Source organism: Monodelphis domestica, chromosome X, assembly GCF_027887165.1.
Source record: "Monodelphis domestica isolate mMonDom1 chromosome X, mMonDom1.pri, whole genome shotgun sequence".
NCBI lineage: Eukaryota > Metazoa > Chordata > Mammalia > Didelphimorphia > Didelphidae > Monodelphis > Monodelphis domestica.
In genome coordinates, this window is record NC_077235.1 from 86,381,985 (window position 1) to 86,449,985 (window position 68,001).

Below are 68,001 nucleotides of genomic sequence, written 5' to 3' on the forward strand. Positions count from 1 at the left end.
ATGAGGCCCCGAGCCTTCCCAGCTCTCAGCCCAGAGGGTCAAAGGCTTGCAGGGGGCGGGGCAGCCCCAGTGAGGCTAGGAGGCACGTCCAGCAAGGCGGCTGGCCTGTGGAAGACCCCTAATAAAGCCTCTGGGCCGCGGAGGACTTCTTGCCTGTGCCTCTTCGCCTGGGGGAGTGCCTTCCCTGCTCGGCCCCCTCAGGCTGCTGCTGCTGCCGCTGCCCTGGCCACTTACTATCTCGCAGGGAGGGAGCAGGCGCGGGAGAGCTTGGACTCCATGTCCCTGGCAGCCGCCCCAGCCTTCCCCGCTGGCCTTGGGGCGCCGCGCTTCCCCAGCCCATCCACCCTGCTAGCGCCCCCTGGCCCTCGAGCCCGAGAGAACCCGCCATTTGGGCCGAGGGGAAACTGAGGCCCGGGGCCGACCGCGCCGGGAGGGAGCCTTGTGCTGGGGCCGGGGGAGCGGGAGGGAGCCGCCCCTTATCGAAGGTAGGCCTCAGTCGGGCGAAGAGCCATGAAGGGGGGCTGCCCCCCCCCCCCCGCCCGCTGGGCGGTGAGCTCATTCCCCTAGGGGCGGGGTCGCCGCCGGCAGTGCCATCGCGCCCCCTCCCCCTTCTGCCCGTCGCACGCCCTGGCTGGGCTCCGGCCCGCCGCCGCTGCCGCCGACAACGACGACTTTACCAATTAAGGCTTTCTCCGCCCGAGCCGCCTCGGACCCAGGGGGGGTCTAGCTGCTCACAAGAGGGGCACGGCCAGTGGCCGCGCTCCCGCAGCCCAGCCCAGCGCAGCCCAGCGCAGCCACCACGCGCTCCGGCCCGCCGCCCCTGACCCGCCAGCCCCCGGCCCGCGCCCCGCTAGGCACCCCGGGGGGAGCGGCGGCGTGTGCGCCTCCTCAGCCCCGGCTCCGGGTAAGACAGCCGCTCCCCGCGGCGCCCCCGCCCTGGCCCCGGCCAGGGCCACCCGGGCGCCCGCCCCACCCACAGCCCGGGAGCTGCTGGGGCAGCGCCGGACCCCGGACGGTCCGGGACGTTCCCAGTCCCTGGCGGAGACAGGGGGAGAGGCTCCGGGGCTGGAGCGGTGTGTGACTTACAGAGACAGAGAGAGACACTCAGAGAAGAGACAGGGACAGAGCTGGACAGAGAAAGAGAGAGAGACAGAGAGAGAAGGGGAGAGAGCCGCGGAGATGGACAGAGACGGGAGAGACAGAGAGGGGAAGAGAAGACTCGGGAGAGAAAGAAAGAGGCAAAGAGAGGGAGAGGACAGACCGAGATATAGGAGAAAAGGAGGGAGGGGGAGAGGACTTTGAGATTCCAGGTCCTGTGTGCTGGGTTCTAGATTGGGGGGGGGGGGGGGCGACACGGCAGGGGCTCCTGGAAGCCCGTGTGCATGTGTGAGCTCATCACAGTCTGAAATGGAAAGGGGCCTCAGAGGGCACTCGTGTTCCCTCTATAGGAAAAGGTCCCGGACTTCCAGCTGCCCTTTGAGCTCGGTTCAAAGCCCTGGGTGGGAAAGAGCCCAAGGGCCCCCAGACCCTTTAGCAAAACCCCCGAGTGTGAGCTCCCAGCAGGCCCTTGGCTTCCTGATGCTCTGGGCCAGCTGGTGCCCCTGGGGGGATTCGGGAGCCGCCCGAGGTTGGCCCGGCGACCCATTTCCAGGCCGCTCTAGACTGCGGGGAGTCGGCCTTGGGGAAACTGAGGGCCAGGGCAGGGAGCCAGGCGAGGGGCCTCCTCAGCCTCCTTCCAAATAAGGGAAAATATGAAAGGGCCCAATTTCTGGGGAGTTGTGGGCCGGGCCACCCCCTAGTGGCCAGACTTCCGCACTGCAGGGGAGCGCGCCGGCCCGCCGAAGCCGGTGGGCTTGGGTGGGGCTCAAAGCCCAGGCCCCTCCCCCGACGGGAGTGGGCCGCTAGACTCTTCCCTGCCTCAGTTTCCCTCTATTCCTGCCTCACGAGAGCAGCTAGTTGCTCCGGCCTACTCCTTTTGGCAGACACTGGAGTGAGGAAACTGAGGCCAACGTGGACTCAGAGGCTGAATTCGAACTCGGCTCTAGCCGTAACCGCTCTAATCCCAAAGGCGTCAGACCTTAAGGCATTGTTGCTGCTTCTTTCCCATTGGGCTCAGAACTCCTGGACCGAACCCTCCCCCATGGGCCGGAACCAACTCAGAACTGTGGCTGTGGGGAGGGTGGCTGGTGCCACTTGCCCGTATTTGGACGGGTCGGGCCACAGAGACGAGCCCGCCCCGCCCCCTCCGCCCCCCCCCCCCCCCAGCACCGGGACTTGGGCCGAGGCCCGGCGCACTGACGCAGGGCTTCCTGGCAGCCCCATCAATGATTCGGGGCTTCGGTTCATTCAGCGGAGGAGCCTTCGGGCCAGAGCAAGGCGCCGGTCCTGGGGGTTCACAGCTACACGCCGGAGCTCGAGGAGGGAGAAGCCGCCCCTCCCAATCCCGGCGCAGTCAGTACATTGCGCCCCTCTTTAGGCCCCCGTTCTCCTCCCTCGCTCCGCCCCTTACCTCCCCCCTACCCCCCGGTCTGTTCCTCCCTCCACTCCGGCAAGTTCTGTCCCGGCTGACACCCACTGGGAGAATGGAAGGGATTCGGGCCTCTAATGACTCAGTTTCCCCAGTTGGGTGCGATCCTCCCGCATTTGGGCCCTGGGGTTTGGATTTGGCCACCGGGGCAGAGATTCCAGCCCGAAGGGACCCCTTTTCTAGCAAGCGGGGGGGGGGGTCGGAGGGAGACCCTCCTCTCTCCCTTCCTCTCTAGGTCTGCGGGGCCCGCCCCCTTCATTCTTTGGCCAAATAGGGAGTGCGGGGGCGAGGGCAGGGATTCCGGCCAGAGCCCCCAGGCCGCTGCCGCCGCCCCCGCGGGTTCGCGGGATTAGGTTTGCTCTTGCTCCGGGCCGCCAAAGTAGGGGCTCCAGAATGTGGCCCAGCCCGAGGGGCGGACAGGAGCGGCGGGAAGGAGCCCCAGTGTACGGGGAGGACTCGCTCCCTTCTTTGTTTAACAAGAGGAGAAACTGAGGCCTCTCCATCTCGGAGCGGGAGAGACTGGAAAAAGTCTTTACTGTCCGGGCCGCCCCTTGCACGGAGAGCTCCCGAACGTGTAGGGGAGCGAAGGCTGATGTGATCATGGACCGGTCCTTTCTCTTCCCGAACTGGGGGGCCGGGGGAGTGAACGAGGTTCCCTGGGCTCCTTCCAGCAGTAAAATGCTGGGTCATTGGGGGGTGGGGTTTGGACGGGGGTGGGGGGTCGCCGGACACTCCCTCCCCCTCCCATTAAACCCTCTGGGGCGGGGGGAGGGGATGCACTTAAAGGGCCCGCAGTTTGGAAAGTTAAGCTCAGGAATGAGCTGGAATTGGAGCGGCTGGGCTGGCTTGGGGGCAGGGGCAAAAGAGAGGCTTTTCGGTGCTGGGTGGGGTGGGGAGTTGGAACCCAGGGGGAAGGGGAGGGAGGAGGGGCGTGCCCGGCCCCCCCCAACTCCCCCACCCCCCGCCTCCTTCTCCCTCTTCGGCACGCCCCCGCCCCTTCCCATTTAAAGGGCCGGCGCAGTCAGCCACCCCACGGCCGTGTTTCTTTCCCCCAGCCTGTCTGGCTCTAGGTGCCTGCGTCTTTAATTAAGGAGGGCCGCCCCCTAGCCGGGCTCCAGCACCGCCCCCAGCCTCGGCAGGCTCTCAAAATGAGTAGCTCCCACCCGCGGCCCGGCCACAGCCACAGCCACAGCAGCTCGGCGGCGGCAGCGGTAGCAGGCGCGGGCGGCGGCGGCGGCGGAGGTGTCGAGAAAGACAAGGACGCCGAGATGCCGGCCACCGAGAAGGATCTGGCGGAGGACGCGCCATGGAAGAAGATTCAGCAGAACACGTTCACGCGCTGGTGCAACGAGCACCTCAAGTGCGTGAGTAAGCGCATCGGCAACCTGCAGACGGACCTGAGCGATGGACTGCGGCTCATCGCGCTGCTCGAGGTGCTCAGCCAGAAGAAGATGCACCGCAAGCACAACCAGAGGCCCACCTTCCGCCAGATGCAGCTCGAGAACGTGTCCGTGGCGCTCGAGTTCCTGGACCGCGAGAGCATCAAGCTGGTGTCCATCGGTGAGCGGCGGGCGCGGCGGGCGCGGCGGGCGCGGCGGGCGCGGCGGGCGGGGCGGGGCGGGGCACGGCACAGCACTCTCGGCCCGCTCCTGAGCCACACACGCATGCTCCCGGGCTTGGCTCGGTCCGAGGTGGCGGCGGCGGCGGCGGCGGCTCGGACTCCGGCTCCTCCTCCTCCTGGGCCCCGCGCGGGGAGGGCTGCCCCGGGAGAAGCCGGGGGTGGGGCTCTGGGCACCGCCGCGTGCGCGCTGGAGGCTAGGGGCCGACGGCCGGAACAAAAGAGCCCGCCACCTCTGGGGCCGGAGGAATGCAGTTAGTTAGCAGTCTGTAGAGTTCCCGGGGGCGGGGCCGGCCTCCTGCGCCTCTGCTCGGGGAAGACCAGACGGGTGGGTGTGGCAGCTGCCGCCTCCTGCCCCAGCCATAGCGGACCTCGCTCGGGGCTGGAGAGCAGATGATGTGGGGCGCCTCCCCAGCCCTGACTCGTAGAAATAATCCTCCTCCGGGGGCCGCCTCCAGGCAGCCCTTCGGGATTGCCCCCACCTCGGTCCCTGGCACCCCGAGGATTCCCTACAGGTTGCCTTAGTCTGTGAAGACTCCCTGGTCCGGGCCTCCCCAAAGCCCCCCGGAATCTGGCCTGGTGGCAGGGCTTGAGAAACACCATTGCCCTGCGGCGGTGGCGGAGGGCACGAACAAAGGTGTTCTGGAAGGGGGCCGGCTGGGGCCCGTTGTGGTTCTGGGAGCTCTGCAGAGTTGGGTACCGGGCCCCACCCTGCTTCCTGTGTGAAGGGGGAAGGGCGCGGCCCCAAGCTCCCATCTTCTCCATTCCCGTTACCGGAATGTCTTAGTCACCCCCTGTGCCAGGCAGCTCTGCCCTCGCCCGCCCCCCAGCCCTGGAGGGAGATGGAGGAGGCAGGCAGGATATGGGGGGCTGGGCCTGGGCCCTGGCCCAGCAGGGGGGCTTGCTCTTCCTTCTCCCGCCCCTGATTCCTAGAGCTTTGCCCATATAAGGCTAAAAAATGTTGGAAAGCAGCTCGATTAGCAGGCTGAGGGGGAGGGGGAGGGGTGTCACCCTAGCAGAGGGGGGCGGGCCGTGGGAAAGGCCCCGAAGGGAGGTGGGCACAGCCAAAGGGCGGGGCCGATTCCATCCCGGGAAGAGCTCCCTTCCGGCTCCTGCTGGGGCTGCTGGCCTGGTTTCTGCTCACTGCCAGAGACCCCAGGGCCGGGGTTGGGTGGGGTGGCCACCAGCCAGGCCCCAGAATACCCTGGACCGCTTCCCTGGCCTGTGGTTTGGGGTGGGGCCCAGATCAGAGGCAACGACCCAGCCCTTGGCGGCCTGGCCTCCTCTCCCCTCCCCCAGGCAGGCTGGGGCTTGTCCTGGGAGCTGAGCCCCCCTTCCCTTCCCTCCCCCTGGAATGGCTCGCCTTGGGCCCGCCACCATCTTGTGAGGCCCAGCAAGAGCCTGCAGGGGGCCAACAAAGTCAGGGTGCTGCTGCTTCCCCGGGCCAGCAGCCCCTCCTGGTATGCTGGGCCACCAGCCAGCCTTTGGCTCCGCTAGGTGAGCCTGGGACCAGCACATGGGGCTGCTGCTCCAGAGCCCTTGCTCAGGCCCCCCAGTCAACTGGGGGAAAGGGTGGAGGGCCTGCTGCCTGGATGCCCCCAGGCCTGGGGCCAGTGCCTTCCTCCCCTCCTTGGGCCCACTGAGCAGCCGCCCCATCCCACATGTGCCCCTGCAGACAGCAAGGCCATTGTGGATGGCAACCTGAAGCTCATCCTGGGCCTGATCTGGACCCTGATCCTGCACTACTCCATCTCCATGCCCATGTGGGATGAGGAGGAGGACGAGGAGGCCAAAAAGCAGACACCCAAGCAGCGGCTCCTGGGCTGGATCCAGAACAAGCTCCCTCAGCTGCCCATCACCAACTTCAGCAGGGACTGGCAGAGCGGCCGCGCCCTCGGGGCCCTGGTGGACAGCTGTGCTCCAGGTGAGAGCCAAGCCCCACGAAGGCGCCTCAGCCAGCACGTTCTCTTCCTTCATCTCTCCCTTGTGGGATTCCTTTCTTCCCTCCCTCCATCCCTCCCTGCCACCCTGCCACCCTCGTCCAAGGAGGAGGCCTTTGTGGATGCACACGCGCCACCCCCTTCCAAGGCAGGGGGCTGCTGCTGGGTGGCCGGGGGGATTCAAACGTGGCCTCAGACACCTCCCAGCTGTGCAGCCTTGATCAGGCCCTTATTGTTCTTCTGCCTTGGATCCCGTGTGTGGTGGTGTTTCCAAGAGGGGAAGTGAGGACTCAAGATGGCATGAGCTGCTCCCTCCCAGAGGGCCTGGGCGGGCCTGGCTTATGCCATGAGGGTTCCTCTGTCTGCTGCAGGCCTGTGCCCTGACTGGGATTCCTGGGATGCCAGTAAGCCTGTGAACAATGCCCGAGAAGCCATGCAGCAGGCTGATGACTGGCTGGGCATTCCTCAGGTAGGCCTCCTGTCCCTTCCCTATCCCACTGATGTAGAGCCAGCAAGTGCTCCAGGGGCGGGCGTCTGATCCACCAGCTCCTTTTGCAGCAAAGGAGCCCAAGGCCAGAGGTGGGAGGGACTTCAGCACTGGTCCCCAACTCCAAGGCTCTCTTGCTCTTTGGCTCTAAATGCAGGTAGCACCAGGGGGGGCCTCCCTTACCCTGGCACTGCCAGCCACATGTGTCTGCCTCTCCTGCAGGTGATCACTCCCGAGGAGATTGTGGACCCCAATGTGGACGAGCACTCGGTCATGACCTACCTGTCCCAGTTCCCCAAGGCCAAGCTGAAGCCTGGGGCCCCACTTCGGCCCAAGCTCAACCCAAAGAAAGCCAGAGCTTATGGGCCAGGTGAGGAGTTCTCCGCTCGGTATGGTGGCCTGCCAGCCAGGAGAGTGGAGATCACCGCTTGGGCGTGGGGGGTGGGGTGGGGGGGTGGAGGTGCTCTAAGGCACTAAGTGGCCAACCAAGGGGCCCTAGAAGAAGGAGGTGCCCATGTTCTGGTTCTTAATGCTGACCTGCTCTTGCCGACTCTCTTAACTGCAGGGGGCTGGGCGGTGACCAGAAGGGAGTTTAACACTGAGACTGAGCCTACTGGCTGGTGGCCTTACCAGAGCACATGTGGGCAAGATGGGTTGGGTCACCAGACTGGCATGGATGGTCTGTCTGGGGAGTCGTGAGCCACCTTTGGGCCATCCTGACATCCCCTTGGTATCTTCCATGTAGGAATAGAGCCCACTGGTAATATGGTGAAGAAACGGGCGGAGTTTACTGTGGAGACCATAAGTGCAGGCCAGGGGGAGGTCCTGGTATATGTGGAAGACCCTGCTGGGCACCGTGAGGAGGTAGGTGCCAACCCTGGCCCTGCCCAAGCTGTGGGCTCAGGAGTGACGAGCCCGGAGGCCTATGGGGGAGATGATAGAAGGAGTCTAGGACTGGCAGCCACCAGGGAGAAAGCAGAAAGGAATGAGGGGCGGGCAGGGAGGGAAGACTGGCATGGCAGTACCTGTGCTGGGTGAGCCATGTCCCAACCCACTGCCTAGCAGGCTGACTGAGGCCCCTTGCCCCCACCACAGGCCAGAGTGATTGCCAACAATGACAAAAATCGAACCTTCTCTGTCTGGTACATCCCCGAGGTCACGGGGACACACAAGGTGAGGCCGAGTGCTGGACCACAGATGGGGGAGGGAGAATGGGTACCAGCTCAGTTGTGAGCCCTTGTCTCTCCCCACCCCACTTTGTCTAGGTCACAGTCCTCTTTGCAGGCCAGCACATCGCTAAGAGCCCCTTTGAGGTGCACGTGGACAAGTCCCAGGGAGACTCCAGCAAAGTCACAGCCCAAGGCCCTGGCCTGGAGCCCACTGGCAACATTGCCAACAAGACCACCTACTTCGAGATCTTCACTGCTGGTGAGGCCAAGCCCCTTCCTTAGCATTTGAACCAAAGCCTGGCATCCTGGCCAGCATTCCTTCTGCTAAGCACCCCCATGGGGATGGGGTCTGGGGCTGCACCAGAAAGGATGGAGAAATGAGGCAGCTGTGGCACTGGGGCCCCTCAGCAGTCTGAAAGGGGCTAATGGCCCCTGGGCCCAGTTGAGCTCTAAGCTGCCCTGAGGATGGGCAGGCGGGAGCGCAGGTCCCCCCATCTTTTCCCAGGCAGGGCAGATTCTGAGGCAATGGGAAAGAGAGGCCCACTTTGAGCCTTGTTCCACATTGGGATTGTTTGTTAGACCCTCCCATGCCCTCCCTGCCCTCCCAGGGCATTGGCCTCTCTCCTATTGAAAATGGGAGGTGGCAGAGCAGCCAGGAGGGGAGAGGCAGGGTGGTTGGGGATCCCCTGCCTTTGCTTCCCTTCCAGGTGCTGGTGTTGGAGACGTGGAGGTGGTGATCCAGGACCCCACAGGGAAGAAGGGCACCGTAGAGCAGCAGCTGGAGGACAAGGGCAACAGCACATACCGCTGTAGCTACAAGCCCACCCTGGAGGGAACCTACACCATCTACGTCACCTTTGCCGGGGTCCCTATTCCTCGGAGCCCCTACACTGTCACTGTTGGGCAAGGTGAGTCCTCCAATGCACATTTCACTCCCCACAAGGCCAACCACCTGTGCCTGGGGGACTGACTGGCATCCTGGCCGCCACTGCTCTGGCTGCCCTCTTCTGTCCCTTGACCCTTGGCCACCCCATGCCCTGGGGAGGCTGAGCCTGGGGGAGGTGGGGGGCACAAGACCAATCTCCTTCTCGTCTCGCTCCTGGCTGCCTTGGGTCCCACCCTCTCTCCCTTTGTTCTTTTTCCATCCGTTGCCTCTCTGCACTGTTCTTAGCAAACTCGCTGTCCCTTCGTGGTTCGTTTCCTTTCTCTTATGTCTGTCTCTTCTTCGCGCTTCCGTCTTCTCGGAAGACCTGGCTCCGGCTGCCTGGGAATCTCTGCTGAGCTCTGATCTCACCCAAGGGTGGACGGTACTTGAGCCCACTTCTTTTGGACAGGGCGGGGGGGGGGGGCGCTGCTGGAAGGAAGAGTGGGGTAGGTGAGGGAGGGTGGTCCTGGCATGGCCCCGTAGCCTCCTAGCTCTGGTGGTACAGTAAGCAGCTTGGATGCCAGGCCCGGCTCCTCTCAGCCTCACTGAGCTAGTTGGGCCTGGGGAGGGCATGAGCCATGGAGGATATAGTGGCAGAGCCACTTTGGGCTCGGGCTACTTGGACCCAGGGGGTCCCTGTGGTTCCTCCAGCTCTCCACGTATTGACATGTCTGTCACCCTTCTCTCCCCAGCCTGTAACCCTAGTGCCTGCCGGGCTGTGGGCCGAGGTCTGCAGCCCAAAGGTGTTCGTGTGAAAGAGACGGCTGACTTCAAGGTGTACACCAAGGGGGCGGGCAGTGGCGAGCTCAAGGTCACAGTGAAGGGTCCCAGTAAGTCAAGGGGCCAACACGGGGCTATGTGGGCTGTCTCAACCCAAACCAAGGGAGTGGGGAGTTGGATGGGTAGCTGGCCTGAGAAGCCAGGAGCTGACCAGCACTGACTCGAATCAACTGAAGCTGGCAGTACCACATGGGCAGCGCAGTTTGCAAAGCTCTGGGGCCTGGGCAGCCTGCAGGAAGCCTGAGGGACGGAGTGGGGCTCACTTCCAAGAGCGTGCCAACTCCATGGGGAATCCTGAGGGGCTTAGGAAGGCCGTTGCTGCTGTAGCCAAGGAGGGCACACAGCTGGAGGGGAGCCGCACCTTGGCATCTTTGAGGGCCAGCAGAAGGAGCTAGGGATATGTACAAGGTGAGGCAGGGAGGCAGTCGCAGAGAAGGCAACCACTACCTTACAGTGCTTCGGAAAGGCTGGCACAGGCAAGGCCAACTCATCACGTTTGGCCCTAAAAGGCAGCCACCACCCCAAAATAGGGGGGAACAATTGTTACCGTGCAAAGCTATCTCAAAGGGGAAGGAAGCCTTCCCTTGTAGGAAGAAGGCTTTGAGCAGAAGCTGCAGACTCCCTGCTGGGCTGGGTTACCCAGGGGGCTGGGGCAGGCCCACTTGGGGTCTAAGACCTCCAGCCACCAGGAAGTAGCAAGTCTATGGCCAAGGGGGCACCTTTGCTGCACTTGGGGCTGAGAAAATTCCCTTCCCTTGCCCTCCACCTCAGGTACTTTCTAGGTATTCGAACAGTTCTGAGGGCAAGGATTGATTTTTGAATCTGTGACCCCTCTGCCTGGCCTTGAGCACCCCTGGGCCTCTAGAGGCCTCTTGTCGATGACCCTAGGCTAAGTGTTGAAGGAGGTCCTGGGGAAACCGAAGCACCTCTTTAGCCCTACAGGGGAGCCTACAGTCACTGGGCAGATAGGGAGGTTGAGACGCCCACACAGATGCCTGCTTGTGAGAGATTGACCACAGGAGGCCTGATGTTGCCTTGGGCTAGAGGGGCGTGGAATGACTTCCTTTCCCAGAGGAATTGAGAGAACTGAGAGAGGGCTGGTTCTTTCTTTAGTCATAAGGAGCATACGTACAGACCTGGACCAGAATGGAGGCAGGGCTGGGAAAGAAGGATGCCACAGCTGGGGGGTGACCTTCAGTGGCTTGCAGTTTTGTAAAAACTCATGGAGGCACCCATTACATGGACAACTGTGAAAAAAAACAGCCAGGAACTCACCCAGGCACCAACTGGGGACTCTTTGGGGTGGCCAACACAGATGGATACTGAGAGGACTTTGGGGGTGATGTGGTGTGGCGTGGCGTGGCGTGACGTGGTGTGGCGTGGCATGGCTCAGCTCTTTTTCACCTGCTTTTCTTCCCTTCCCCCAACAGAGGGTGAAGAACGAGTGAAACAAAAGGATCTCGGTGATGGCGTCTATGGCTTTGAGTATTACCCTCCTGTCCCTGGCAACTATACAGTCACCATCACCTGGGGTGGTCAGAATATCTCCCGGAGGTGAGGAGCCTGGGGATGGGTCACCGATATCTGTTCCCCCAACCCTCGGAGCGTCTCATAGCTGCCATCTTCTCGGGCCCCAACACAACCCCGGGAGGTGTGTTCCCGTTTGATAAAGACACAGTTTGGGAATGGCGGCAAAGAGGTTTTGTCCAGGGCCATGGAACTAGCACGTGGTTCTAGGTTTTCCAGACTTGGTATCTATTATACCCAAGTTCCTGTACCTGTCGCCTCCCAACAAGTCCATTCCCCTCCTTGAGCCTTGGTCTTCCTACCCACAAAATGGCTAGACTCCCTTCTCCTTTGGGGGGCAGAGGGAGGAATTCAGTGCTTTCCTCACCACCATTGTGTATGTGTGTATCCTTTTGGTAGCCCCTTTGAAGTGAAGGTGGGCACAGAGTGCGGCAACCAGAAGGTTCGGGCCTGGGGCCCTGGCCTAGAGGGTGGTGTGGTTGGCAAGTCAGCCGACTTCGTGGTCGAGGCCATTGGGGACGACGTCGGCACCCTAGGTAGGTCCAAAGGCACCCTCAGGAAGATTTGGCCCCTCCGGGGTTGTAGACGAGATCCCATCGTGGGATGTCTCCCAGCATAACAGAGAAATCAGGAACGAGCCTGGGTTGGAGGTCTCTGTGCACACGAGTGTGGGGTGGCATGCAGGGCCTTGTGTAGGCTCAGAGAAAGGTGGAATGACAAGGGTGGCAGGGTGGTGGAAGGCACAGCTTCAAAGGCCGGTTCACTTACTGTGTGTGTTTGAGCCAGAGAAGGCCCCTTTGGACAGTGGCAATCAAGAAAGAGTCTCTGCCTGGGGAGGTGAGCTTCTGGGACTGTCAGCTGCCTGGCAGGCAGTCCAAGTTATCAGCCACTTAGTTGTCCTACCACAAATCCCCAGGATTCTCCGTGGAGGGCCCGTCCCAGGCGAAGATCGAGTGTGATGACCGGGGCGATGGCTCCTGTGATGTGCGCTACTGGCCCCAAGAGTCTGGGGAATACGCTGTCCACGTTCTCTGCAACAACGAGGACATCAGGCTCAGCCCATTTATGGCTGACATCAAAGCGGCACCCAAGGACTTCTACCCAGAAAAGGTGAGGCCCAGGGCATGGGAATGTCACTGCTGGTGCTGGGGACTGGGCTGGCCAACCAGCTTGTCTTTGTCCTGGTGGGCAGGGCCTGGGGCCTCTTGGCTGCTGGGTTCTTGCCTCCCTTGTTGCCCTCACCTGAAAACACGTGTGAGGCCTGATTCTTTTTTCCACGTTTGCCTTGAACCCACTCTGGGGCCTAGGCAGAGCCTGGAGGCCAGTGGAGCCAATGGCTTTGGGGAGAGTCTGAGTGGTGGCCGGGCTAAGTGGCCCCAGGCTGCCTGAAATGCCTTTTTGGATCATGTCATGTCACCCCTTTTCCTTCAGGGAGGAGGTACCACTCCCCCGAAGGGTCGACAGCTCAGTGCTAAGGGAACTCCACGTTCAGGCCAACAAGCATTTTTTATTAAGTAGGCAAAGGGTGAACTATGGCCTGCCCAGGGTGGATCCTGGGTTAGACCAGTGGAGAAGGGAGGGATTCCAGCGGGCACCCTTAGGGCTTCTTGGCATGCATGCCCAGCTTGGAGTCAGTGGTGAAGATTGACTGCTCCAGACTCTTGGCCTAGCATGGGAGGGCCTCTCCAAGAGTTTGATGTCTTTTGGACTCACTTCAGGTGAAAGCTCGAGGCCCAGGGCTGGAGAAGACTGGCGTGGCCATCAACAAGCCAGCTGAGTTCACCGTGGATGCCAAAAATGGTGGCAAGGCTCCTCTCAAAGTCCAAGTGCAGGTGAGATGGGGCTGGGTGGCCTGGGCCTAGCGCTGGAGCCCTAGAGGGAAAGTGGCTGAGCTCAGCTGCCTCTCCTCCCCTACAGGACAGCGAAGGCTCCCCCGTGGATGTCACCGTCAAAGACAATGGCAACAACACTTACAGTTGCTCCTATGTCCCCAAGAAAGCAGTCAAGCATACGGCTGTGGTCTCCTGGGGAGGGGTGAACATCCCTAACAGCCCCTACCGGGTGAGCTGCCTTCCCCTCCACTTCTGCACTGCCTGAAATCAGGGAGCTTTTGGGTGACAGAGGAGGAGACGGGCCCAGAAAGGTTCAGCACGTTGGCTTGGCAGGAACTTGGCCATGCTGCGTCACAAGAGCCTGGCTTCAGAGTCCAGATGTCCTCTATTATCCCCATTTCCCAGATGGGAAGGGAAGCTGAGGCCCAGAAGACCAACCATGATCCTCAGCTTTGTCTGCTGCTGGTATAGATGTGGTTGCCCACCCATACCCCACCGCCTCTGCAGCAAAGGGAAGGGGGGGGGGCTTTTCCCCAGCTCCTCGTGTGGCCAAGCTGTGGTTGATTTCAACCACAGGATGCTTTTTGGTTATGTCACTGATTCACGTTGAGCTTATGCTCCTTCAGTGGCCCTAGGCAGCTCTTTTCCCTATGAACCCTATCCTGTATTGGAATTCAATCCAGGGAACATCAATTAGGCTCTTGCTCTGGGCCCTTAGCCTGCAGGAGGAAGGAGCAAGCAGCAGTCTTGACCCACCCACCCCACGTCTGTCTCCCTCCTGCTGGGAGCAGGCTATGAGTTATAAGCAAATGAATGAATGTGAGATGATTTGAGGGAGAGCGTACTCAGCGCCAGAATGGGGGTGGGAAGGGCCAGAGAAAGGCCGGTAGAACGCTGGCAGAGTCTGGGGCCATGCATGGGGCCTGTGCATGCATGAAGGTGGGGGACCACCGTCTCCTGTAGGCACGAGGCCACTTTGGCCAGAGTGGAGAGCGGGTGAGGGGAATCGTGGAAAATCAAGCTCGAAAGGTAGGCCCAGGACACAGTGTGAAGGAGCACTGGAATCACCACCCTTAGCAAGCTGCTGGCTCAGCCTCCAGGAGGCAGCCAGTGATACGGGTTTCTGACTTGGAGAGAGAAGTGCTCAGGCTCTTCTAGGCAAATGGTTTTGGCAGGGGGGAGCTTGGAGAAGGGAGAGATAGAGCTGAAACAGCTGTTCTGTTGGGATGCTTTCAGCCTAGCCTAGTGCAAGGGAGAGGCCATGCAGGCCCAAGTGAGGCTGCTTCTTGGCCATCTTCCTTTGGCTTCCTACTCAGGTCCCCCTCCTCTAAAATGTCTATTTTCTTCCTCCCTTCCTCTGCCCTTCTGCGTGCCCTTGTAGGTAAACGTGGGAGCAGGCAGCCATCCCAATAAGGTAAAAGTATACGGACCAGGAGTGGCCAAGACCGGTCTCAAGGCCCACGAGCCCACCTACTTCACCGTGGACTGTACCGAAGCTGGACAGGGTAAGTGAGCCATGGGGCAGCGATGGAGGCAGGCTTTGGGGGCTCAGAGCAGATGGTCTTCTGCTTTGATTTCCTCATCCATCAGAGTTGACTCCAGTGTAGTGGGGCGGGCCAGGGAAGGAGGCCGCTGGCTGGGGCCATTCTAAGCTTTTCCCTTGCCATGTTCCAGGTGATGTCAGCATTGGCATCAAGTGCGCCCCAGGAGTGGTGGGGCCTGCTGAGGCAGACATTGATTTTGACATCATCCGGAATGACAACGACACCTTCACAGTCAAGTATACCCCTCGGGGAGCTGGCAGCTATACCATCATGGTCCTGTTTGCCAACCAGGTGAGGGCCACGTGCTGCAGCCTCTTGGAGCTCAGCGGAGGATCCTGCCTTTTCTAAGATGGCTTCCGTGGTCATTCTCAGCCTTTTCTCCATCTGTCCCCATTCTGGGCTGCATTTCTCCTTCCCTTTTTTTTAACAACTCGGGAGAGTCTCTTCTTCCCCAGCTCAAGGCAGCCCCCTCTGGCAATGCACATACACCATTCTGCCCCGCCCAGAGGAGAAAGCAGACTACTCTGCTCTCCTTTGAGACTCTCTGTGGCAGCCTCTGTCTGCTCTGTGCTCCTGAAACTCCATAAGACCGGCTGCTCTTCTGGCTTCTTTTTCCCAAAATCCGAGCCCCTGGGGTAAGGGAGGCAAAGGTCTGAGACCTCAGGGAGCTTCTTGCCACTCTTTTCCTTCCAGGCAACACCCACCAGCCCCATCCGCATCAAGGTGGACCCTGCCCACGATGCCAGCAAAGTGAAGGCTGAGGGTCCCGGGCTAAGCAGGAATGGTGAGTGGCTGCCATGGGAGGGGCCTGTCCCATCCACCTCTGCCTTTGGCCTCTGGGTGGCAGGTCTGCTCCTTTGTCCACCATCTTAACCCAGCAAAGAGATGGCGGAACCAGGGGTTGTTATAGGAGGGGATGGAGGGAGGGCAGCAGCACCAAGGCAGGAGAGGGGACCACATCCCTGAGAGGCTCATCCTGGGGAGCCCTGGTGATGGCATTGCTTCTCTCTCCAGGTGTGGAACTTGGCAAACCCACCCACTTTACCGTCAATGCCAAGCCAGCGGGAAAAGCCAAGCTGGACATCCAGTTCACAGGCTCCGTCAAGGGGGATGCTGTTCAGGATCTGGATATCATTGACCACCATGACAACACCTACACTGTCAAATACGTCCCTGTGCAGCAGGTAACCCCTGCCTCGGCCACCTTGACCAGCGAGGCTTGTGGGATCTAGTGCTGGGACCAGCCCCAAGCAGCTGTCTTTGTTATCGTTTGCACGTTTTCTTGGGGATTCCCACCTGGACAGATCTCCCCAAACCCAAACGAGGCCCGCGAGCAGTTGGCCCAGGCACCATGCCAGGGGTGTGCCATACCCTGTCTTGTGTAACGAGGAGACAGAGGTGGTGGCATAGTGGCCCTCACCTCTGAGCCAAAAACTAACCCCAGTGTTCTTCGAGGAGGGAGCCAGCTCCCCAAGTGCCTCCTACTTCACTTTATCCAAGAGAAGGGAAAGTAGTTGTCCAAGGTCACCTAATGAGTCATGGGCAGAGCTTGGAGCAGTGACCAGGCCTCTTGGTACTACTAGGCCATGGGGAGCAGATGAGTTCTCTTTTCCCCCATAGAGCTTAGCAGATGGGAACAAAGGGCTAAGTGTTGCTGCCTCCCTCCCCCCAATCCAGGGCAACATGGGTGTGAATGTGACCTATGGAGGGGACCACATCCCCAAGAGTCCCTTCTCTGTCGGGGTGGCCCAGACCTTGGACCTCAGCAAGATCAAGGTGTCCGGCTTAGCAGACAGTGAGTAACAGAGGCGGGATGAGTGGCCTTCCCCTCTTGTCCCCGTCCTCCCAGAGACTCTGTGGGTGGTGTGCCGGCGGGGGCCTCTCCCCACTCCCCTGTGGCTTCCAAGTCAACACTTGTGGACAGGGAGTTGCAGCTCTGGAGGCATGTGCCCCATCCCCCCATCCCACTGTTCCCCACAGAAGTGGAAGTCGGCAAAGACCAGGAGTTCACAGTCAAGGCAAAGGGTGCCGGGGGCCAGGGCAAGGTGGCTTCTAAGATCACAGGCCCCTCTGGCAAGGCGGTGCCCTGCAAGGTAGAGCCAGGCCTAAATGCGGACAACAGCGTGGTCAAGTTCATCCCCCGAGAGGAGGGCCCCTATGAGGTGGAGGTGACCTATGACAGCGTTCCTGTCCCAGGAAGCCCCTTCCCTGTGGAGGCCATGCCCCCTACCAATCCCACCAAGGTACGCAGCTGGCTAGAGACAGGGGGGCTAGCAAAGGGCCTATCTATCAGCAAGGCTCCTGGGCTGATGATAGCCACTGTTGTGTGTCCACACTCACTTCCCCTTTTCTGCTTTCTTCCCTGCAGGTGAAAGCCTTTGGGCCTGGGCTGAAAGGGGGCAGTGCTGGCTCCCCAGCTCCCTTCACAATCGACACCAAGGGAGCGGGCACAGGCGGCCTTGGCCTGACCGTGGAGGGCCCGTGTGAGGCCAAGATAGAGTGTCTGGACAACGGGGATGGCACGTGCTCGGTGTCCTATCTGCCCACAGAACCCGGTGACTACAACATCAACATCCTCTTTGCTGACACTCACATCCCAGGCTCACCATTCAAGGCCCATGTGGCCCCCTGCTTTGACCCATCCAAGGTCAAATGCTCAGGCCCTGGGCTGGAGCGAGCCACAGCTGGGGAAGCAGGCCAGTTTCACGTGGACTGCTCAAGCGCTGGGAGTGCTGAGCTGACCATTGAGATCAGCTCTGATGCAGGCATGCAGGCAGAGGTTCATATCCAAGACAATGGGGACGGCACCTATACCATCACCTACATCCCCCTCTATCCCGGGGTTTATACCATCACCATCAAGTACGGTGGCCAGATGGTCCCCAACTTCCCCAGCAAGCTCCTCGTTGAACCAGCAGTTGACACCACTGGCGTTAAGTGCTATGGGCCCGGCGTGGAGGGCAAAGGTAAGCCCCATCCCCCTGGGCCACTTCCAGGCTGGCAGGAGCAGCTGTGCCATGAGGGCAAGCTGAGGCCAGCAGAGGGATGCTCAGCTTTCTGTGCTCCGACTCTTGGGCACGCTCTACCCAGAGGCTCACATACCTTCCAGAGCCCCTAGTCTAGGGATGACATTGGTCAACTGGAGAGCATCCAGAGGAACAAAGAGAGCCTGAAGGGAGCAGGCATCAAGTAGAGAGCCTAAGGAGGAGGGGCCTAGACTTGCCTTCAGATCTGGACTCAGACACTTCCCAACTATATGGCCCCGAAAAACACCTGAGGGTCCCCAGACCCCTGAGCCAGGAGCTAAGGCACACCTTCAGGGAGACAGCAACACTAAGCTATAGTCCAGCAGCAGGACCATCTCCTTTACATTTCCCCAATGGGCCGGGCTCCCCTCACCTCAGGTTTTCATCCTGTGTCCGCCATGTTGGAGCAGGAATTCAGGGGGTGGGCTGGCCTAGAAAGATTTGTTTCAGCCCCATGCTTTGGCACACCCAAGCCAGCCTTCCTCTACGTCGGGATCAGCTCTCAGATCATGGAGCCATCGGGCAATCCGAGGTAGAGGAGAGCCAGGGTTGCCTGTTGGAGACTCGATCTTGCTTCAGCCCCTGGTGACTTCAGATTAGCAGGGCGGCTTGTATTTTCCAGAGCTGGAAAGAGAGGGAGAGACCATGATTAATTACTCTGAGTGGGGCTGGGGTGGCCAGGGTCTGACTTGGGAACATGGCGAGGCCCGCACTGTCATTTCGTAGGGGAGGAGGTGAGGAAACAGTACTCACTCAGGAAGTGGGCTTTTCCCTGCCTGTGAGGAAACCGCAGCTTCTAGGGTCCCGAGCTAGGCTGTCCGGGCCTGGACATCAGCAGGTCTTGCTGCTTCTGGCCTTGGCCGTGCCCCTTTACTGGGGCAGGCTGTCTACCTGAAGTCTCTCTTGCAAGTTCATTTTCTGTAGGGGTAGCCAGCCACTCGGGGGGTGGGAGTGGGGGTTCCAGGTGAGGAAAGGTGAGCCAGCTTCCCCCCTTCAACGTGGATACATTCAGAGCAGGGCCACTGGCCCACCCTCACATTTCCCCCACCCTTTCACAGGGGTGTTCCGAGAGGCCACCACAGAGTTCAGTGTGGATGCTCGGGCCCTCTCCAAGGCTGGGGGTCCCCACATCAAGACACGTGTGGCTAATCCCTCGGGCAACCTGACTGATGCCTATATCCAGGACAATGGAGACGGAACCTACAAAGTGGAATATACACCTTACGAAGAAGGTAGATGAGAGACCATGGGTCTCTGGGAAAGGAGGGGGAAGAACCTTGGGAATGGGGGCCTGAGGTTTCTCTAGGATCCAGCACTGCTTTCTTCTTCCCTTGGCTCAGGGGTCCACTCTGTAGATGTCACCTACGATGGCAGCCCCGTGCCCAGTAGCCCCTTCCGAGTGCCTGTGACTGAGGGCTGTGACCCATCACGAGTGCGTGTTCATGGACCGGGCATCCAGAGCGGTACCACCAACCAGCCCAACAAATTCACCGTGGAGACCAGGTACAGGGGCCAGCCCAAGTAGGCTGCCTCCTGGCAGCCCCAGTGTACCTGGACGATGGGGTCAGTAAGCGGGGAGGCTGTGGCTTTGGGCCCAGTGGACACCGCCTGTTTCCTTGGGTCTCCAGGGGCGCAGGCACAGGGGGCCTTGGTCTGGCTGTGGAAGGCCCATCAGAAGCCAAAATGTCCTGCATGGATAACAAGGATGGCAGCTGCTCCGTGGAGTATGTACCCTATGAGGCGGGCACCTATAACCTCAATGTGACCTATGGCGGCCACCAGGTGCCAGGTAATGGGACCTGTTCTTAGAGCGTGGGCCAGCAAAAGCTCTGGGGGTTTGGGGCCTGTGAGCGAGCCAACAGCTCAGAAGGGCCCAGATAAGCTGGGCAGTCGGGACCGCAGAGAAGGGCCACGTGTGGTGCAAGTGGCTAAAAGAACCAGAAAGGGCAAGAAAAGGGTTGGCCAGAGGCCCAATCGCTGTCTCCAAGCACTTGAAAGGTGGCTTTTGGGGACAGAGCCCAAAGCATAAGGGGCTGGAGGCTGAGGTTCAGGCCCCCCTCCTAATGGAGGCTGCCTCTCACTGGAGGGCTTCTGCTATGGGCCACTGAGCTCATTCATGGAAGAGGGAGGGGAGGAGGAGCCTGGGCTCCCCTTTCCCAGGCCTCTCCTCACTGTGCCTTGGGGCCTCCGCATATCCCACAGGTAGTCCATTCAAGGTGCCTGTGCATGACGTGACAGACTCCTCCAAGGTGAAGTGCTCTGGGACTGGGCTGAGTCCTGGGGTGGTCCGAGCCAATGTTCCTCAGTCCTTCCAGGTGGACACCAGTAAGGCAGGTGTGGCCCCGCTCCACGTCAAGGTGCAGGGACCCAAGGGTAAGTATGGCAGGCAGCAGCAGCCTTTGGAGTGGGGAGGGCCAGGGAAGGCCTGGGCGTGGTACACCAGGGGCTCCAAGGCGTGACCTCAGGAGGTGACCAGGAAGAAAGCAAGCATTTCTTAAACACTTCCTGTGTGCTAAGCATCCCAGCAACCTGGAGAGCTAGGGGCTAACAGGATCCCCATTTTGCAGATGAGGAAACTGAGGCAAATGAGTTCAGTGACTAGTAAGTGTCTGAGACTGGATTGGGATTCAGGGTGTCCTGACTCTAGACCTGGCACTCTCTCCACCATCCGACCTGGCTACCTCAAAAATGCATGGGTGCCTGGCCTCGAACACTTCCTAGCTATGTGGCCCTGGGCAAGTCACTCAACCCCCCCTCCCCCCAGCCTTTAGGCCTTTAATGCTTTGGAACCAATACTTAGTCTGGGCACCTCCCTGCTCAAAGGCTGGGCCCAGTTATGGTGGTGGAGAGATGAGGGTGCCAGAGACGGAGATGAAGGTAGGTGAGGTTGGGGGCAGGCCGGGCCGTGGGGAGGGCCCTGAACAGCCAGCTTGAGGACACACGAAACCATAGGCAGAGCAGAGCTGGATGTGCTTTCTGCTTGGGGAATGGGAAAGGATGGGGTGAGTTTTAGGGCCTGGCAGCCCCTACTCGTGATTGCGAAGGCCCAGGAAATATCTGTGGCCGTCTTGGGGGCCAGGCGTCTGCCTGGCTGGCCCAGAAGCGATGCCGCGCAGAGAATCTGCCTTGTTTTCTTCCCTTGCCTGATGCCCACATTCTCTGCTGATCCCACAGGGATAGTTGAGCCCGTGGATGTAGTGGACAATGCCGATGGCACAAAGACGGTGAACTACGTGCCCAGCCGGGAAGGGCCCTATAGCATCTCGGTGCTCTACGGAGATGAGGAGGTTCCTCGGAGGTAGGTCCTCCCTGGGGAGAAGGAGAGGCTGCCTCCTCGTTCAGTGGGCCCTGGCCTGTGCCCTCTCACTGAGCCTGAGCCCCCTGGGCTTCCCCACATAGGAGGTTCTGGGAGTTGCAGCTGGCCATCAGGTGCTGCCATCAGAAACCAAGTGGGCTGCTGAGCCCGGTGCCTTTGTACAGGTTTGCTCTTCCAGGAGATCATGCACCCTCATGGGAGCTTTCTGTTTTGTTTCCCCACCTCGACTGTCTAGTCCCTTCAAGGTCAAGGTTCTGCCCACCCATGATGCCAGCAAGGTGAAGGCCAGCGGCCCTGGGCTCAACACTACAGGCGTGCCTGCCAGCCTGCCTGTAGAATTCACCATCGACGCCAAGGATGCGGGCGAAGGCCTGCTGGCTGTGCAGATCACGGTGGGTTTGTCAGTGGGCCCAGGGGAAGGGGAAGCTTGGCACAGGAGGCCGGTTCACACACTTGCCAGCTGTGCCCTGGGATTCATTCCCCTCGTGTTGATGATTTAGCCCATGACACATCCCAGAAGCTGAGCATCAGTCCAAAAGGAAGCTGGCTTACTTGGGGCAGGGTGGGAGAGCAGGGCAGACAGATGCCATCTCCATGGTACTTAAGGCTGCGAGGAAAGCCTGTGGGGGTTCGGACAGAGACTTCGGGGTGCTCAGCCCGAGGTGACTTGTGAAGGGCAGGCTGGGAGGTCTTTCTGTCTCCTTGTTCTCTTTCCTCTAAAGAGCTTCAGCTCTCAACAACGTGCCCCAATTGCTGCCTTGTCATGTCCCAGAAGGCCTCTTCGGCTGCTCTGGCCACTCTGGCTTGGGTTTAGAGCACAGGCCTTCTGGGCCAGAGGTGACAGAGCCCTCCCTTTGAAGCATCATGGTGCCCCTGAGGGCCTCGGGTTACCAAGGAACTCATTTTGGTGCAAGTGCAATTCTCAGAGCCTTTTTGGTCAGTTTGTAGAATGCATCTAGTGGCTCAGTGGATAGAGAGCCGGGTTCCAATTTGGCCTCAGACACTTCCTAGCTCTGTGACCCTAGCCCCCATTGGCTAACCCAATACCAAAACAGAGGGTAACAGTTTTATTTATTTTTTTAAACTCATCTTTGGGCCAAGACTCACCGACTTGGAGTCAGAGAAGACCTGGGTCCAAAATCTGACTGGCATTTAATTCCCTGACTGAACTCGCTTTCAGTTTCCTCCTCTGCCAAATAAAGGAGGCCATGGCAGCCTTTAAGGCCCTTTTCAGTTCTTCCTTGAAGAGTCTGTGGCTTGACTACTTTGTCCCCGTTGGCCCTCGGGTACCTCCCCAGGGCAGCCTCAGTTTCCTCGGCAATATGGAAGGGTGGGGACCAGATGAGCCAAAATCCCAGCTCCTGTTCGCCAATCCCCTGAAATGGGAGTTTGGGGAGTTGCATCCTCGGGCAGCCATGATTAGTCCAGGGAGCGCCTTCTTACCTCCATTCCACCTCTGCTCCCTTGGCGGCAGGATCCCGAAGGGAAGCCCAAGAAGACAACAATCCAGGACAACCAAGATGGCACTTACACTGTGTCCTACGTCCCCGACATGACGGGCAGATACACAATTCTCATCAAGTACGGGGGTGACGAGATCCCCTTGTCCCCATACCGTGTCCGGGCCCTGCCCACGGGGGATGCCAGCAAGTGCACAGTGACAGGTGAGGGCGTTGGCAGGGGTGGGGCCTCGTGGCCCGGGGGGTTGGCGGGCCCCCTGCCCCCAAGCCGAGGTCGGGTCAGCAGCCCCGCGGACACTCGCTTTCTTACGGACACCCCTCATTTCACTGCTGCTCACTGCCCCCCCAGTTGTCTGTGTGTGCGTGTGTGCGTGTATGTGCGTGCGTGTGTGTGGGTATGCAGGTGGCATTGGCACCCCGTGTGACCTGGTTTTCTCACTTGACCTTTCTCCTTGCTCTCTGCCCTTTCACCTCAGTGTCAATCGGAGGTCACGGGCTAGGTAAGCTGCTTGCTGGTGCATACCCCCAGTCCGCTCCTGTCCAGAGGGGTGGCTTCCTCTCCTGCTTGTCCCAGCTCCCCTCAAACCGTTCACAGCTGCAGCCACTCTGCAGGGGTAGGCTCTGGGTTCAGGGGGAAGCTCTCAGAGCCCTAGCTGAGCAAGCTGCTTCCCTTTCAAGTCTCGGGGTTCTCTAGGGAGCCAGCGGCTGTGAGCTGTTTGGGTTGGGGGCATCTACAGGGACCGTCTCCGCCAGGGAGGCTCGGGGTCTGGGGATCTCGGCATGAACGCTGCCCCCTTTCCCAGGGAAGCTGGGCCTGGCACCTGGCTCTCTGCCCGTCTTGCCTCGCCTCCCCTCCAGGGGCAGCCGTCTCCCTCCCTCTCTTCCTCCCTAGCTGCCTCACCCTCCCTGAGGGCTCCAATCCAGAGGATTGAGCCCCTGGCTCCCTCCCCTTCCCAGCCTTGGCCAGATCCACAGACTCCCATTCCTACCTCCGAGGGGCACCTTGGCCCCTCCCCTGGGTGTGCATGGCAGGGAAGGGGGGTGTTGCTGGGGTGGCTCTGCCCGCCAGCACGGCAGGAGCCCAGGCTCTGTGTTTTTCCTGCCCCACTAACCCCTGCTCCTTGAAGCTCAAGCAGTGACGTTGGGTCCTAAGAATTTGGGGAGGCCAGAGGGGGATGCCACGTCAGGCTCCCAACACCGGCCTGGGGGTCTTGAGTGCTAGACCAGGGAGCCTGAGGGCGCCCACGACCCTGCATATTCCAGCTTCTGCTGGAGAACAATCCTTGAAAGCGGTGGCTGGGTAGGCAGCAACCATCTCCCCTTCATCCTTGGGGTGCCAGGCTTGGCACAGCAGCAGGGGCATTTCATATGTATTTGCCCTGAACTGAAGGCCTTAATCAGGGGCAGGTGGCACAGAGAGGCCAGGCTGAGGAGGGGGCCTCCAGGTCTGAGGGCACCTCTGCTGGGAATGCTGGGGGACCCAAGCAGGGAGGAAGACGGCCCTCAGGCCAGGACCGTCCCTAGCACAGCCAGTGCTTAGTGCTCACTAAAGAGTTGGGCAGGTCCCCAGCAGAGGCGGGTAAGGCCAAGCGAGCCTGTCGGTGGCCCTCTCCCTGCCCCTGGTCTGGCAGGATCTCCCTGGTCGTTCTCTTACTTTCCACAAAGGGGCCCGTAGTGCCATCTTAGCTCCCTGGAGGTTCCTCTGACCCCCTCCGTGCCCCCACATAGTCACTCAAGCCCATTTAGCAATTGAGGGACAGGGTTGGCACAGAGGTCACGTGGGGCCAGGCCCTTCCACTGAACAGGGAGATGAGCCCTGCGGGCCCCCAGCACTTAGTCCTCTGCTCTCAAACGTCACTGCCAGGCCCTTGCCCTCTAGGCTACTACTGCTGCTTTGCCCTTTTCTTGGTGCACGCTCTTCCCCCAACCCCTTGACCATCCCCACTGCTGCTGCTGCTGCTGCTGCTGTGCTAACCCCGCTGAGCTCACCAGTCTCACCGACCTCCCCGCACCCCTTAATGCACTCCCGTGCACTCATGCTTTGCTCAGGCCCTGCCCTGCTCCCTGCCTAGCTGTGCTGGCACCTCCCACGGGGTGAGCATTCTCAGTCGTCAGGAAGCTCGGAACATCCCTCAGAACCTCAGTGTCCCCCATGCTGCTGCCGGGGCGAGGGTTCCTCTCCAATTCCAGGAGGAGGGAGGAGGCAGCTGTGTCGCCAGGGCATGTGCCTGTATTAAGTGGAGAGGGGCCGACACCACACGCTCTGAGCACTCCAGTGTCCGTCCATCCCCCCCCACACACACCTTTGGAGGCTTCCCCGCTCTGAGCAAGGGGGGCATCTCTTCCCAGGCCTCCCAAAGGGCCTGCTGGGTCATCCCAACACCACAGAGAAAGGAGCTATTTTCCTGCCCACTGAGAAAGTCCTCCCCTTCTCCCCTTGGGCCAGATGGGGTTCCCTTGGCTGTGCTTGGGGAGTTCTGGGGGGGGTGCCACAGGACCAGCCATGGCCCTAGCTCACTGTGTTGCCTCCGCCCCACACCAGGCTCTGGAATCGGCCCCACCATCCAGATCGGCGAGGAGACGGTGATCACTGTAGATGCCAAAGCGGCCGGCAAAGGCAAAGTGACGTGTACAGTGTGTACCCCCGATGGCACTGAGGTCGACGTGGACGTGGTAGAAAATGAAGATGGGACCTTCGACATCTTCTACACAGCCCCTCAGCCCGGCAAATACATCATCTGCGTCCGCTTTGGGGGCGAGCACATTCCCAATAGCCCCTTCCAGGTCATGGTGAGTTGGGCCATCCCCTGCCACCTTCTTCCTGGTGGAATCTATACTGTGGCCTCTCATTCCTGGAGTGTCCCAGAGCCCTTTTTCCCACACCTTGGGTGGCCAGCCATTCCCTTTGGACACCCCACACTGCATCCCCTCCAACTGAGGCACAGCTCCAAGTAGAGCTGCTTCCTGTTCTCTGGCCCCCTGCCCAGTTGAACTGGCCGAGCATGGGGAGGCCCTGTGCGTCAGTGGACCGTCTCTCAAACCTGGGCCTGGGTACTCCAGATAGATTGAGTCTTGGGTGGCTCCAAGTGGTCTTCCTCCTAATGGTCTTCCTTTCTCCCACCAGGCCTTGGATGGAGACCAGCCCACCACCCAGCAGATGCGCACCCAGCAGCTATCTGCCCCGTACTCCTATGCTCCAGGCGTCCAGCAGCCTTGGGTATGAGTCCTTTCGCTCTCCTTCAGATCAGAGCTGGAGCTGCTCTTGGCCAAGGACCCAAACCTTTACTCATGTGGGCTTTGTTGGCCCTTCTCCCCAAGTGGAGTAGGCCGCAGGACAGTGGACAGGAAGGACCTGGCATGCTTCTTTCTGTATCCCAAGAGCTACCTCCAGTGGACCCTCCATTTTGTCTTTTAAAAAGCCCTTCCTTTCCATCTCAGAATTAATACTGTGTACTGGCTCCAAGGCAGAAGAGCAGGTAGGGCTAGGCAATGGGGATGAAGTGACTTGCCCAGGGTCACCCAGCCAGGAAGTGTCTGAGGGCCTCCTGGCTCCAGACCTGGTTCTCTAGCCACTGAGCCATGGGCTGAGGATCCAAAAGCTTACGGTCTGCTGAGCCAGACCGCTAGGCTCTGAGTGGGCATGGTGGGTCACCAGAGGTCTCCTGGGCCAGGCTGGCCTGCTCCTCCCTCCATGGGCCTAGCTGCAGCAGGTGGCTGAGGACTAGAGCAAGAAGAATCCTAGTTTAGGGGAGGAGGGAGAGGGCTCCTGTAGGATCTGATAATCCCCCCTCATCCCTCACCTTCCCCAGCCCTGGTTCTCCCGTGGCTGCTCCCTCTAACTTGGAGCATCTCCATCATTATTTTCACCTCGTAGGCAGCAGAAAGGCCCCTGGTCGGGGTGAACGGGCTCGACGTTGCTGGCTTGCGGCCTTTCGACCTGGTCATCCCCTTTACCATCAAAAAGGGTGAGATCACAGGTGAGAACAAAAGTGAGGGAAGAGAGGGGGCTGGAGCCTGGCTTGGGGTCCTCCCACTCCGGCCATGTCTGAGGCCTCTGGTCCCCGCAGGAGAAGTCCGCATGCCATCGGGCCAGGTGGCAAAGCCTTCCATCACAGACAACAAGGATGGCACCGTGACTGTGCGCTACGCCCCTACGGAGGCCGGCCTCCATGAGATGGACATCCGCTACGACAGCATACACATCCCAGGTGACTTTGGGAAAGCCCAGCTGAGGAGCCTTTTACCACTTGGGCAGGGGCAAAGGCAGCTAAGTCCCCCCCACTTCCCAGTTGGTGCAAGCCTTGCTGAATCCCTAACCAACCCTATCCACAGGAAGCCCATTGCAGTTTTACGTGGACTATGTCAACAGCGGCCACGTCACTGCTTATGGCCCAGGCCTTACTCACGGACTAGTCAACAAACCAGCCGTCTTCACTGTCAACACCAAGGACGCAGGGGAAGGTGAGGAGGAGTGGGGCCAGGGCACACTTGGGGAGCCTCGGCTTTTCACAGGGCCTTCTCGTCTTGCTCTTGGAGGTGAGAGGGAATTACCGCTAGTGATCACTGTGACCTAGTGGCCAGAATCAGCCTCGGACTCGGGAAAACACGGCCTCTGGCACACAGCTGGAGCATCTTGCTGCTGAAGTCACAGGTTCCTCCAGAAAGAGGCAACTGAGGGCCTGTGAGGGTCTGTGCTGAGCTTGCCCAGCAGGCTAGTGGGTCTATATAGAAGGCAATGACCCTTATGGGCCCAGAGCCCAAATTGCCCCCTTTTTCTGCCTTCAGCCTTTGAGCTGCTTAGGCCACATATGGCTACTGAATTGGAGGCAAAGTACACACCTCTTCCCCACCTAGTCCCCATTTGGGGCTCGGGCCTCTTATCCGAGCTGGCCCAGAATCTCTACCTTAACTCCCTTGGTGGCCTTCTCTCCTGCCACTTCCCACTCCACAGGCAGGTCGGTCCCCTTAAGCATCCCCAACATTTGTCAGCCCCTCCATCTTGGCTCATTTGGGGAAGGCCCTCTCCCTTGTCCCTGAGTGATCTCCTGTCGCATCTCCCTGGTGAAGTCTTGACCCTCCTCCAGGCTCCTGGGGATGGGGCTTGCCACTCTCCTGGAGGCGGCAACCATCTTTCTGTCCAGTCTCCCCTGAAGGGGTCTGTCATCTGCCATTTGCTGATTGATTGCTTAGATTTCCCAGTGGACCCCCGCCCCCTACCCCTTCTGGAGAGCCATCCCTCATAGGGAGGAAGCAAAAAGAGAGGGACAAACTGGCATTAACACCTGGTGTGCCACTGGCCCGAGACATCTTCCCCAGTCTCCTTCCTCTTCCATTGGCACCGTTGCGGCCGTGCTCTATAACATTTTCAAGATTCTCCTTGCTTCTACACATCCTCTCAGGCTCTTTATCATGTCTTCCAGCACACTAGGATTTCGTTACATTCAAAGACTCTGATCTAGTCAGTCGTTCCCCAGTTGACGGGCTGCTTCTTGGTTTCCCATGCTTGCTGGCACCAGTGGTTGGGTGTAGACAAGACTGGGGCCACAGAATTCCCAATTGCTTTCCAGAGTGATTGCCCCTGCCACCTTGAGCACGCTCATCTTTTGGAGGCGAAAGTCTGTCTTTGTGCTTGGGAGCATTCCTTTGTGTGCTTATTCTCATTCAGAATGCCAGCTTCTTTGGGGAACACTTTGTGAATGTTCATTAACCCCTCACCTGTTGGCCAGTGGCTTTTGATGCCAGCTGCTTTCACTAGCCTTCGTGGAGCTTGTAGATCACAGCACCTTGGCACAGATGCTTGGTGGCACAGAGTCTGTCCCCAGGCCCCCATCTTCTTCTTGCTCTGGTCATCTCTGTTGTGTTTGACCAAAGCTTTTCAATTACATGGAATCAGTGATATCTTTTATTTGGTTTCCTTGCCATCTTTGTTTGCTTGTTGCCTTTTCTCATTGTTTTTAATGGAGAAGTAGTATAGCCTGGTGGATAGAGAGCTGACTTTGGAACCAGACGACCTGGGATTGAATTGAATTCTACTTCTGGCACATGTTGCCTTCGTGAAGCCTCTTTTGGCAGCTCTCGGAGGCTCTCAGTTGCAGAGGAGGAAGCTCCGGCCTAAGAAGCTCCTCCCTTCACTGATGATGTAGGAGCCCATCTCTAACCACACACAGTTTGCCATTGGTGTATGGTGTGTGGTGTAAGATGATAGTCTGCCCCTAGGCGCCACTTTCTGGCTTCCCCAGAAATTCTTAGCAGAGGACTCTTCCCTAGTGTCACAGGGCTTATTGCCACAACATGGTGGAGACGTCAGTGTTCCCTGGGCCTCCCTTCTACTTCCTTTACTTATTCCCCGCCTCCTCATTAGAACGTAAGCTCCCTGAGGGAGGGACTCTTTTGGCTTTTCATGTCTTTGTATCCCCGATGCTGAGTTCTGTTGCATCAGATTGAGCCAGGCAGTGTGGCACAGGGCACCTCCTCCCTGGGCTCACGGTATGTCTTCTGTAGGGGGATTGTCCTTGGCCATCGAGGGCCCTTCAAAGGCCGACATCAGCTGTACAGACAACCAGGATGGTACCTGCACTGTCTCCTACCTCCCTGTGCTCCCAGGGGACTACAGCATCCTGGTTAAGTATAATGACAAGCACATTCCTGGCAGCCCCTTCACAGCCAAGATCACAGGTGAGAGAAGAGGCTGAGTTGAGGCCATCTCCTGTTGGGAAGGAGGGAAGAGACTCTTAGACTATTAAGTCCCATTTTAGAGTTGTGGCAAACTAAGGTCGAGGGAAAGGAATTGAATTGTTGTGGATCATGTGAACGCTAGCCTTTGTAAAAATGGAGATTTGAACCCCAGAGTTCAATCCCCAGAAGACCTTGGTACTTCCCAGAATTCCCTATAATCCACCTGGGTCCCCACCTGGGCAAGAACACAATTTGTATCTGAACTGGCTGCAACACCTCTCTTCCTCAACTTGAACATTGCAACATGTAGTAATTAGGCTGTGAATGAGCTAATCAGCCCTAGGCATGTGGCTTATTAATGTGTACCTTTGATTTCTAATAATCTTTAATAAGCCTTATAAAATATAATACTTTTATCAGTAGAGACAAAATTTAACTTTTACACCCTCCCCCACAAATGCAAATGAGTAGTAACATGTGGCTTCCAAGTTGGGCATATGTCCCCTTGGTATCCAGTAATGGAGCCTGTTTTCCCATCTCTCTTCCCCACAGGTGATGATTCCATGCGCATGTCTCACCTCAAGGTGGGCTCTGCCGCTGACATTCCCCTCAATATCACTGAGACGGACATCAGCCAGCTCACAGCAACCGTCATACCCCCATCGGGCCGAGAGGAACCCTGCCTGCTCAAGAGACTGCGCAATGGCCACGTTGGTTAGGAAGCTCTCGTTTCCTCTCCCATAATCCTAGGAAAACTGAAGGGATGGGCATAGCCAAGTATAAAGAAGGACTCGCTGGTGCCTCGTGAGGTAGTGAAGGCCCTGGCGTGGCCAGTGTTCAAGAAGAACTTGGAGAACCCCCTGTTGGGGATGGAATGCCCTAGGCTGTATGTCTGTTGGCGCCAGACGTCCATGGGTGTATATAACAGCAGGTAGTGAAAGACACTGGGTCTGAAGAGAGCCTAACGGGCAATCCCAGAACATGAGACTCAATCAGCTTGGGTTCCAGCCAGTCAACCACAGCTGTGTGAGGGTAGGGTAGATAGGGATTCACCAACAAAACCTTAGTATGAGTCAGCAGTTAGTGTAATAGTGTAATAGTCACACCAGCCAGATGTGACTGTGGCCTACTTTTAAAAGAATCCCAGCTTCTCAGGAGGGGACTGGCTGGACCCCAGTGAAGTTCAGCTCTATATGCCACAGTTTAAGAGGGAGATGATTGATGAGCTAGAGTCCCGAAGATGACAAACAGGATGATTGGGCCTTGCTCGAGGTCTGTGGCATCTAAAGACTTAGCTCAAGAAATTTGGGCTGTTCTGAGAAAGAAAAATTTAAGGGAGATATGCCGATTCCCTCTAAATAGTTTGTGGGCTCTCGTGTGGTTGAAGAACTAGACTTCAGCTCTCTTCGGCCCCCGAGGGCAAAACCAGAGACACTGGGGAAGGTGCAAAGAGCCTTCGCCAAAGCAAGGACAGTCCCTCAAGAGGTGGGAGGTCTGTTTCTTAGGTCCACATGGATCAATGAGGTTCCTTCCATCCAGGATGCTGGGATTCCTTGAGGGGGATAGACTGGGGTCCTCTGAGAGCCTTCCTTAGGTGGACATGCAGGATGTTAGGAATCCCCCAGCCCATGAATGCTGGCCCCACACTCCTCAAACGCTTTCAGGGTCTTACACGGTGGCTCCCAATGACGTAGGCCACTTGAGTTGGCACATAGTGGGGACTAAGCTTGGCGGGGTTGGGCCCGGAAAGAGGCCCACAGGGCACTGAGACACAAGTAGACTTTCTAACAAGTAGAACCCACCAAGGTTCCGTGGTGACTTGACCTAGTTCGTCAGGCTCTGTTCTCTACATCCCAGGCATCTCATTCGTGCCCAAGGAGATAGGGGAACACCTCGTGAACGTCAAGAAGCAGGGACAGCATGTTCCCAACAGCCCCATCACAGTGATGATCAGCCAGTCTGAGATCGGTGACGCAAGCCGCGTGCGTGTCTCCGGCCAAGGCCTCCACGAAGGCCACACTTTTGAGCCAGCCGAGTTCATCATTGACACCCGAGATGCAGGTGACCCCCTGGACTAGGAAACTGGGGAAGGGAGCCCTGGGAAGTCCTTGTTGGGAGGTGGAGAACGAGGCCTGCCAGGTGAGCTAGACTAGATCTTGTCATTGTCTGGGCCAGGCTACGGTGGGCTCAGCCTGTCCATCGAGGGCCCCAGCAAGGTGGACATCAATACCGAGGACTTGGAAGATGGCACCTGTAAGGTCACCTATTGCCCCACAGAGCCTGGAAACTATATAATCAACATCAAGTTTGCTGACCAGCATGTCCCAGGTGAGCAGTGGGTCCATAGGGAGGTGTGTGGCGCCAAGCAAGTGGAATGGTATGCACACAACAGATTGGGAGCCAGGCCTAGATTTGGCCTCAGACCCTTCCTAGCCGGGTAGCTGTGGCCAAGTCACGTGACCCTCATCGCTCAGCCCTTCCTGCTCTTCTGCCTTGGAACCAACACACAGTATCAATTCTAAGATGGAAGGGGGGACGGGTTTGACAAAAAAAGCAGAGCAGCTGAGGGAGGCAAGCCAAGTATTTCTCTATTTGCTTCACTGGCATGATGGTGCCCATCTTATGCCCAGTGTGGGCTTTCCCCCTGCCCCTGACTACAGTGGTTTGGAGCAGCCAACAAGTAGGGCAGAATAGAATCCATCACATATGGTGTAGTGCTTAGAACCCAGGATGGATATGTAACATGGCGAATTATGCCCCCTGCAGGCAGCCCCTTCTCCGTCAAAGTGACTGGCGAGGGCCGAGTAAAAGAAAGTATCACCCGGCGACGAAGAGCCCCCTCAGTTGCCAATGTGGGCAGTCACTGTGACCTCAGCCTGAAAATCCCTGGTAGGTACCCCCAAGGTGGCCTGGGCAGTCTTGGCCCTTTCCGTGATCCCGAGGCCAGGAAAATCCAAAAGAGGCCTTGCTGGGATGAGGACCAAAGGGTATGGCAATAAGGGAAGGAGCAGTGGGGAGCCCCAGGCAATGTCCGGCCTCTTCTTCCTACCCTCCCCACTTTCACTCCATGAGCTTCCTGGATCAGGAGGGGGAAAGGGCCCTGAACCTGGGCCCGATGCCATTTTCCTCCCTTGCCCACTGTCTCTTCTCCCCCCAGAAATCAGCGTTCGAGATATGACGGCCCAGGTAACCAGCCCTTCGGGCAAGCCCCACGAGGCTGAGATCCTGGAGGGCGAGAACAACACCTACTGTATCCGTTTTGTACCTACTGAGATGGGTGTGCACACGGTCATTGTCAAGTACAAAGGGCAACACGTGCCTGGCAGCCCCTTCCAATTTACAGTGGGGCCCCTGGGAGAAGGGGGTGCCCACAAAGTCCGTGCTGGTGGGCCTGGCCTAGAGAGGGCAGAAGCTGGAGTGCCAGGTAGGCCATTCCCCTCTTACGCCAGGGTGGCAGTCTGGGGCTCCTTCTTTCGTGTGGGCTCTTGGCCAGCCCCGGTGGGTTGAAAGGAAGATTTAGGTGTGTGAGGGAGAAGCGAGGCCCAAGTTGGGACCTTCATACCCCCAAGAGATCTGTAGTGGGATGTAGAGAGGGAGAGCTAAGCACGTGTGGAATACTTGCCCACGGCACGTGGGAGCCAGCATAGGCCTAGGCCAAAGATCATTAGCCCAGCAGATGGCCCCAAGGTGGAGGGCCCTAGAGGTATCCCGAGGCTGTGGTAGATGGAAACCTGCAATCCCAATTCTGCTGCAGCTTTCCGGGCCAGCCTTGTGGGCCCAGGTCAATTGTTTCACTGGTGACTGCCTTGAGGACCCGCTGAGACGGGGCACATAAGGTGCAGGGATACCCTCAAGACACTGCTTTGGTCAAGGCCTGTTGTGCCATCCCATGTGGCGGCTCCTCTGACAGCCTGGGCGTGGCAAAGGGAGGATTTGAACCCAAGGCTTAGCAGAATCTGAGCCTGGCCTTTTACCATTGGTCCATTGGTGCCACCCTAGAAAGTGAGCAGGTGCTGGCCCTGAGCTGAGCTAGAGGTTGGTACCTGCTGGCAGGAGCTGTGGCCCTTTGCCCCCGCACACACATACTTTCCACTCCCCCCTTCCCCCCCCCCCCCCTGCAGCGGAATTCAGCATCTGGACAAGGGAAGCTGGTGCTGGGGGCCTGTCCATCGCTGTCGAAGGTCCCAGCAAGGCTGAGATCTCCTTCGAGGACCGCAAGGATGGCTCCTGTGGCGTCTCCTATGTGGTCCAAGAGCCCGGTAGGTGGGGGGCAGGAGGGCAGGCTGCACCACGGCAGACGGTAGGCCACGGCGGGCCGCACCTCGTGTAGAGAGAGCTTGATGGGGACCGGAGTCTGACCTGTGCTCCCCACGGGAGCAGTCGCCCTGGCCCATTTCGCTGTTGGACAGACCCATAGCCGATTCTTGAGCAGCTGGAGGGCCACACTCCCCACCTTGGCCACCATGCTCTTCGGTGGCTGGGGGCCTATGGGAAGGAACCCTGAGGAGAAAGATGTAGCTCCTGCCCTTGGGAACCCCTTGATGTTAAGGGCTCCCACTTTTGGGGAGCACAGAGACATGGCCCCTGTCCTTGGGGGAGCCCCCCGATCTAAGGGGGGAGATGTGGCCCCCACTCTTGGGGAGCCCCCAACCTGAAGGGGGAGAAAAGAAGCCCCGCATGTGAAGGGGTGACAAGGCCCCCTCTTGGCTCCGGGGAACCCCCATCTGAAGGGGGAGATGAATCCCCCTGGTTCTGGGGAGCCCCCACATCTGAAGAGGGACACAGTTCTTCCCCCAGCTCTGGGCTGCCCCACATTCCAATGGGGAGACAAAAACTTGGCTAGAGATTGCAAAGGCTTGGTGCCCATGGAGTGCCATGTAGCCCTCTCAGCTGTCCATTTGCCTGGATTGCATTGCTGGCCGGTGTCCTTGGCACACTGATCTCTGCTCCCGAGATGTGGGGCGAGCAAAGGGTAGGTGGTTCCCTGGCTTGCCCCGGCACCTAGGTTACACGTCTGGAAGGGCTGCTACATTGCCAGCTCTGCCGCCAGCCTGGCCAGAGCCGGCTTTGACAACTGGTTAGGGCCTGGGCCGGGAGGGTCCAGCATGGGCCCCCCAGAAGAAGAGGGAGAGGACCGGGCCACTGGGAAGTCTACTCCCTGATGCCGTGTTATTTTTCCTGCCCAGGCGACTACGAGGTCTCAGTGAAGTTCAACGATGACCACATCCCCGACAGCCCCTTCGTGGTGCCTGTGGCTTCCCCGTCTGGCGATGCCCGGCGCCTTACTGTTTCTAGCCTTCAGGTGAGGCACTGAGAGAAACCATCCCCCAGCAGGGCCCAGCCCCCCTGGGCAGGACATGGGCAGTGCCAGGCCGGACCCTGCCATAGGAGAGAGCTGGGGACCTTAGGGCAAAGACTTGGGGCCTAGAACCTGGGCCCAAGAGAGACAAGGGTAGTGGGGAAAGATGCAGGAGCCCCTGGTCTGGCTATGCCTGCCCCTGCCCAGGGCTGGCACCAGCCCCTGCCCACCACTGGGGGTTTTTCTCGTGTCTCAGATCTAAAGGCTTTTAACAGATCTTGGTGCCTTTTGTGTGCCAGGGCTGAGGTTTAAAGAGGGAGAGCCTGGCAAGGCTGTGTGGTGGTACTGAACGTCTCCTTCCCTCCCCTCCCCCTGGCCCTGTGGCATGAGGGTGGGTGGCGAGAATGTGGCACGTGTGGCTGTGGCTTCTGCTGCCTCTCCCAGGGCCCCTTGCTCTCCCTCTTTAAACTGAACTTGCTGCCAAGGAAGTTGGGTAAGTTGGACCAAGCCCTGGGGCTGCTCTCTGCCCACTCTTGGCTCTCTTCCTCAGTATTTCCCTTCCCTTCCCTGATGGAGGGGCCAGGGCACTCCTCTGTGCATCCCCTCCCCACAACCAGCTCGGTCCCCCAAGGGTCTCTAACCATTGTGCTGTGATTCTAGGAGTCAGGTTTAAAGGTCAACCAGCCAGCCTCTTTTGCAGTCAGCCTGAATGGGGCCACAGGGGTCATTGATGCCAAGGTCCATAGCCCCTCTGGGGCCCTGGAGGAGTGCTATGTCACAGAGATCGACCAAGGTGAGGCCAGGCTGTGCTGCCAGCTCCCTGTTGGCACTCATTGGGGCAGGGGAAGGTGGGAGTTCACTTATACGGCAAGCCAGGCACCTGGAGCAGCTGTACCAGAGGGGAGTCCTCTCTCAGGGCCCCTAATAGGGCCAGTGATGGGTGGTGACAATTGGCTGTGGGCACCGTTTTCTAGCTCTCTCCCATGTTGAGGCCTCTAGGGGTACTGCTAGGCTGTCACACCATCTCCCCAAGGCTCAGATCAAAGTCCAGAGAAGGGGAGTCGCCCAAGTCATTCATAATGCTGTGCTCTGGCACACGATGCCATCTGAAGGCAGAGCTGGTGCGACTCCTCCCCAAAGGCCAAGGCTGCTCCCCGGCTGACACTGCTGCTACCACTGCTGCTGTGGGTCAGTGAGGCATTACTGTGGCAGGGACGAGGAGGCCCATGTCCCTGCCAGTGCATACAAGTTCATGTGGTTCCAGGCAAGTGTGGCAGTGCAGGAGGAGCCCAGGAGCTAGGCACCATGGGCAGACAGCAACCACCTCCATGGAGCACCTGGAAACCAGGCTTTAACCCTGAGGATGCTGTTGGGGGAGGGAGCTGGGCAACGGCAATGGGCCAGTTCTCCCATCCATGTGGGAGGGGAGTCTGGGGGGCAAGGGCGGCTGTTCTCTCATCTGCCTTCCCCCGCCAGATAAGTACGCCGTGCGCTTCATCCCCCGGGAGAACGGTATCTACCTGATTGATGTCAAGTTCAATGGCTCCCACATTCCTGGCAGTCCCTTCAAGATCCGTGTGGGAGAGCCTGGCCAAGGCGGGGATCCAGGCATGGTGTCTGCCTATGGGGCAGGCCTCGAAGGCGGTCTCACAGGTAAGTTGAAGGGGAAGGAGAGGGAGGTGATGGCTCTGCCTGGCAGTTGTCCCATACTATGGCCTTGTCTAGCCCTGGGCGTCTCACCTCTGTGATGGTAACTCTGGAGGAGGGCCAGGTCCTGTCTTTTGACTCTGTGCTGGCAAGTTGTGCCCAGTGACTTGTCTCAAGGTCTCTCCATCCCACCTGGGAGGAATCGCCCAGGTCCTGGCCCACCGGGCCTTAGGCTCAATAGAATCAGTTGGTGTTTGGCAGGAATCAGTGGGAAGAGTTAACTCTTAGCCAGAAAGCATAGCTGAGGATACTTAACAAGCAGCCCATGTGACCAGGCTCATGAGGGGCCCGGGGGGCCTCTGCCCTCACAGTGCTGGAGCAGGACCTTTCCTCAGAAAGCGGACTCTTGTCTCCTGGGTGTCCTCTCTGGGAATTGCTTCTGGCTTTGGAGAGCTTGATCTCCACTTGGCCTGTTCTGGCTCCCCTCCAACTCTCAAGAGCTCCTAGACCCATCATTGCTCTTTCTCCCTCTGGTTTCAAGCCTTTAACTTCATTGGCCAGGCCGTCTCGGGCACACTCGGCTCCTTTCATTCCAGTGCTCAGGCTCGTCTTTTGCTTGCTTATGAACCCCCTGCCCCCCCATGGGCCTCTCTTGGTCACAAAACTCAGAAGAGGCACCCAGGCCCTCCGAAAGGCAGTGATATCATCACCTGCCATACCCACAGGTCTCTTCTCCCTCCTCAGCATTGGCTCTGAGGCACAAGTAGGGAGGAGGAGGTTCAGGGGATTGCTCAACTTTTCCCTTCCTCTCCCCAACACCAGGAAGCCCAGCCGAATTCATTGTCAACACCAGCAATGCTGGGGCTGGTGCCCTGTCTGTCACCATCGATGGCCCTTCCAAGGTGAAAATGGATTGTCAGGAGTGCTCTGAGGGCTACCGGGTGACCTACACACCCATGGCACCTGGAAGTTACCTCATCTCCATCAAGTATGGTGGCCCCTACCACATCGTGGGCAGCCCTTTCAAGGCCAAGGTCACAGGTATGCTCTAATTTACATCCCCTTCCTCCGGGACACTCTCCTTTTATCCTAGCGTTCTCACACTGTCTGTCTGCCTGCCCGCCCTCTAGGTCCTCGACTGGTCAGCAGTCACAGTCTCCACGAGACCTCATCGGTATTTGTTGATTCGGTAACCAAAGGGGAGGCTCCCCTCCAATCCCGAGCCCCGCCTAAGCTCCACTCAGATGCCAGCAAAGTGGTGGCCAAGGGCCTGGGGCTCAGCAAGGCCTTCGTGGGCCAGAAAAATTCTTTCACTGTGGACTGCAGCAAAGCAGGTAGGCACTGGGGGGACTTGCCAGAGACAGAGGGAATGAGCCCCCCTTAGAAAAGGGATTCCGGGGCTGGAAGTCAGGACCAGGGTTTGAATTCTGGCTCAGCCACTCACTCAGTACCTGGGTAAGGTTTTCACGGGCCTTGTGGGGCCCAGAAATAAAAAGTTGGGGGTAGATGCAGGGACCACAGAAATCTGCAATTTAGTCTTTGAGCCTCGCTGGAGCACTCAGTCGAGAGACATTTGTTAAGCACTTGCTCACTAGACTAGTAGTAGGCACTGGGCAGTGGCAAAAGCCAGGCCCTGCCCTCAAGGAGCTTGCAGTCCAATGGAGGAGACAGCATGCAAACAAATGGATACAAAGCAAGCTGTTTGCAGGAAATGATGAGCAGAGAACTGAAGAGGGCCTGGGGAAGACTTCCTGTTGGAGGCAGGATTTTAGTTGGGACTTATAGGGAGCCAGGGAGACCAGTGTTCAGAGTGAAGTGAGGGGAGCATCCTAGGCTTGGAGGACAGCTGGAGAGAATGGCCACAGCTGAGAGGTGGAGGGAACAAGAGGCGCTTGTGGACCATCCAGGAGGCCAGGGTCACCAGATTGAAGATGTGTATGAGGGTGGAAGGTGGAAGGAGACTGGAAAGGGCGGAGGGGGCCAGGTTATGCAGGGCTTTGCGGCCCATACTGAGTGTTTTGTGTGTGATCCTGGAGAAGTGATAGAGAGCTACTGGAGTTGGAGTGGGAGAGAGAGAGGTGACATGATCAGACCTGTGCTTTAGGAAGATCACTTCTAGTGGCAATGTCAGAAGAGAAAAAGGGGACATATTTGAGAGATGGACAGGCCTTGGCAGCAGCTGGTTGTGGGGGGTGAGAGAGAGGAGGAGGAGGAGTCGTTGTCCAGGATGATCCCAAGGTCATGAGGCTAGGAGGATGCTGCTGCCCTCAATAGTAATGGGGAAGGGGGAGACAGTTTAGAGGGAAGATCCTGAGTTTTCAGTTTGGGACGTTTTGAGTTTATTGTGTCTCTGTCCAGCCCTCTAGCTGGGGATGCAAGATTGCAGTTCTGGAGAGAGATTGGGGCAGGATGGGTAGGTGGGAGAATTTTCAGTATAGAAATGGGCATTAGGTCCATGGGAGACAGGGAGAAGAGGAGAGGGCCACAGCCTGCGTCCTTAGGGAGGGACACCTACAGTTGGAGAATGTGATCTGGAGAAAGAGCAATCAGATAAGAAGAGAACCAGGAGAGAAAGGTGTCATGAGGAGTTAAGGAACTATACAGGGTCACTCAGTACTCCCACTTGAATCCTACCTCCAAGCCAGTTCTTTCAGGGAAATGACATCCTCTTCTCAGACAAGAGTGACTCTCCCAAAGGTCCTTTGGGTGAAATAGGACCCAGGCACTTTGGCAGAAGGTCCCTTCCCAGTCCATCTCCAGTTGAGTGAATCTTACCCCTTTCCTTTGTATGGAGCCAAATGCACCCATTCCCTGTGCCATCAGGTCTACTTCCTCCATACGTGGAATGCCAGGACTCAATGGGTGTTAGTGGGGTAAAGGAGATGACTGAGCCTCTCTCTTCTGTCCTTAGGTAATAACATCCTCATGGTGGGGGTCCAGGGCCCCAAGACCCCCTGCGAGGAGATCTTGGTGAAGCATGTCAGTGGTGGCCTCTACAGTATTACTTACCTGCTCAAGGAGAAAGGGGACTACACCCTCATGGTCATGTGGGGGGAGGACCATATCCCGGGGAGCCCCTACCACATCACCATGCCCTGATTTTCACCCCTTCCCCTTCAATTCCACGCCAGCTGCCTACCACTTGCTCCTGACCCTCTTCCCTCCCCACAGCATTGATCTGTGGATCAGTTTACAAGGAAGAGAATTTACCCTCTTCCCACCCCACCCCCTTCACCACCACCATTTTCCCAGCCTTGCATCCTTCCCAGGCGCAAAGATCCAAGGCCTGCCATTGATTTGGTGTGGGTGGAGAGGTATCTCTGTACCTGCAGACCTCCTCCACACACACACAAGAGGCCAAGGACGCCTCCTCACTTCCATATTCGCCCTTCCTGCCTGGGGGTGGGAGGAAGGGTAGTAGCTCTGTCCTCAGAACATAGGCCCCCAGTGCCCCTACTGTACTACTGGTGTGGGCCAGGCCGGCCTGTTGATGTGCCGCAGAGGTGTCCCCAGCTGGCTGCTTCCTGCTCCCTGCTCTAGACACATCTCTTGTCCTTAGACTCAGAAAACAGTTGGGTATTTTTTGTCTTGTTTTTGTTCTTAATTTTTTCGTTTTATTTTGTCAAAAAACTTTTTGAGGGGAGGGGCATGAAACTACCACTCCCTTTCCCACCTGCAAAGGAATAAAGTTCTGCTCCAACTCTCCTCTTGGTCTAGAAGGGGTCCTTACTTTCTGTGCCAGGGGCTGGGGCTTGGCAGCCTTGTCAATTCTTGGGGTGGGATGATGGTGCATCATAACCCTCTGAGCCTTCTGGGTTTGATCCCTGAGCCTGAAGCTAATGCTTCAGCCACTGGATAAGTTAGAGCGAGTTACTGCAACCCAAAGTGCCAGCTGCTTGGTTCAACAGTCAAAGGGTCCCCTCCAACTACATGTCTACCCTCAGAATAAGAGTTTGGTGAGCCAGCCCCAAGAGAGATCTAGGCTGAATAGTTAGGAAAGAGAAACGGGGGCTCTCATCCATAGGATTGCTTCATCCTTTCCATGTGTTTGAAGAGTGAATCAAACTTTCTTTGTCTATCAATCAGCAACTTTGAAATTAATCAAAACTTAAGCACAGGACAGCTGGGTGGCTCAGTGGACTGAGAGTCAAGCCTAGAGATGGGAGGTCCTAGATTCAAATCTGGCCTCAGACACTTCCCAGCTGTGTGACCCTGGGCAAGTCACTTGACCCCCATTTCCTAGCCCTTACCACTCTTTTGCCTTGGAGCCAATACATGGTATTGACTCCATGAGACGGAAGGTGAGGTTTTCAAAAAACAAAACCAAAAAACTTAAGCACCCCTACTTAACACTAAGTAAGAGAATTCACGAGCCATTTACTAGAGTAAGCGCACACTTCCAATGGCTACTGCCACCCCCCTGGGCAGTGCTAGGCAAACTGAAAGATTGCAATTGGTTCCCATAAAGTGGGGAAGGGACAGAAAGTGACATGGAAAAAGAACTAAAAAGTCCTGAACTTCCTGTCCAAAAAAAACTCAACTTCTCCTTTGGACTTCTTTGGACATCCTGCATCACCTTGCTGGGTGAGTTAGCTGGCTTTTGTTTCCTGGCTTCTGGAGAGACTAGTTCCAGAGAGGCCTTCTTTCCTGGAGGAGGAAAATATGCTCCAAATCGCTGATAATTGGAGAAATGCAAATGAGTAATTGAGAGATGACAAAGCTTTCTCCAGCTGTCAGCCCTCTACCCACCCCTGGGGAATCCGGGAATCCAAGGTGCTCCAATGGCCTACTAGAGGCAAGTTTTGTCATGACTTCCATCAGCCAGCAACTTAGTACATCTCCGTAGGTGAAGGGTCTTAGACTTGGGTAGGACTGAAGACACTCCTGCCCCAGTGATGGATTTCAGACAGTCGGTATGGTTTCACTTAATAGGCTGTCAATGATTGCATTCTTTCCAACTCCATTCTTCAAGAGCTTCCACTATCATCACCTTCTTCCACCATTCCTAGAAATAGCCCTCTGATCCAGCCTCCCTACCCAATTTTAAACTCAGATTTTCCCACTTGATGCCTGGATAGTTCTGTGTGTGTATGTGTTGGTTGGTTGTCCTTATCCTGGAAGAGGAGCAAAATGGCATTGCTGTGTCAGGGTCCAGCTGAGTCCAGCTGAGGTTGATCAGACCCTTAGGAGGGGTCTGATTGGGAGGCCCTACCACAGGTGGGGCACAAATAGCCAGTGTGGACATCCTGGATGCCCAAATCCAGGCATCTCACATCTCTTTTGAGCTCCTGCAATCCCATGGTGCCCATAGAGCCTTCTTTGCTGTGGGCACCCCAGGCTGGGCGGTCCCGTGCCAGCGTCTCCCTGTCAATACCAGAGTCCTTCAGAGAGGCCTTGAGAGGGTCCTTGTGTCACTTCTTCTGAGCTCCCTGTGAGCACTTGCCTTGGTGTGAGGTCTCCATAAGGCCGTCTCCTCAGGCATTTGAACACCACGGCTGGCCCACTGGAGTTCCACTGGCTGTCATTCAGCAGAGTGGATGCTTGGCACTTTGGCTCAAGAAAGGAAGGCAGTCCAAAAGCAGCCCAAGAGAGAAGATGGATCCCTGCCCTGCCCAGGGCCACGTTGAGTACACAATCATCTGGGCATCAGGAAGCCAAGCCCAGCTGCCCCTCCGCTTTGGGCTCGGCTTGGAGCATTTTCAAGTCGAATAATGAGGCTGTGTGGCAGCTCTCCTTGAAGGCGCCCAATAGCATTGCTGGAGACATGGTGCTAAAAAGCATGGAAGGGGACAGCTGGGTGGCTCAGGGGCCCGAGAGCCAGGTCTAGAGATGGGAGGTCCAACCAGGGTTCAAATGCAGCTGCGTCACTTACCCCATTCCCTCTACCTTGGTATTGATTCTAAGACAGAAGGGAAGGATTGGAAAGAAATCAAAAGTAGCCTGGGAGAAAGCACAGGGCCCACCGTCATCCAGAACCCATGCAAAGCTGCTGCGGCTGTGAGACGCCATAATAGGATATTGTTAATGAAGGGAAGGTCCTGGGATGGAGAAGAGCTGGGAAAGGCTCATGTGAGATGGTGGAATTGGAATTGGAACTTACTTAACAGCAGCCTGGGAAATCAGTGCTTGAAGGGAGAGCATTCTCGGCCTGAGGGACACGGCCAAAGAAAAGCCTGGAGCCCCAAAATGGATGTCTTCTCATTTTTTTTAACCCTTCCCTTCTATCTTATAATCAATACTGTGTATTGGTTCCAAGGCAGAAAAGTGGTAAGGGCTAAGCAATGGGGGTCAAGTGACTTGCCCAGGGTCACCCCTCTAGGAAGTGCCTGAGGCCACATTTGAACCCAGGACCTCCCATCTCCAAGTCTGGAGCTCTATCCACTGAGCAACCCAGCTGCCCCCTGGATGTTTTCTTTGCTGAATACTCAAGAGGCCAGAGTCATTGCATCTAGGAATATGTCCCAGGAAGTAAGTATAAGAAGACTGGAAAAGGAAGGGGGATGGGCTATGGAGGACTCTGAATGTCAAACAGAGCATCTTGTATTTGTTTGTGGAGGCCATCAGGAACCAGTAGCATTTATTGTGGAGAAGGGTGAATGACGAGCTGCACCTTAGTGACTGATTGGAGGATAGCCTGGTGTGGGGAGACCTGGGGCAAGCAGCACCCCACGTAATGAGGGCCTGCAGCAGGGGGTGGCAGTGGCATCTTCAAGAGATGGCGCAAAGGCAATTCAATAGGTCTCGACAAGATCTTGGACATGGGGGCTGAGAAGGACGAGGATGCCTCCTATGTTGTGAGGCCGAGGGACTGGGAGGATGCTGGGGACCTCCACAGTAATGGGGAAGGTGGGATGGTGTCAGAGGTTGATATCTCTGGGTCTATCTTAGATAAAGATCTGAGAGCCCTCCTCAGAGGCTGAATTCTCAAGGTCTGTCTGAGAACGGGTCCAAGTGACCTCCCCTCTGCCTTCTTTTAGTTTCCCGTAACAAGATTGCTGACTGTTCCATGAACCCCAGATGATTCCTGAAACCATTATCTTGCCCCAACCACTATCCTACCAGCTGCACTCTCTACATTCTTGTTACACTTTCCCATGGACCTTTCTCAGAGGCGATTGTAATTCCTGTGATTTTTACCTTTAAAAGACCTACCAAGTTTGTAATAAACTCGAACCCTTTGCGACCAGCATTGGGTCCCTTCTGAGCCCACACTGTTCTTGTGACAGTGATTCTTATCTTTTCCTTTGCCATGATCTTCAGGTGAGGTCTTTCTTACCTCTATCTTTGCATTTCCTCTTACTATTTTCCCCATTCCTTACCTGTGGAACCCTGGCCTCAATCCTGCCCCTCCTCAGGGACTTTAACGGGATGGGGGAAGAGAAGAGGAGGAAAGATAGGTGTCTGGTGGGTATGTGGAGTTTCAGAGGTCCACTGAACATGGGAGATGGAAGAGGCAGGCTGGGGAGGAGCACAGAGTGTAGCGATGGTCATTCGATCCACGGGAGCTAATCGTCACAAAGCATCTGGATTTACTAGGTGCTAGGCATTGGGATGGGGATCCAGTAAGAAAAAAGAAAGGCAGTACCAGCCCTGCAGGAATGGAGGGGTGGTGATGGTGAGGAAAGACAACAAACCCGAGAAAGCTGCAGGGGGTGCAGGGACAAGGCTGAGGAGATCCCTAAGGAAGAAGAGAAGGGAGCCCAGGACAGAAGCCTGAGGGACACTATGCTGAGAGTGCAGGATCTGGAGGGGAATCCTGCAAAGGAGGCCAAGAGGGAGAGGTCAGAGGGAAGAGGCGAACCAGGAGAAGGGAAGTGTGTCCTACAAACCTAGGGAGGAGAGACTCTCAAGGAGATGAGAGTGATCTGTGGTGTAAGAGGCCAAAGGGAGGGCAAGGAGAATGAGGATGGAGAAAAGACCACTGGATTGGGTGAAAGTGTTAGTAGCTAGCGAGAACGGCTTAACCAGAATGACGAGGTTGGAAGCTGGCCTATAAAGAGTTAAGAAGACTGTGAGGCACCTTGGCCTTCCTAAAGACTTCAGCTACAACAATCATGGGAGATGTGAGATCTTTTTAAGGATGAGGAGAACATCGGCATGTTTGTAGGCAGTAGAGAAGGAGCCAGGGGACGACAGGGAGACACAACTAAAGTCCCGAGGTTGGCAGACTGGCGCCAAGTTCAGCTTGCTGGGGCCTTCTGGTTTTTAGCTTTGTTTTGCCCACGCCTGACACATTGGATCGATTCTGTCACTTGTGTAATTTGGGTCTGACAGTGAACTCCAAGAAAACAGATTCTCCACCAGCCAGCATTGCACAGTCCATCCGTGGAACCATCAGTCACAGCAGACGGCGAAAGTACGAGCACTGGTTGAAGTTCGCCAATCCTGGCAGTGTCCACATACAAGATGGGGTTGATGCACGTGTCGCCAGAGCCAGCTCAGTGTTTGGGAGGCTCCAAAGGGAAGTGTGTCAGGCTGCCTCCCAAGCTGAAGAGCTACAGAGCCATCAGGCTGGCCTCGTTGTGGTATGTCTGTGAAACCCGCCCAGTCTTCTAGTGCCATGCCTGGAGACCGAGTTGCTTCCACTTGGATGGCCCAGGGAAGACTCTGAAGATCACCTGGCAAGAGAAGGTCCTAGACACCGCCTTCCTTTCTTGAGCCAAAGTGCCAAGCATCCACTCTGCTGAATGACAGCCAGTGGAACTCCAGTGGGCCAGCCGTGGTGTTCAAATGCCTGAGGAAACGGCCTTATGGAGACCTCACACCAAGGCAAGTGCTCACAGGGAGCTCAGAAGAAGTGACACAAGGACCCTCTCAAGGCCTCTCTGAAGGACTCTGGTATTGACAGGGAGACGCTGGCACGGGACCGCCCAGCCTGGGGTGCCCACAGCAAAGAAGGCTCTATGGGCACCATGGGATTGCAGGAGCTCAAAAGAGATGTGAGATGCCTGGATTTGGGCATCCAGGATGTCCACACTGGCTATTTGTGCCCCACCTGTGGTAGGGCCTCCCAATCAGGCCCCTCCTAAGGGTCTGATCAACCTCAGCTGGACTCAGCTGGACCCTGACCCTGACCCTGACACAGCAATGCCATTTTGCTTCTCTTCTAATACAAAGAACAACCACCCCCATCATATCCTGTTTCTCTTGTATGTAGCTTGTTTGTCTGTCCTCTCCCCCACTAGACTATCAGCTCTTGGAGGGCACATTTGCCTTTCCTTGTATTCTCAGGGGTTAGCACAGTGTTGACTGACTGACTGGCCTCTCCCCTTGCAGATCCCATCAGGGACTTGGCTGTAACCCAACAGGAATTTGTCTTCTTGTGGTAGGGTACAAGCCACTGAAAAAGGACAAAGGACAGTCTGTGTGTATGGAGGGAAGAGACACATGCAGAAAAAGGAATGGAGGTGAGGGCAGCCAGGTGGATTGAGAGCCAGGCCAGTCGGTGCCAGCAGAGGGTCCCCTGGAACTTCTCTCCAAGTCACTGGGTTTTAAAGGAGGCTACTTGACAACACCTTTAAGCTCATTCAAATTTGTAAGCTGATGATTTTTCCAAGAAACTCCCAGCTTAATTTTGCCAGGATGGCCAAACCTAAGCTCCTTCAGTGTCAGTTCCTACTTAGCCCTCAGCAAATGAATGGCTGCTGCTTCGGTCAAGGAAACCAAGGCCCAGCAAATGACCAGGATTCAGAAAGTTCGTCTTGGGCATTTTCCTGTAGCGGGTTGGTTCTGTTTCAGAAGAAGAAAGTGGGCTTTTCTCTTCACATCCTAGAAAAGATCTGGTTTCCTTCTTTCTTTTCTTTTGCCCTTTAGAGGAAAGGCAGTTTTCATTTCGTTCTGTTTTGGTTTCATCTTGGTATAGGCTGGAACCTTTTTTCCAGTGTAACTATTTCTTTATCTTGGTTTTTCAGGAGGTTATCGATATGATGTGATTGAATTATTTAAAATTATTCCTTTAATTCACTTTTAAAAACTCCTCCCATTCCTTGCTAAACATCTCCTCTTTGAGCTCATGTGGTGCGTTTCTGCTGTTGAATAAATCAACATGACGGTTATGGAGGTAAAGACCCAGCTTTCATTACGACTCTGCACAGGTTCGGTCTTTGAGCGGAAAAAGAATCCCTAACAAACAAAGACATTTCTGGCAAGTTTTGAGAGAGAAAACTGCATTGGCAAGACAGAAGTGAGTGATTTTACACACTAGGATCTTGTTCATTCATGTGGGTTCTCAAAGTTCCATGGAGAAACAGATTCCTAACCCCAAGCTTCCTTCAGGGTCAAAAAAGCTGAAGCGATTTAATTAAGCAGAGGCAGAGAATCCCTCAGGAAGCAAACCTTGTTAAAGACTCAGTTCCATTTAGAGGGCTCACAAAGGGCTGATTGAGAGGGGAGCTTGATGGGCCTACAGAGTAAAATCCCTTCCTCAAAAAAAGTAAGTCAAATTAATTGGGAAAGCCTTGGCTCCTTTTTCAGGGAGGGGAGCTTCTGGTTTGAAGAAAGCTTAAAGCCTTCAGTAAATTTGCACATCCCATGGGACAGGTTTCAGGCAGCTCAACAACCTCCTAACTGAGAGAAACAGCCCTGAGCCACTTAAGTAATTGAAGTTCATCCGAACAGGAAATCACAGACGAAAACTTCTCCTATGTTAAATATCAGCATTCTGGGAATGGGGCTTAGTTAGCCAAGGCTTTTCAAACTTCTTTTCAAACACTTACATTCTGCCTCAGAATAGATCTGAAGTATCGGTTCCAAGGTGGAAGAGCTTTTAGGGCTAGACACCGGGAGTCACACAGTCAGGAAGTGTCTAAGGCCACATTTGAACCCAGAACCTTCCATTTACAGAACTGGCTCTCTATCCACCAAGCCACCTAGCTAACCATAGGTGAGGTTAATATTAACAGAAAACAGGCTTTGGCTGGCCAAAATGTGCCAGGAGAAATGGCAAAAATAAAAGTTAATAAAAGGAAACCCAAAATGCAATTTTTTTTCATTTCATTCTTCCCCCCCAGTTTGGTCCCCAGAGAGGTCTGTGATACAGCTCTTTGACTATGCCCTTGTAACTGGGTCTATCCACACTAGAATTCAGGCACACGCCTCTGCAGGCAAACAGAAGGACCAGGAGTAATACAATGCTAGACATCAATATTGAAGTACATTGGGTCATTCCTGGGAACACATTCAAGATGTCCAGTAAATGGGAATACTCCATCTTGGGCCTTAGCTGGCCTATGTGACTGACAATCATCTGATCCTAAGAAATGCTTTCCCAAAGGCTTCATTTGCAGTGCAGTTCTGGAGGGTTGGTCCTCCCAGCGCATTCATTTCCCTGGTTCCAAGGCCCCTTGTAGAGCTACTCTAGGTAATGCTGCTAGTACAATGTGCTAGGGATAAGCCTTTCTTTAAAAAACTCTTACCTTCTTGTCTTAGAATCGATACTAAATATCGCAGAAGAGCAGTGAGTATTGGTTCCAAGGCAGAAGGCAATGGGGGTGAAGTGACTTGCCCAGGGTCACACAGCCAGGAAGTGTCTGAGGCCACATTGGAACTCAGGACCTCCCATTTGCAGAACTGGCTCTTTATCCACCGAGCCACCTAGCTGCTCCAGTGAGAAGGCAATACAATTTAGGAAAGTATAACGTCACCTCTTCCATTTGGCTTCCAGTAAGCTGTTCACATGGCAGAAACCAGTTCAAATGTCATAGAGCTATCCTCACGTTAGGACCGAATTACTAGCCAGCTCCAAGAGAGGGGAGGGAAGAAAGGGGGGACACAGTCTCCTATAACTTCAGAAAACTTATGTGGAAACTTGTTATTGAAAGAAAAAGAATAAAATCGAATAAGGAGCCCATCATTCCCCCCAAAGTCCCACGAATTCAGATTTGCTCATAGCTCTTGGTCTTTGTGCCTGAACTATCTACCTGATGTAGCTAATGCTATCAGAACAGAAAATCTCTTTCAAAGGGCCCACCCCTAAGGGAGTGGCTTGAACAATGGGCCCTTGGGTCCCTTACCAGGATGGAGCCTTGACAAGAGGAAGAGATGGGATTGAAGCTTTTCTTGACCCTTTGTAATGCAGTGTGCCATGCTGAACCTTTACTCCGACCTTATGAATTGATGGCCAAACCTCATCAAAGCCTGTGCATCCTGGGGAAAGGGTGAAAGAAGTTACCCCATCAAATTCCAGCAATTGAACCTGCTCAGCTCTGCTTGTTCTTAAGGATTTTCAGGATCAAAAGGAAAAGAATGTAAATAAGATCTTGCAGGAACATCGTGTTACTTGTTCTTCAAAGAGACATTGCAAAGCCCACGTGTGTTTGTGTGTGTGTGTAGATATCCTAAACAGGTCTTGTTGCTTTTCTCAACATTAAGTTTACTGCCCCATTGAAAGGTCACCCTTTTACACGTTCATCCCATCACGCATTTGTTCTCGGCACTCTCTGCGTGTATGTTTACATATGTGTCTATATATGTGTCATATTGAACACATACAAACCCGCACATATCTACGGGAACCAGATTAAAAATGCAGGAAAGAAGGAGCACTGAGCACACCTGATCCAGAATCATTAGCAGGAGAATGACTGCATAGCGTTTGGAGATGTGGCCATCCCAAATGTTCATGTGGACTATTTGGGTGCAATTTTTCAGAGAGCCTTCTGAGCTTGTATTGATCTGATCAGCCACAGTCGGGCACACCGTTCATTTTGGTCCTCTTTAAGTCAAAAGAACCCCCCCCCCAGGGGTTTATTGAGGCTAGGTCAGAAATCGCCCGGGCTCCTGTTTAGACCAGACCCAAGCACTGAACCAAGACTACTTAACCAAGGGTCAGAAGCCAAGGCTACCTTCCCAGTGCTGTTGCACTAGACCACAGTCAAATATCCAGGACACAGAGGAGCCCATGGGCACAACACCCAGGCAAGCTTATGTGCCCACAGAAAGATAAAGCAGAAAAGGCCCAAAGTGTTTGTTTTCCCTTTTTTAAAATTTAGAATATTTTTCCATGGTCACATGATTCATGATTTCCCCCCTCCTAGAACTAACGAGCAATTCCACTGGGTTTTACAGGTGTCTTTGATCAAAACCTATTTCCATATTATTGATATTTGCACTAGGGTGATCCTTTAGAGTCTCCATCCCCAATCCTATCCCCCTCGACCCATGTACTGAAGCAATTGTTTTTATTCTATGTTTCTGCTCCTACAGTTCTTCCTCTGGATGTGGATCTCTCTCATAGATCCCTCCAAGTTGTTCAGGATCACTACACTGCCACTAATGGAGACGTCCATGACATTCGATTGTACCACAGTGTATCAGTCTCTGTGTACAATGTTCTCCTGGTTCTGCTCCTCTCTCTCTGCATCACTTCCTAGAGGTTGTTCCAGTTTCCATGGAATTCCTCCACTTTATTATTCCTTTGAGCACAATAGTATTCCATCACCAACATATACCACAGTTTGTTCAGCCATTCCCCAATTGATGGGCATCCCCTCGTTTTCCAGTTTTGGGCCACCACAAAGAGCGCAGCTATGAATGTTCTTGTACAAGTCTTTTTCCTTATTATCTCTTTGGGGTACAAATCCAGCAGTGCTATGGCTGGATCAAAGGGTAGATATTCTTTTGTCGCCCTTTGGGCATAGTTCCAAGTCACCCTCCAGAATGGTTGGATCAGTTCACAACTCCACCAGCAATGTATTAATGTCCCCACTTTGCCACATCCCCTCCAGCACTCATTACTTTCCTTTGCTGTCATGTTAGCCAATCTGCTAGGTGTGAGGTGATACCTCAGAGTTGTTTTGATTTGCATCTCTCTGATTATAAGAGATGTAGAACACTTCTTCATGTGCTTATTAATAGTTTTGATTTCTTTGGCTGAGAACTGCCTATCCATGTCCCTTGCCCATTTATCAATTGGAGAATGAAAGGCCCAGAGTGTTAAGGCGAACAAGGCACAAGGTTTAGAAACAATTGCCTCACCCTGCCTGTTAAAAGCCCCCTGGCTTTTCTCCATCCAGCCCTGGCTAGACACCTGAATTCCAGGGGCTTTGGCCAGCCGGCAGATTAAGCACTCCAAAAGCTCCAGCAGATTGATTACTCAAATACAAGAGACCCCAAACAAAACAGAACAATACATAAAAGTACATGGGACACACAGAAAAAGGCCACCTCCTGGCCCTCGCTGCTGTTTTGGACAGCAGTCTCTATGGCTGAAGGGCAGTTGGTAGCATGGCAGATAGAGCACTGGGCGTGGAATGAAGACGATTCCTTTTTCTCCATTCAAATCTGGCCTTAGACGCTTACTAGCCGAGTGACTGGGCAAGTTGCTTTACCCTGTCTGTTGGCCTCACTTTCCTCATCTAGAAAACGTTCTGGAGAAGGAAAAGGCCAAGCTCTCCACTATCTTTGCCAAGAAAACCCCAAATAGGGTCACAAAGAGATGGAGATAACGAAGCAGCAACAATGAAGCAGAGCAACAGAGAAAGAATACACATGGCAATCTACTGCATCTTCTTGGGCCATAAAAGTTGACTAAATGGCGCCAACAGAATCATAATCTCATACATCTTCTAAGAAAACGAACTCCGTAAAACAGACTCTACAGGTAAACCAACTTGACTTTGAAAGGGTTCACAATGGGCTGATTAAAAAGGGAGATTTATATACCTCAAAGAAAATCCAAGTTATGGCACAGCAACATGAATTCCTATTTACATGCCCTCATTTTGAAGGCATTCGCTACTCAGTGGGAACAGATTTGCTTCTAGCTTTTTTGCTTCAAATAAGGCTATTATTAATATCTTTTTATACCAAAGAATCTTTAGTTTAAGAGTCTGAAAATTTAGAAAATTTTCTTATATATTTTCAAAATGTTTTTGGTATTTTTGAACTAAATACTATATTCCCCAGCAGTGAATGACCGTGCCTGTCTTCCTACAATTCCTAGAACAAAGCAATTCTCTGTTTTTCAGAATCTTTGTTAGCTGGAGTGGATATAAGGCTGGTTTCTCATCTCCTGAAGGTCTCTTTCATTTGCATTTTTTTCTAATGATTTTGGTCAGTCAACAAAAAATTTATTAAGTATTTATTATATGTCAGGCACCAGGCTTAGTCCTGGGAAACAAAGGAAAAATGGTCCTACCTCACTCTCTCGCTTTTGTGGCTTCTATTCCTATTTTTGAAAATTCTCCATATTAATAAACCATTTCTCTTTTGAAGAATGGATTTCAATATTACAGACTTATGTATCAATTTGCCAGAGTCTAGAGTTAATGCAAAGATTTTTCTCAATCCATTTTGTTCCTTTAATAGAATCCATACCCCCGGCAACGGCTTTGACAGGTCGGCTAAACCTTGTGAGGGTAGCCATTGGGTCGTCGACCCCTGGTGAACTCGGGCTTTGCTCACCCAGCATGTGAAGCATGTGAAGACTGCTTCGGCTGAACAGACAGAAGAAACCAATAAGAAGGTCCAAAGGCTGAGATGGCAATGCAGCAAGGCACTGTGGAGTGCTTAGGGCGTGTTGGAGCACAAAAGACAACACGGCCATCCAATGCAGCTGAGGAAGTCTCCAGGTATAACGACTTTTCGTGCCACTGGACCCAGGCTTCCAACGCTGAGAGAGTGGGACTGTCTCTGTGCATCGACTTTTCCACTTAAATCTCCTTCACGCACAAGTGTCTTTGTGCACACTCATCTACATCACAGATGAAAACGCACAAAGACAATCGTCATCCTCGGTTACCGAGAGACTACTACTACATTGATTTTGTGTGTGCGTACATGCAAGAGCTTTAAAATTTTATGTAATAGCAATGATCAGTTTTGCAATTCATACTCTCTCCTGAATTGATTATCCAACTTTCCCTCTATCCAAACTTGTGAAAAGAATCTTCCATTCTTCTCTAATTCCTAATGGTATTTTTTGGCAAGCGTTTAGATTGTTTATCCACTTGAAGTTTATGAGATTCTTCTGTGGCTGAATGTACAACTCTAACCCTTCCATCTGTGACTGTATTTGATTTTATATGTTGTACCTTGTACATTGTATCTGATGTGAGTGTGACCCTATTTTTAGTGGATCCCTTTCCAATTTTTCCAGAAGCCACTGTTGAATAAAAGTTTCCTTCTCACTAAGTCATTTGGGAGTTTATTAAACATTAACCAATGGGTACATATCAAGACTTGCTTAGCAAATTATTTTACTGATCAAACTTTCAATCTGAAATCAAGTGGGAGATAGTTTTGATGATTTCAAATGTACAACAGTTTCAGACTGGTGCAGCCTGGCCTTCCTACTTCCTGCTTTCTTTCTATCCATCTATCCATCTATCTATCCATTTGTCTGTCTATCTGTCTGTCTTTCTGTCTGTCTATCTATCTGTCCATCCATCCATCCATCTAGCTACCTATCATCTATCTATCCATCTACCCATCTCTCTATCTATATCTACCACATAGATATAGATAGATATGGAGAGATATATATCAGCGATTCAGATGTGTGCTTGAAATATATAGATATACACCTGAAGTCCTTGACCATTTGTTCTCCCGAATGGATTTTGCTCTTTGTTCTCATTCCTTAAAACTTCAATTACGTCTCCTTTTTCGGTACAGTCATTTTTTCCCCAAACCTTCACCTGGTGTCTTAGAATCAAGGTGGAATTGCAGTAAGGGCTAAGCGACTTGCCCAGGAAGCGGCCAAAACCAGAGTTAAGCTTGAGTTCTCCTGGCTGTAACAACCTAGCCGAACCGCCTCCCCACCTTTGGTATAGGATCCATTCTGTGGAGTCATTTTAAGCTGTGTCACCATTTCGCCCGGCGTTATTGGAGAAAGCTTGCCATGAAGGCTGAACTACGCGTTAATTAGGTAGGTCTTCTTTTCTTTCTCGAGAAATTGTTCTGTGGCTGTATTTATGGAATACCTTGCCTTGATAGATTCATTTGCAGAAATGCAATGGATTGTGTCAATACTTTGAGGGAGATTTCCCTTTTTGAACTCCTCCCAATGCACTTGGTTAGCGATATTGTGATGGATGGTGAGTTTTACAGACCCTTTTTGTCTAGCACTATTTAGCAGAAGTTAGCAGCACTAACTTCTCAAATGGCTCGATTGTTCATGGAAGCTCTACTGTTTTCTGAACTGATAACCTCACCTACAAAATGCCTGCTTTTTTATCTACGCTTATTACTTCCATGTCTTGCCTTCCTTTTCTTGTTGCTGTGGCTTACATTCCTAGTACTTTATCTATTAGTGATGCAGAGGACAGTCATCCTTACTCTAGCCTTGATGTTATTTATAACCTTTTTTACCATTTTTCTTAGAGGAGATATGCTGTTGCATCTTGGTTTTAGATGGATATTTTGGGCAGAATGAAAGGTCTCCCTCTGCCTGCGATTTGAGTATTTACAAAATAAATATGTGTTTATTTATTTGAGAACCTTGTCTGTGTTTGTATAAATCATCATATAGTTTTATGATATTTTAATGAGCATAATTTATTGTGTTTATATTTCCTAACTTTGGGTTCCTGACTCAGTCGTAATATGTCTTTGTATTGCTGTAGCTTCTTTGCTAATGTTTTATTTGGTATTTGTGTCAATATTCATTAATGATCTTTTTCTAATTCATTTCCCCTCGGTTTGAGAATCAGGATCATATTTGTTTTGTTGCCATGTCATGCCTAGCAGACTGGCCAATATGGCAGTAAAGGAAAGCCATAAATGCTGGAGAGGATGTAGCATAACTGGGACACTAATGCATAGTTGGTGGAGCTGTGACCTGATCTAACCATTCTGGAGGGCAATTTGGAACCTAGGCCCAAAGGTGCGCTAAAAGACTGCCTGCCCTTTGATCCGGTAATACCACTACTGGGTCAGTACCCCAAAGAAATCATAAAAAACCAGAAAGGACCCTTTGTACAAACATATTTCTAGCAGCTCTTTTTGTCGTGGCAAAGAATTGGAAATTGGGGGGCATCCATCCATTGGGGAATGGCCGAACAACTTGTGGTGCATTGTTGGTGATGGAATATCACTGTGTGGTAAGGAATGATAAACAGGATGCATTTGGGAAAACGGGAAAGACCTGCATGGATGGATGTAGTGAAATAAGCAGAACCAGGAGAACATCGTACACAAGAACAGCAATATTGGATGATGACCAACTGTGAAAAACTTGGCTACTCTCAGCAATCCAATGATCCAGGACAGTTCTGAAGGGGAATTCTAATGACGAATGCCATCCCCCTCCAAAGAACCGCTGGAGCTGGATGGATGAGGAGCTTTCACATCAGTGTAGTTAGGGTTTACTTTGGGGGTTTGGTCAGGGATGAGTGTGCTCTTACAACAATGACCCATATGGAAGTGGGTTTTGCCTGATAATAAAAAATTCAGGAACAAAGAAAGAGTTAAGATAAGAATGATCACAATCTGATATTTACCACTGTTGTCTGAAGAACCATTTGGAAATTTATTTTCTAATAAGAATACAATGAATAAACATTTCATTGGTTAGTGAGTCTCAAAAGAAAAAAATGAAAAAGAAGTGCTGTAAAGTTTTTAAAAAGCAGAAGATAAGCAGAGGGTGAGAAGCAGTAGAACCCTTTCACAAATATTTAGCTAAATCACTTTGGGTAGCTCCCATTCCATGTTGGTGTTCTCTCTGAGGAATGTCAAAAGGCCTTTTCTTAATACTATCATTCCATGAATCGGGTTTTAGCCAGGTGGCTACTATTTTTTAAATCCCTACCTTCTGTCTTAGAATCAGTAGGAAAGGCAAGTTCCAAAGCAGAAGAGTGGTAAAAGCTAGGCAACTGGGGTCAAAAGACTTGCCCAGGGTCACCCAGCTAGGAAGTATCTGAAGCCATATACATGCATAGGACCTTTCATCTCTAGGACTGACTCTTTACCCACAGAGCCACCTGGCTGCCTCTAGGTGAAGTTATTATTAATAGGAGACAGAGCCTGCCCTTTGATCCAGCCATAGTACGGCTGGGTTTGTACCCCAAAGAGATCATAAGGAAAAAGACTTGTACAAGAATATTCATAGCTGCGCTCTTTGTGGTGGCAAAAAACTGGAAAATGAGGGGATGCCCTTCAATTGGGGAATGGCTGAACAAATTGTAGTATATGTTGGTGATGGAATACTATTGTGCTAAAAGGAACAATGAACTGGAGGGATTCCATGTGAACTGGAAAGACTTCCAGGATTTGATGCAGAGTGAAAGGAGCAGAACCAGGAGAACATTGTACACAGAGACTGATACACTGTGGTACAATCGAATGTCATGGACTTCTCCATTAGTGTTAAGGCAGTTTTCCTGAACAACCTGGAAGGATCTATGAGAAAGACCACTCTCCACATCCAGAGGAAGAACTGTGGGAGCAGAAACCCAGAAGAGAAACAACTGCTTGATCACATGGGTCGAGGGGGATAGGATTGGGGATGGAGACTCTAATGATCACCCACCCTGCTGCAATTACCAATAATTGAGAAATAGGTCTTGATCAATGACATACGTAAAACCCAGGGGAATTGCATGTTGGCTCCAGGAGGGGGAGGGAGGGAGGGGAGGGAAAGAATACAATCATGTAACTATGGAAAAATATTCTAAATTAATTAATTAAACAAATAAATGAAAAATCACATCAAACAAACAAACAAGCCAGGAGACAGAGACAGGCTTCAGTAAGCCAAATGTTTCAGGAGGAATGGCATAATAACATTTCATTAAAAAGTTAATGAAAACTGCTCGTAAGAGGTCAACTGAAAAGTGTACACTCTGGGTTCTGGCATACTGGCTGGTGTGTGAGCACTGAATGGAATGGACTCGTCTTGGCCAAAGTCTAGTAGGATACTCCAAGGAACAAGTTGAAATCCAGTATCTGCACTCAACTGTACATGCAGGCTGGGCAGAGGCTTCCAGGAGGATGAAGGCAAGAGGTTTCAGTGAAGCCCATAGGAGCCCCAGCCTTTCTCTCTCTGGGCTGGATCCCGATACCTCCACAATAGAAGGAGAGCTGGAGACTAGGACTCGGCAAGAGGACAGGTGTGTTGTCACTGCCCAAGTGGGACATGGGATGTGCTCCAGGAATGATCCACAGAATCCAGCTCACTACTTCCTAACAATTCAGAGAAAGCTCTAGGATCCCTCCATCTAAGGTGAAGGCTCTCAGAAACCATCTCAAAGCAATCCAGCAGCCCTCGTGTGTTGGCCGTAGTTGTGGCCCCTGAGAAAGGGGAAAGATATCCATATCATGTGTCAATGACCAAACTTTGAACCAAAGTTCTCAAGTGGCCTCGTCTGTTAGGCAGCCTGTGGTTTTCCATGTTGGACTTGTCTAATGGATTCTGCCATATACATTGGTTTGACATGAAAGACAAGGCTAATGCTGCTTTCGTCTGGCTGGGGACAGTAACTGAGGAACAACCCCCCAGGAGGTCGAGAGGTCTCCATGAGAGCTCTTTGCCACAACTACCTGTCCTTCCTAGGAGTCAGTTGGACTTTCTAATGACCAGGTGGAGAGAGCTGATGGCCATTTTGCCCCAGGCTGAGTAAAAGAGACTGTCTGCAAGCTGTCCAAAGACCTACAGATGGGCACCGAAAGTAAGGCAGCCAGTGAAAGAAACTGTGTGCCCATGACAGGGCAGGAGACCTGAACCAAGATGCAACTCCTCTCCTGCCCAGCACAGACTCCTCAGGTAGAGATTGGCACACAGTGATAACCTTTCTCACGTGCACGGCTCACTCACTCCCTCGCTCTCTACACATGGAGGGGCCTTTCTGAACCCAAATAATCCTACCAGATGATTCCAAACTTCAACAGCCTTAAGAGTTTACACCAAGGCAAGAGCTAATCCCTGAGATGAAGGACAAGGAGGAGGAAAAGCAGCTTAGAAAACTGGGACTGCAACGGAATGGGCAAGTCTTTCCCATGGAAACCCAGAGCATCGTGCTCCAGGCCGAAAGGTGGCAGAGCTGGTGTGGCAGACTGATACAAGAAAGCCCCAATTTAGCATCCCTCCGGAGAGCAGCAGTAGGAAGCTTAGACCCACTGGGCTCAGAGACTTCTGCAGAGGAGGGCGTCACAGTCCAAAAAGATACGAGAATCTGCAGAATCTCAGAGGCCAACCCTTGGGTCCAAACAGCCTGGAATCATCCAGCAAGCTTAATGGCAAAGCTGAAGGACAGCTCTGGAGGCCATGGGACCGACAGGAATTGGATGGGAAATGGATCTGTTAGGCCATTCGGTGCAGGGGACAAAGGCCCTCTGAGCAGATAATGTGCAGCAAGTTACTGTGGAGCTGATACTGAGTAGAACTGAATTTGACTTTTGGCCGACATGGCTGGAAGGGGACTCTGGCCTAGTTCTCCCAAAGCCTGTGATTTGTACCAGACCAAATACCTTTCAGGATCTCTGACCAGACTTCTTCCACTCCAGAACTGTACAAAAAGAGCCAGAAGCCCAGGTGGGAGTGGCGGGGCCCACCGATCAAGCCAGCAACATCCTCTCACTGGGGCAGCAAAAGAAGGGACTCTGAAAGAAAGACTCAGGGATGTGGCTGGGGGGCTCAGCGAATAAAGAGCCAGGTCTGGAAATGAGAGGGCCTGGGTTCCAGTCTGACCTCAGGCACTTCCGAGCTGGGTGATCCTGGGCAAGTGACCCTAGGTAACCCCCACTGCTTTCCTGCCTTGGAACTGCTACTTAGGAATGATTCTAAGTCAGAAGGGGAGGGTTTAGAAAGGACAGACAGCCGGTGGTATGGAGAAGGTGACCTCTGAGGTCAAGGACACTGAACTCTGGAGTTTGTCCTTGGCCTCCCTCCTTACTGGCAACCAAATGGCCCAGACTGCTTCTAGCCTGAGGAGGCCTCCACTCTCTTAGAGATCTCCTGCCAGCCAGCACAGAGAATGCAACAAGACTCACCACAAAGAAATGCATGTCCCATGACCCCAAGGCATGCACTCTTTCCCCATTTCTGCCTGGCCTTGTCCCCTTCTAATCAACCCTAAAAAAGGTGAGACTCAAACTGGGCCCCAGGAAGCTGAAGCTACTATCAGTCTGAGAGGCCTCTGAGGCCTACGGAAAAAATGGTGTTTCCTTTCTGTTTGTCTCCTCGCTTTCTGACCCCCTTCGGAAGTCTTATGGCCTTGCTGGGAGGCTTGCAAGGAACCCACACTAGGAAACTCTCATAATAGTGGGGGCCAGTCAAGGCCCAGGAGCTCTGAGGGCCCTAGATTCTCTCCTGACACACTACCAAAGGCCTCCTAGATCTAGGTGAACCCAACCCCAGTAGGAAGCCAGAGGACTCTTACCCAAACAGGCCCAACCACCCTGTCCAAAAGTATAGTATAGAGAGAGCCTAGCCCTGGCCCAAAGCCCCAATGCAGGGACCAAAGTTGGAGAGAGTAAATCAAATTAAATGTCAACCAGTAGAAAAAGAAGCAAATAACCCCATTGCAATTGCAAACAGAGACTTAAAGGAAAGTGGCTCTTCCACAAAGACATCATAAAAATACATAGAAGAAATGAGGGAGGGAGAGAGGGAGGAGAGACACAGAGAGAGAAAGAGAGGGAGAGGGAAAGGGAGAGAGACAGGGAAACAGACAGAGACAGACAGACAGACAGACAGAAAGGGAGAGAGAAAAACATACAGTGACAGAGAGGCAGACAGACAGAGACAGAGAGACATCGACAGAGTATGAGAGCAAAGGAGAAAGAGACAGAGACAGAGAAACAGAGAGGGAGAGAGGGAGAAAGAGACAGATAGAGAGACAAAAACAGAATGAGACAGAGAGGGAGGGAGAGGGGGGAGACAGAGAAAGATGGAGAGAGACAGAGATAGACAGACAGAGAGGGAGGGAGAGGGGGGAGACAGAGAGAGAAGGAGAAAGACAGAGAGAGAAAGAGACAGAGACGGAGAAAGAGAGGGAGACAGAGGGATAAAGGGAGAGAAAGGGAGAGACAGAGAGAGAGAATGAGACAGAGAGAGACAGAGACAGAGACAAAGATAGACAGACAGAGAGAGGGAGAGAGAGAAAGAGGGAGAGGAAGAGAGAGAGGGAGAGAGACAGAAACAGAGAGAGACAGAGAGAGATGCTGAAGATAAAAATGGATTAAGAATATATAATTTAGAAGGGAAAGTTTAGGCATAACCCAAAAAGCACTTCCTTGAAATCTAAAATGGAATCTATCTCATACTAAGAACAAGTGAGCTGGAAAAGAATCACAGGAGAGATAATCCAAGAATCGCCTGATGCTCTGAAAATGATGATCAAAATAAAGGCCTAGATATACTATTTCAAGAAGTAACACATGAAAACTACCATGGTAAGACAAGAGTATAAAGCTAGAAAGATGACCTCCTCAACTAAACCCCTGCAAGCAGAGTCCCTGGAATGTCAGAGCCAAAAGCTCGAGCACTCACATCAAAGAAAAGCTTTCTGGATGCATTCTGCAAGCATCCAGAAAGATGCGACTCAAGTCCTGAGGGACCATGGGCAGGATCGCATTGGACCTGGCATGTTCTAGTGAAAATGAGATCTTAGAATCCAATGTTCCAAAAAGCAAAAGATAGAGGCTTGCAATCAAACGTAACCTGCAAAGTCGAGTACAATCCTACAGGAGAAAACAGAATGAACGTTTAATGGAAGAGAAGGAAGGTCTTCAAGCCTTTCTGATGTGCTGGGTAGGTTAATATTGTAATAGCACGAGAAGTTGGCCTTGGTAAATGATTAACAATGGGAGCTCCCAGACTTGATGATACTTAGGGATAGAAAGGATGCAGAGCACCCAACTGACAATAATCAACTATGCCATGTCTCTGTTGTCAATTCTAAATCATCAATTGATTCTCTCCTAATGCCTTTGTTGATCTTGTACCTACAGTCAACCTGTGGGCATGCTTCAACCATGATGAGACAGGTCAAGTGGAGTCCCAACCCACTCATTCGTCTCCTATTGCCTTTATTGTCATTAAGTCGGCCACACGATTTACTGGTTCTCCACCTTAGTTTATGTAGCTGAAAGTCTTTAGAGCTTCGGCTGGGCGGTCTTTCATGCCTTTGATTCTGCAGTGCCAGCCGTGAGCTCCCCCGGAAATTTCTGCATGTTTAACTCGAAGCCACAAACAACCCTCACTTTTTCAAAACAGAGGAAATGCAATCTGGAACACGCCTGCCTGCCCACCAAGTCTTTGTTGTAGAAACCCATCTGGAAGGCAACAGGAAAGCGGTGAAATGAGAGGTGGTGGGTCAGAGCGAGACCTGGGCGTTCTGGAATGCCATTGGGCTGTAAGAAATGCTAAGAGAAGTGATTTCAGAGAATTCTGGGGAGTGAAGGGACCCTTTATACAAGTGGGCCAACATCGTAAAGGAAAACGAATGTATGATGGCTCCCACCTTTACAGACTTACTATGTGCCAGGCACTGTGCTAAGCGCTTTACAATGACCATCTCATTTGATTCCCACAACAACCCTGGAAGGAAGAAGGGAAGGAAGGAAGGAAGGAAGGAAGGAAGGAAGGAAGGAAGGAAGGAAGGAAGGAAGGAAGGAAGGAAGGAAGGAAGGAAGGAAGGAAGGAAGGAAGGAAGAAGGGAAGGAAGGAAGGAAGGAAGGAAGGAAGGAAGGAAGGAAGGAAGGAAGGAAGGAAGGAAGGAAGGAAGGAAGGAAGGAAGGAAGGAAGGAAGGTGCGTGCTTGCTGTCAGCCTCATCTTACAGCTGAGAAAGCTGAGGTGAACAGAGATTAAGTGGCCTGCAGATGCTGAGGTTCCCAGCTGCTTCTGGCATAAAACATCTAAAAGGCATGACGAGATCACAGATTTACAGCCAGTCTAGTGCCAGCTAAGAACGAAAAGGGGGGATCAATGGGATGGATTGGATACACAACAGACAGGAGAAAATGACCTCAGCAAGCTAGTGTTTGGTAAACCCAAAGAGGCCAGCGTGTGGGGAAGAACTCACTGTCCCACCAAGACAGCTGGCCAAACCGGCCAACAGGATGGCAGAAATGAGGCGTGGACCAAGATCTCACACTTGATACCAAGAGAAGGTCCAAATGGGCATACAAGTTAGATGCAAAGAGAGTAGTGCCAGAAATAAGCTGGCAGATCCACAGAGAAGGGAAGGATCTGTGACCAAATCAGAGCTACAAAATGAATAACTTTGATGGTCTTAAATGAGAAAGCTTCTGTCCCAACAAGACCAATGCAAGCAAGATGAGAAGGGAAACAACAAACTGGCAAAAATGTTTATCACCAATTCCTCTCATAGAGAACCAAGTCAAATTTATAAAAATACAAATCATTCCCAGACTGGCAAATGCTCCAAGGATAGGGACAAGCAATTTTCAAATGAAGAAATCAAGGCCATCAATAACCACACGAGAAAATGTAAAACAACGCTGAGGCACCACCTAACACCTAGCAGGTTGGCTAGTAAAGGAAAGTGATGATTTGGAGGGGGTGTTGCCAAATTGGGACACTAATGCATCCTTGGTGCAGTTGGGAGCTGATCCAACCATTCTGTAGAGCAATTTGGAACTCTGCCCAAAGGGTTATCAATCTGTGATCAGGTAATGCCTCTAACTACTGGGTCTGCATCCCAGAGATAATCTTGTAAAAAAACATTCCTAGCAGCTCTTTTTGGGGGTGGAAGAGGATTGTAAAATGAGGGGATGCCCATCCACCGGGGGATGGCTGACCAAATTGGGGCACGTGTTGCTGATGGAATACTATTGTGCTAGAAGAAGTGATAAGCAGAATTATTTCAGGAAAAGCTAGAAAGACTGATGCAGAGCGAAAGGAGCAGAACCAGGAGGACATTGTACAGAGACTGCAATATTGCACAGTGATCACTGGCAGTAATGGCACCATCTGGGACAATTTCTGAAGGGAAATGCCATCCACTGTTGGCTGGGGATGGGTGAGGCTCAAAGCATCAAAGCATCTTTCATATGAGTGTGGTTATGTTTTAATTTTGGAACTCGGTATGGCATGAAAGCCCTGGTGGAATTTCTAGCAGACTAGTTACTGCCTAAAATGCCAGAAAATAATTGTCCAAAGCTGTTTCTACACGTAACTGGAAAAAGAAAGAAAAAGAAATGCCTGTGTTTCTCCCAGTTGGAAATGTACGGTGGGCACACTGATGGGATACTGGAGCTCAGGAGAGAGAACGAAGTCACGTGTAGAGATACGGGAGCCCTCTGAAGAGAGATGCCAATTGCACTCTTGGTGCATGTAAGTGCATGTAGAGAGAAGAAGCCTTTCCTGAGTCAGGCACAAAGGACAACCCGGCAGTGGAGACTGAGAAGGAGCAGCCCAACTGAGAGGAGGAGGAGAGCCAAGGGAGAATGGCCGGGAGGGATCATGAAAACGAAGAGAGCGGGGAATCTCCAAGACGAGAGGGCAACCCACTGTGCCAAGTGCTACAGAGAGGTCTTCCACGTCGAGGTGGGCTATCGTTGTTTGCCCTTTGGATTGAAGTGAGGCAGCACTGCGCAGTCATCAGCCTCACTCTCTTTTCCAGAGCCATCTGAGTCCAGGAGCAGGTCCAAAGCCAGGATGACTAGTGATGGCCCCGCCTTCCGGGGCTGACCTGGGCATCTTTGATGTAGAACCAAGCCCTAAGTGCTGCTCCAGCAGCTGGAACAAATTGTTGTCATTTGCCCATGCTGCCAGGGGAAGTCTTCATGTGCCTGGGGTAGACCCACCCCTGAGGCACCGATGGGTCGTCCCCAGACCAGCTTTGACTGGGACACAGCTGCTGTGTGGGTGAGGGGTGGGTGCCCAAGGTGGATGAGCAGCCCTGGAACAGCCTTGGCAAGTCCTCCCCCCAGAGGCACTGGATCTCCTGAAATGCCCCAGGCACTCATGAGAAAGGATAGCTCTCTTCATTAGGTACAGGATTAAAGGAGAGAACAGTGGTTAGCACTGGGTGACACAGAGGCCAGAGTGCCAGGCCCCAAGTCAAGAAGACCCCAGTTCCCAAATGGCACTTCCTAGCTATGTGACCCTGAGCAAGTCCCCTGTCCTCTACTTCAGTTTCCTTGTCTATTAAACAGGGACAATGGCAACAGCATCTACCTCCTGGTGATGTTGTGAGAAGCAAATGTTTGTAAAGTGCTTTTCCCCCCTAACCCTTACCTTCTGTCTTAGGATCACTAGTATTTATTGGTTCTATGGCAGAAGAGCAGAAAGGGGTTAAATAAGTGGGGTTGAGTGACTTGCCCAAGGTCCTACAGCTAGACCGAGTCAGATTTCTAGGCCCAGCTCTCTATGCACTGAGCCAGCTAACTTTCTTTTTATATATTGCATTACACAGAAATGCTATCATTGTTGGGTGTCTCATTTTTGGTTCTCTAGGGCCAGGGAAATTGTGGTCGACAGTTCTGTCAACCGGGGAATGAAGCTCAGGTAGGGGAACGATCAGGATCCTCCAGCTACCCACCATGTCAAGCACTTTACAAATAGCATGCTGTCTGATTCCCCAAACACCCTGCCAGGGAGTTGGGAGTATTTTCTCCTGAACTCAGGTCCAGCACTAACCACTGGACCACCTGTCTGATGAAGGGGCAGCCTTCTTCCCACCAAGGCCAGCCCCTCTGCAGTGACCCTGATTCCGCCCCTCGCGTTCTTTTCCAGATATTGCCTCCACCATCAAGCAGAAAAGCGGATGGAATCCGAAAATATGTCATCAAAAGTCTGGACACTGACCAGAAATCTAAGGCAGAAGAGCTTTCCCAGAATGCCTCGGAAAGAAATGGAGAGCGAGGGCTTGATGGTTAGGGACGGCTGGAGCAGTTGCAATTGCAATAACTGGGGCATTTCAGCAGGCCTACAAGGGACCCGAAAAATGACAGATGGGACCACCAGAGAGAGGAAAGGGCGGGTGGGGGGGGAGGAGGGAGAGGGGAGGGGCGCGGGTAAAGATTCGTGCGCCTGCGCGCGAGCACGAGGCCCCGCCGTTAAAAGGCGTTACCTTTTCCTGGAATGTTCTCATTGGGCCAAGCCTGGGAGCGGGGCGGGGCGGGGGCGGGCCGCAAGCTGGGATTCGATCCCGGAAATTCCTTTCCCCCAATCACCCTTTGCCTCGCTCACGGCGAGAGGAGGTTATTTACATATGCATTAGGGGGCGGGTCCGCACGCCGACTTCGTCTCATGACGTCACTCCCCGTGCCTGGCGCGCAAGCCCGGTGTCGTGCCTTCTCTATGGTCAGACGGAAGTTCCAGAGCGTCGGCACGCCCAGGCCCGGAACTCTATGGTTAGTTGGGGTGGAGACGGGCGCCCTATAAAGAGCGTACGCAGCGGCCGAGGCGGCCCTTTCCCTGCGGCGAGGTGAGTGTTGCTGGTTCTGCTGCCTCCTCCCAGAGCGCGGCCTCGGCCTAGCCCGCGGCCCCGGCCCGGGCCCCGCGCTCCGCCGCGGCCCCGGACAGACGCCCCCGTTTCCTTTCTCCCTACAGACATTCCCCAGTGGCACCGGCGCCATGGGCCGTCGTCCCGCCCGCTGGTAAGTATGAGAAGAGACGGGTCCCACGTGTGAGTAGGCCGCCCCCGCGCCCGGCGCCTCCTAGGCCTAGCTTAGCGGCCTAGTGGCTCGGAGCGGGAAGCGGGAAGCGGGAGGCGGGCGGCGGGGAGAAGGCTTGGACAGCCCAAGCCTGGCTACGCGGCGGGGCCCAGGGCCCGTCCTGCTGCGTCATTATGGCGCCCATGTCCGCACGCCGGCCTGCAACGGCCCGCCTGTCAGCCCCTTCTCCCGGCCTTAACCGCAGGGCACACCCGGCTGACCCACGGTCCGCAGCTTCCCTTGTTTTGTCAGGTGGCCCTTTGAACAAACCTCGCCACAGAAGAAGCAGCTCTGAGGCCAGGCCCGCAGCTAGGTGGCCCGGCGGAGCCGGCTGGATTTGGGCCGAGTTCCAACACGCCTTTCGCCTTTCCTTGCCTCAGTTCCTTCCCCTGTAAAATGGGTAACGCAGAAGTAGCGGCTCCTCCCCGCAGGCGCGGCCCGGGGCCCTCGGTGGCGAAGTTGCCTTCGTTCGGGGCGGGCTGAGTTGCTTCTGTCTATCTGTCTTTTTAGTTACAGGTACTGTAAAAACAAGCCGTACCCCAAGTCCCGTTTCTGCAGGGGAGTTCCCGGTAAGTCCTGGGGCAGGGCTGGGAGGGCCTAGCCCAAGTGGGCCTGCCAGGAGCAGCGGGGGAGAAGCACAAGCACGAACACCAGCGTTCTGACCCGCAGTTCTCTTCCTGCAGATGCCAAAATCCGAATTTTTGATCTTGGGAGGAAGAAAGCAAAAGTGGACGAGTTTCCACTGTGTGGCCACATGGTGTCTGATGAGTACGAACAGCTGTCATCTGAAGGTAAGGCCCCACCCCAGCATGGGGGGGAGAGGGGAAGCTGTTGGGGTGCTCTGTGTCACCTGGTGCCCTCTTCCCTCAGCCTTGGAAGCAGCTCGCATCTGTGCCAACAAGTACATGGTGAAGAGCTGTGGCAAGGATGGCTTCCATATTCGTGTGCGCCTCCACCCTTTTCATGTCATCCGCATCAATAAGATGCTGTCATGTGCTGGGGCTGATAGGTAAGAATTCCTACTGATGGCCTTTCTGAAGGCTGCTGGGCTGCCTCCCCTTCCCCAAGGGGTCTGCTCTGGGGAGTTCCAGGTAATGACATTCTTTGCCTGCTGGCCCTTGTTCCTCCTGGGCACAGGGCAGCTGGACATGGGAACACCCCTCATTTGCATAGCCCTGCTTACTGGTCTTTCCCATAATGCTCTGGGAGAGTCAGCTGTGAACTTGAGTGTGGGCTGAGAGGCCCTGCTCCTGCAGCCAATTAAGCCGACCAACCCTACAGCGCCAGTGTGGGCTTGGTGTGCAATGGTTGCAGACATGAATTCCCTGGTTGTGTGCGTACCTTGTTTTCCATGCAAGGTATTCTAAGGGACCTCGGAAACACTTCTTGTCTGGGCAACTTGGCTAACTAAGGATTGGCTATGAAATGTGAGCCCCTTTGATCCTAATCCTCTCCTGGCTTTTCCTACCCTTCTAGGCTCCAGACTGGCATGCGGGGGGCCTTTGGGAAGCCCCAGGGCACTGTAGCCCGTGTCCACATTGGCCAGGTTATCATGTCCATTAGGACCAAGGTCCAGAACAAAGAACATGTGATTGAAGCTTTGCGGAGAGCTAAGTTCAAGTTCCCTGGCCGCCAAAAGGTAGGTAGCCCCTATTTATTCTCCATGGCCTGTGGGAGGAGCTGTCTGGCCTAGGCCTTCATCCTGCTGGGGGGCCCAGCTGACTCTTTCTTTCCCACCTCAGATCCATATCTCCAAGAAATGGGGTTTCACCAAGTTCAATGCCGATCAGTTTGAGGATATGATCTCCGAGAAGCGGCTCATTCCTGATGGCTGTGGGGTCAAATACATCCCTAACCGAGGCCCCCTGGACAAGTGGCGCGCGCTCCACTCCTGAGGGCTGGGCTGTGACCACCTGTCTTATTGCCTTTCTGCAGGCACAAATAAATAGATATCTGCTTTCTGGTTGCCTTCTCATGACTAGCTCTTCCTAACCTCACTGTTCCCATCACATCTTGTAAATGGGTTGAAAGCTTTGGCCAGGATTCTAGCTGGGACTAGAGGTTGGAGCCCCTTGAGCCAGCAGGTCTCCCTCCCCTCCTACAGTGAACAGAGGCCATGTCTGTTATAGATGTAGGTCAGTAGAGACACCCAAGTCCATTTAATGTATTAAGTCACATGAAGAAACAGCCATCTTGCGCTTTAGCCTAGAGACTTCTGGAGCAGCATGGCAGGCACCCCTCAAAGCTCCTGGTGCCCCACAGGAGTTGTATGCAAGCAAACCTCTACAGGATAGTGGTCGCTGACTTGCAGGGCCTAAGACGAGCAATGGGAGATCTAGTTGGGCCCAAGTGAAAGACTGGGATTCTGGGGTCCCTCCCCTTAACCGAGGCTCACCTCTTCTTCAGACATGCCCAGCTCCTTCTGGAAATTGAAGGTTTTGGCAGAACCAGGTACCACGGCCTGGAGCAGAGCCTTGCCATGCACTATGATCCTGTAGGACCAAGGGATGGGGCTGAATTGAAAGGGCTCCTGGGTGGTTTTACTAACCTCCAAGCCCCCTAGAGATGAGAGAATGGGCCTGGGTCATGGGGTGGACCCTGGCTGTCTGGGCTGACTGCAGAGACTGAGGTCACTGATAGGAGTGTCCTTTGTTGCCAGCCAGTTCCTTTCACAAAGGTGGAGCAGGAAAGCCCATTCCTTGCTGGCCACAGTTGGGCCTAGAGCTCCTTCCACACCCTATCAGGAGACACCATTGGTTGTCCCTGTTTCTATCTCTACCCCCAGGTTCCAGGCCTTCTTGAAGCTCATCTCTGCCCTTTCAGGATTATGGAGTCCAAACTAAAAGTGCTGGGAGGAATTTCCTAGGCCAAACCAGACCTTAGCAAGAATGGCCCCTGTAACATTCTGATATTCCTGATCCTGAGGGGGGCATACTTGGGAGAAGGTCACATCCCCTAGCTGGGTGACCTTGGGCAAGTCTTTAGCCTCATTTCCTAGCCCTTTCTGCTGGTCCACCTTGGAAGGGATACTTAGGATGGATTCTGAAGGAGGTTCAGGTGGGCAGGGAAGTTGAGGCAGGACAGGTAGATCTGAGAATCCGGGAAGCTGAGGTGAGAGGGAGGAGAGAAGTCTTCTCTACAAAGGTGCCTGCCCTGAGAGCCATTTGCAGAGTCTTGGCCAGCCCCCATGCCCACCAGAGCTCCTGCTGCCCAAGCCCTCACCATGGAGGAAGCCAGCCTCTGATCACTGCAGGCAGGGAGGGGACTTGGAATGGCCACCCAAGGGACACACAGGTGCCCTCCCACCTGTCGTAGGCACAGTGGGTCCTCCTGCTGACTGTTGTGTCCACCTGGTCCCCAATTAGCCAGTGGAAGTCTGGGTGATGCCATAGGCGGATGCCTGGCCAGGCCTCTGGAGGGACAAATGTGCAGCCCGCATTGAAGTCCCCAAGCAGCATGACATCCTGGGAGCAGAAGAGAGTGAAGGGAACTCATAGAGGCTGTGTGTGTGGGAGTTACTGGCAAGGGGTCGAGATGAGGCTGCTTCTTTGCCCTCAGCCTCGGTGCTCAGTGGGACCTGGAAGGGTGGGATCCCTTCCTGCGCCCCCTACCCCATACCTGCACATCCCAAAGCCGTTTCAGATCCTGCACAACCCTGTAGAGCT

General features: G+C 54.2%; 3 protein-coding genes and 1 non-coding gene across 7 annotated transcripts in view; 3 read left to right on the forward strand and 1 right to left on the reverse strand.

The window, feature by feature from the left end:
* The first annotated feature begins 262 nt into the window (after window positions 1–262).
* FLNA (filamin A) lies at window positions 263–39,477 on the forward strand. Of its 4 annotated transcripts, none has more exons than XM_056808930.1 (48): window positions 263–485; window positions 3,583–4,087; window positions 5,821–6,069; window positions 6,457–6,554; window positions 6,795–6,942; window positions 7,318–7,436; window positions 7,668–7,745; window positions 7,838–8,000; window positions 8,449–8,649; window positions 9,359–9,496; window positions 10,877–11,000; window positions 11,373–11,509; window positions 11,890–12,083; window positions 12,692–12,805; window positions 12,891–13,034; window positions 14,187–14,310; window positions 14,480–14,640; window positions 15,043–15,133; window positions 15,364–15,533; window positions 16,027–16,144; window positions 16,330–16,592; window positions 16,718–17,315; window positions 18,434–18,607; window positions 18,716–18,878; window positions 19,004–19,164; window positions 19,578–19,748; window positions 20,550–20,673; window positions 20,927–21,083; window positions 22,166–22,355; window positions 22,628–22,651; window positions 24,694–24,941; window positions 25,276–25,368; window positions 26,026–26,128; window positions 26,219–26,359; window positions 26,484–26,612; window positions 28,653–28,826; window positions 29,379–29,540; window positions 30,684–30,887; window positions 31,002–31,154; window positions 31,593–31,715; window positions 31,984–32,250; window positions 32,948–33,085; window positions 34,013–34,128; window positions 34,786–34,918; window positions 35,602–35,778; window positions 36,595–36,813; window positions 36,903–37,106; window positions 38,684–39,477. In XM_056808930.1, the coding sequence occupies exons 2-48, from the start codon at window positions 3,676–3,678 to the stop codon at window positions 38,869–38,871; spliced, it is 7,980 nt and encodes a 2,659-aa protein (XP_056664908.1). In that variant the 5' UTR covers window positions 263–485; window positions 3,583–3,675; the 3' UTR covers window positions 38,872–39,477. The 4 variants fall into 4 exon arrangements, with proteins under 4 accessions (XP_056664908.1, XP_056664905.1, XP_056664909.1 ...); XM_056808927.1 differs by lacking the exon at window positions 263–485 and adding an exon at window positions 691–904; XM_056808929.1 differs by lacking the exon at window positions 263–485 and adding an exon at window positions 2,350–2,451.
* Window positions 39,478–63,929: 24,452 nt separating this feature from the next.
* RPL10 (ribosomal protein L10) lies at window positions 63,930–66,299 on the forward strand. The gene is made up of 7 exons (XM_001362617.4): window positions 63,930–64,107; window positions 64,233–64,279; window positions 64,847–64,905; window positions 65,020–65,127; window positions 65,207–65,345; window positions 65,813–65,975; window positions 66,079–66,299. Exons 2-7 carry the CDS (start codon window positions 64,257–64,259, stop codon window positions 66,229–66,231), a joined length of 645 nt encoding a protein of 214 aa, XP_001362654.1. The 5' UTR covers window positions 63,930–64,107; window positions 64,233–64,256; the 3' UTR covers window positions 66,232–66,299.
* LOC130456206 (small nucleolar RNA SNORA70) lies at window positions 65,587–65,721 on the forward strand. Its single transcript, XR_008914800.1, has one exon. It is a non-coding gene; the product is annotated as a small nucleolar RNA SNORA70 (small nucleolar RNA).
* A 276-nt stretch (window positions 66,300–66,575) lies between the features above and the next one.
* LOC103094105 (deoxyribonuclease-1-like) overlaps window positions 66,576–68,001 on the reverse strand; it is a 6,486-nt gene continuing 5,060 nt past the window's right edge. Inside the window, exons 6-9 of the mRNA XM_056809863.1 lie at window positions 67,955–68,001; window positions 67,643–67,800; window positions 66,732–66,828; window positions 66,576–66,650 (exon numbers count right to left, since the gene is read on the reverse strand). The exon at window positions 67,955–68,001 is cut by the window's right edge and continues 66 nt beyond it. Coding sequence (XP_056665841.1) covers window positions 66,576–66,650; window positions 66,732–66,828; window positions 67,643–67,800; window positions 67,955–68,001 — 377 coding nt within the window. The remainder of the gene's footprint in view (window positions 66,651–66,731; window positions 66,829–67,642; window positions 67,801–67,954) is intronic.

What these genes read in the sequence shown, in the direction of transcription:
- FLNA (XM_056808930.1), top strand. Translation starts at nt 3,676, where the DNA reads ATGAGTAGCTCCCACCCGCGGCCCGGCCACAGCCACAGCCACAGCAGC. An exon ending in GGTCACAGTGAAGGGTCCCA is followed by an intron (nt 9,497 to 10,876) that starts GTAAGTCAAGGG and finishes TTCCCCCAACAG; the next exon opens with AGGGTGAAGAACGAGTGAAA. An exon ending in AAATTCACCGTGGAGACCAG is followed by an intron (nt 18,879 to 19,003) that starts GTACAGGGGCCA and finishes TTGGGTCTCCAG; the next exon opens with GGGCGCAGGCACAGGGGGCC.
- RPL10 (XM_001362617.4), top strand. Translation starts at nt 64,257, where the DNA reads ATGGGCCGTCGTCCCGCCCGCTG. An exon ending in CGAACAGCTGTCATCTGAAG is followed by an intron (nt 65,128 to 65,206) that starts GTAAGGCCCCAC and finishes CTCTTCCCTCAG; the next exon opens with CCTTGGAAGCAGCTCGCATC. An exon ending in TCATGTGCTGGGGCTGATAG is followed by an intron (nt 65,346 to 65,812) that starts GTAAGAATTCCT and finishes CTACCCTTCTAG; the next exon opens with GCTCCAGACTGGCATGCGGG.